This window comes from Nansenia antarctica, assembly GCF_963989245.1.
Source record: "Nansenia antarctica genome assembly, chromosome: 1".
Taxonomy (NCBI): domain Eukaryota; kingdom Metazoa; phylum Chordata; class Actinopteri; order Argentiniformes; family Microstomatidae; genus Nansenia; species Nansenia antarctica.
Window position 1 is genome coordinate 105,354,025 of NC_137674.1, and position 53,004 is coordinate 105,407,028.

A 53,004-nucleotide genomic window follows, 5' to 3' on the forward strand; every position below is an offset into this window, starting at 1 on the left:
GTTCTGTGATGTTATGTTGATGTCATTCTTCTTTGTTGTGTTTTTTCTGATGATTTCTTGCACATGTTCTGTGTGGAGTAATGGGGATCCTAATAAACTCCTGAAAAAAAGTTCGGAAACGTTATACCAACAGAAGAATATAGGGGATTTTGGCAAAAATAATTTTGGGCCGCTACCCACACGTTTAGCTGTGTTACTCATTCCACTAATGCATGATGCTTACAAGTTGTACCTCGTTGTAAAGGTGACTAAATGGAGCAAGTAAGAGGCAGAGGGCAAGGCTAATTTATTTGTGTTTGTGTGTGTGTGTGTGTGTGTGTGTGTCGTGTGCTTAGAGTGGCACCTCATATAAGTCTATAAAAGTTAATAATAAATAATAAATAATAATAAAACTATAATATCTAACCTCATATATAACCCTTCCCTGGCCACCACGCATATCTAGATGAGTATTCTAAACAATCGGCACACTGTATGTCAGGTTGTTATCGAGTTGAAGGTTCATTTAAGTTTGATATGATGTTGATATCGATTACAGCGTTTGATACTCAAAGGAAACATCGTGTTGCATAGTTTCACAGCTATTTACCACAGGTTGATTAATCTTCTTATCAAAGGCCTGGCACAGCACTCTTGTTCGCCCTTTGTTATCTTTGTTATCGTACCTTCAATACTTACTTCACTCCATGAGGAGCATAGGCCATCAACAACACTCCTCCTTCTGACACTCCTCCATCTGACACTCCTCCTCCATCTGACCCTCCTCCTCCATCTGACACTCCTCCTCCATCTGACACTCCTCCATCTGACACTCCTCCAACTGACACTCCTCCTTTTGACACTCCTCCATCTGACACTCCTCCTTTTGACACTCCTCCATCTGACACTCCTCCTTTTGACACTCCTCCATCTGACACTCCTCCATCTGACACTCCTCCTCCATCTGACACTCCTCTATCTGACACTCCTCCATCTGACACTCCTCCATCTGACACTCCTCCATCTGACACTCCTCCTCCATCTGACACTCCTCCATCTGACACTCCTCTATCTGACACTCCTCCATCTGACACTCCTCCATCTGACACTCATCTATCTGACACTCCTCCATCTGACACTCCTCTATCTGACACTCCTCCTTCTGACACTCCTCCTTCTGACACTCCTCCATCTGACACTCCTCCATCTGACACTCCTCCTCCATCTGACACTCCTCCATCTGACATGATTTTGGGCTGTTCGTGTTTCTGCGTCTGTCCAGCTGGTTCCCATCTTCTACAGTTCCGCCTGGCCGGTGATGCTGAAACCTGGGGCCTCATTTATAAAAATGTACTTGAACGTTATCTTTACCTTGCACGTAAGCACACGGGCTGCGCTTGTTTAAAATTGCGTCTATAAATAACAAATGTACTTGAAATTGAACGCAGGTGAATGAGCTTTGTATTTACGCCCTGTGATAGCGGGGTTCGGACACCAGTGACCACTCGGTGAGTTTCCCGTCTTTGAAAACGAGTCTATGGTGTTTTTTGAAGGATTTTCTGTATGCCCATCCAGATCCATTGTGTGTCCATTGTCAAAATGTTGATATGGAACCACATGATCGTGTGTCCATACCAGCCCCACTTTTTTGTGTTGAAGACGCGCAACTTCGTGGCCATTCGGATTTCCCTTGAGGAAATCCTCTCCTATCCTGAGCTTAACGTCTCGGTCAGTACCCCCCCTCTCGGTTAACCACGCTTCCCAACTTCGTTGACAGGCTCTCCGTCTACTGTAACTGGGACCTTAGCCTTGGTGTTGATTTTCATTAGCTCTGCTTTTCTTTCGGTTGATCTCGAGCCCCACACCAGCTGATGTTGTTGCTAGACGAGTTGTTTCGTCCTGCATCTGGCTATGGTTTTGCGAAAGGACGGCGTCCAGCTGCTCTGTTGGCTGGGTTCTCTCAGTCAATATCACTATGGGATATGCACCCTTGGGTACACTATTCACTGAACCCCTAATCAATCATTCAATCAGGAGCATTCTTCCTGGCTGACACAGCCAGCTTCTCCGTTTAACCTCTGAGAAAGTAGAGAGTGAACTTCTGAGTGGGGAGGAGGAAGTTGCTGGGAACTGGGAGTGTGGTTTAAATCACATCTCATGTGAAGAGAGTTACCATTAGAAACCCTAGTATTGCTTTTCTCCTCAAGGAAGGGAATGCATGTTTGCTTTGGATATTTGTTTTACTTAATAATGACTCAACATAAACAGTCTGTCTTTTCTCAAAACTTAAAGTTGAAGCCTCTACCTACAATGTACAATGTAATGTAATAAGGGACGGGAGGTGAGGATAAGGGACAGCGGGAGGGGAGGGGTGGGCAGGACAAGGGACAGGGGAGGCGATGATAAGGGACGGGGGAAGGGAGGGGAGAGAAGAGGATAAGGGATGGGGGAGAGGAGGATAAGGGATGGGGGAGAGGAGGATAAGGGGTGGGAGAGAGGAGGATAAGGGATGGGAGAGAGGAGGATAAGGGACCGGGGAGGGGATGATAAGGGATGGGGGAAGGGAGGGGAGAGAGGAGGATAAGGGATGGGAGAGAGGAGGATAAGGGATGGGAGAGAGGAGGATAAGGGATGGGGGAGAGGAGTATAAGGGGTGGGAGAGAGGAGGATAAGGGATGGGGGAGAGGAGGATAAGGGGTGGGAGAGAGGAGGATAAGGGATGGGGGAGAGGAGGATAAGGGATGGGGGAGAGGAGGATAAGGGACGGGGGAATAAGGGATGGGAGAGGGGAGGATAAGGGATGGGGGGGAGGATAAGGGATGGGAGAGGGGAGGATAAGGGATGGGGGGGAGGATAAGGGATGGGGGGAGGATAAGGGATGGGAGAGGGGAGGATAAGGGATGGGGCGGAGGATAAGGGATGGGGGAAAGGATAAGGGATGGGAGAGGGGAGGGGAGAATAAGGGATGGGGGAGGAGATGGGAAGGGAGGATAAGGGATGGGGGAGGGGAGGATTATGGAGGGGGGAATATGGGATAGGGGAGGGGACGGAAGGGGAGGATAAGGGATGGGGGAGGGGACGGGAGGGGAGGGGAGGTTAAGGGATGGGGGATGGGAGAGTAGGGAGGGTTAGGGTTTCGGGGCTTCAACTTTAATTTTTAAGAAAAGACAGACTGTTTATGTTGAGTCAGTATTAAGTAAGGATAAGGGATGGAGGAGGGGACGGGAGGGGAGGATAAGGGATGGAGGAGGGGAGAGGAGGGAGGGGGGGATAAGGAATGGGGGAGGGGACGGGAGGGAGGGGGATAAGGGATGGTGGAGGGGAGAGGAGGGAGGGGGGGATAAGGGATAGGGGAGGGGATGCGAGGGAGGGGGATAAGGGATGGGGGAGGGGAGAGGAGGGATGGGGGGATAATGGATAGGGGAGGGGACGGGAGGGGAGGATAAGGGATGGGGGAGGGGAAAGGAGGGAGGGGAGGATAAGGGAGGGGGGAGGGGAGGGGGGATAAGGGACAGCTTGTGTTCGGTTGTTTGTTTGGTTTGGTTGGTTCCTGCAGGAAGCCTTGGCCATGGAATATTCCACTGGGTGTGGGGAGATCACCTGTCCAGTCATCAAAGATTCAACCGAAGGCGTGAGTGTGGTCAGAAAGGTCAGTGTATTGGGTTACACTTTTCTAGGATGTGCTGTCCACAGCTTCATTGTGAATTGTGAGAACATGCCAAATCATTTCAGATTGGTTTACACAAGTGCCTAAACATGTTTGGAGAACGCTTTACTTGGGAGGGCGGCTGTGGCTCGACCAGTAGAGCCAGCGTCTAATGATCGCAAATTCGTCAGCTAGCAGCGGTTCGAATCCCCGACGGGCCACGTGTGTTGAAGGGCAACGTGTGTGTGAAGTACAAAGAGCAAGGCACTGAACCCCTAATTGCTCCAGGGTCGCCTTCAATGGTTGTGACCCATTGCCTAGATGCATAAATGTGTTTCCTTGTACTCTGTATGATGTACTCTTTGAATCCCTTTCCCTTTACATCATGTCATGTAAGCACTCGTTTCGTGTCTAACCCAGTGCTGATTTGATGGGTGTCACTAACGTGTGTTTTCACAGTGCAACGGATCCTGTGATGAGTGCACTGGCCTGTGGAACTCAAACAAGCTGTTCTTGATGGTCCCTCGACCCCCCCCCCCCCCCCCCACACCCCCCACCCCATCCCTCCACATATGGTATCAATGAGAGCAGACGCACAGGGAGATGGCTTGTGCGTGCATGACTGATCAGACCGTCCTCTGTGCTTTCAGTCATAGTCAAAACCTGTCTGGTCTGGCCACGATGAATGGCCAGCTGTGTCAGTCACACCTACAGGCAGGGTACCTAAAGTCAGGTTCGGTTGGATGAATGGGTTCGGTTGGATGAGATACAGCCTACATTCCCTACTAAACTTGAGTTTGAAGGAACTCTAGATAGGAGCGAACGTCAATTTGTGATGATGTTCAATTCGGGACGGAACAACAGTAGCACTATAAGCAACCACAAGAGACTCTAGCTCTACACCTCCTTCTCACAGTTCTGAGAGGGCTAGATAACAATAATAATAATAACAATAATAATACATTAGACTTATATAGCGCTTTTCTAGACACTCAAAGACGCTTTACAAACTGAAAAGATCGAGTAGTAATAATAAAAAGAAACAAAACAAAAAAATAACCTAATTAAGGTAGTGCTGGGGACACATGGGAAGGGGAGGGGGAGAGGGTTAACTGGTGAAGGCGAGCTTGAAGAGGTGGGTTTTGAGGGCCTGTTTAAATGTTGGCAGGGTGTTGGCCTGTCTGATGTGGTTGGGGAGGGAGTTCCAGAGGGACGGGGCTGCAGCTGAAAAGGCCCTATCACCCCAGGTCCGGAGCTTGGTCCTGGTGGTTTTGAGGGTGGTCTGGTCGGCAGACCTGAGGCAACGGGAGGGGGTGTGGAGGGGAACGAGCAGAAAGAAACACACATGCAAACTCAGCAGGAGCAGAACAAAAAGACAGGAGGAATGTGGTTTTGTGATCGAATTGATGGCGTTCAGACCGGTGTCACCATCTTGACTGAATCACCAGAACATTGCGTGAGCTTAGAATTATACGGTTCTATCTCCGTTTAGGGTAGTTCAGAGACATTGACTGTCAACGTTTTTACGGCTTTCCATTATGTTTTGTGAGATGGAACCTTTGTATTTTATGAATTACTGTCAACATTTTGTTCAGGTTACACCTTACAGCCTACACCTGTCTTGTAAACTTCATGGTGATGGCCTCGTCTTAACCCTGCGTCTGGGTTAAAGGGAAGCAACACTCAGTATCCAGTCCAGTTTAAATCTGTCAACTCAAAAGGGGGTTAGAGGGGTCCTGGAGTTCTAGGGGACTGAAGTGGAATGGATGGGTTTTAATAAGATTATCGTACGCGCTAATCTCCGTCCTCTTATGTAAGACCACTGTCAGGGAGGCTCACGCTAAATAAAGCAGGTGTCTCTGAGCTGTAATTAGCGATCCCACCCCTTGTCATGTTGTCGTTTTTGGTAGACACATCTTGATTTGTTCAGGCAGCACGGTTCTTACTGCACTTAGTGGGGTTTTTAAAAAAATGACATGGCCTGATGCGATAATATTGGGCCGGAGGCAGGTTCTCTTGGCTTGACTTAGACCAAGGGGATAATTGATACGGACAAATTTGTCTTTAGCCTGTCATAATGGGTATGTGCAACTCTATAGACAGACTAGTACAGCAGCCGGAGAGCAGACAAACAAACAAAAAAAAGAAAGAAAAAAAGCTGACATTCCTGTAATAAATAAATGATAGGCCACAGACTTCAAATAACTGTCTATGTACAAAGCATCTGAAAAATGTATCAGTTCGCTCTCTGACTATTTGATCGTGAGAGATGAAGGGTTGAGTCGCCCCTGTAACCCACGGGCACCCATGACCAGTCAAAACATAAAAACAAAACCTCAACAGGCTAATACATGCTGTGTGTGTGTGTGTGTGTGTGTGTGTGTGTGTGTGTGTGTGTGTGTGTGTGTGTGTGTGTGTGTGTGTGCGTGTGTGTGTGCATGAATGCCTGCCTACCTACTTGCATGGGTGTGTGTGTGTGTGTGTGTGTGTGTGTGTGTGTGTGTGTGTGTGCGTGTGTGTGTGCATGAATGCCTGCCTACCTACTTGCATGGGTGTGTGTGTGTGTGTGTGTGTGTGTGTGTGTGTGTGTGTGTGTGTGTGTGTGCGTGTGTGTGTGTGTGTATTTTGGTGTGAATAACATCCTATGTGGTTGTTGGCTCAGCACTACTGTAACTGAATGTTTCCATAATGTCAAAATGCACTGATAGTATTTATGTCCTTTAGATATTGTACAATTTATGTGGACATAAATAAAGCATTTAAAATGTGTGTGTATGTGTGTGTATATGAATGCCTGCCTACCTTATTGCATGCATGCGTGTGTGTGTGTGTGTGTGTGTGTGTGTGTGTATGTGTGTATGTGTGTGTGTGTGTGTGTGTGTGTGTATGTGCGTGTGCGTGTGCGTGTGTGTGTGTGTGTGTGTGTGTGTGTGTGTGTGTGTGTGTGCGTGTTCACTCTTTATAGCACGTGTTAACCTCAGTGCCCTCTGTAACTGGATAATTACAAATCCATATTAGTCTTCTATCCGTTCGTATTAGAGAGTACTCAAGCCTTCGGAGAGCTCGTAGGGTTGCTTTGCGTCCCTGTGTGGGCAGGGGGATCCATCAGTTACAGTGTATAGTCCACTACCTCTGTGAAAAATAAACTCCAAAGGTCGTCGATCATTGCTCGCAATATCAACATGCTCTGGTAATTAAACCTCTCGGGTTTCAAGAACAAAAGTGTTAAGTGTCTGAACTTCAAAGACAGCTCCCTTCTCCCCTTGTTGTGCAGACATGAATCATGTTTGCTCTTCCCGTTACTTCTTCTCAGACTCTATGTAACATGTCTCTGTTGTCCTTACCCCAAGGGCATTGGTACCTTTGTTCAGTACACCGACTTTCTGTTGTTTATTACTACAGCAAGGGAGTGTGCGCGCGGAGGGGGGGGGGGGGGGGTTGTGGGAGGGGGGCCGGCTAATTACAGTGGGATTTAGGACCTGCCTGAACTCAGACCCTGGCGTCAGTAAAGCACACTGACAGCGAACGGCTTTGCTTCAGTAATATGTTTGGCTTACATTAGTAGTTAACTGCTTCAGATGAGAGGAAACAACTTTAACTAGGTGTGTTAGCTCGTAGCTGTCAATATGTGTAATGTCACTGGCCCTATATCTGTGCTTTAGGGACTCCTAGGATAAGACAAGGTTTTGTTTTTGTTTTAATACGTCTAACTGGGATCCCCGACTGACTTCTCCCCATTGAAGTGGAGATTTTAAATGTTTAGTGGTTATGGCCAGGTTAAGGAGAAGGAGAAGGATTAAGGGTAGGATTAAGGGTTAGGGTTAAAGGTTGGTTAAGGGTTAAGCGTTAGGGTTAAGGGTTATTATAACATAGTTATGTTATGTTATGTTTTGGGGATTCTCGTGGGTTTTCATTTCAAAGGGTTGCCTGAGAGGACATTGGTTCTACAGCACCTACTGTATATTCAGGACAGTTTAACTAGTCATATTCACCAATAAAGACTTGGTTAACCTACTGTATCTTCCAGAGGTATTTACCTGATATGTGCTATGGAGTACTTTGGAACATACTTATGTGGGTACAAGGGGGACTCTCTGGTGTAGTACTTAACTCAAGGAATTCAGCATAGTTGTTGACCTGGAACAAGCGAGTGTAATTCAAATAAAGCTCCTTTAAGTAGTGTAAGAGGCTATAAAACAAAGGCATGCAACCATGTCCACTGTGCTTGTTGGAACTAAACTAAAGCTTTTTATTTACTAACCCTAACCCTAACCCTAACTCGCACCCTAACCCTAACCCTGCCTCTTACAAGGACCATGTGTTCATCTTCTACAGAATAACATCAAACTCATACAGTCCATGTTGTCCCATTGATGTCAACGTCATTATTGAGATTCCTCAATGCGGTTTTCATCCGTGCTGCTCTGTCGCTCCGCCCTTTTCCTCCAGACATTCATTCCCAAATGACAGTCTGAAACACAGTCTCTGATCTGACATTCTGATCAAATGGACCAGGACATCTTCCTAATTGCTTGAAAGAATGGGATCTGTATAATGGACACATTTCATTCAGGAAGAACACATGAATCGTCGTTTGTAAGCAGACCCCCTCCACTCCCCCCGTGCCCCACCACACCCCCACCCCACCCCACACAACGACCACCAACACCTCTCTTCCTCATATACCGTAGACACACACAAACACACTTATCAGCATTTCCACCTCTCTCGTTGTAATATCTACCAAACATCCTGTTTGTTCATACAGTATCTTAAGAGTACACTAGGATATTGTGTCTTCCTTCACCAAACAATAATACACTCTGCACGCACGCACACACAAGCAGACATGCACACACACACACACGCAAACACAAACACACACATGCATACTTCTCATTAATTTTACTAAGAAAATCCATTTTTCAACTATTCTTTCGCCCCTGATCGCCCTGATTCACACACCTGTCTGATTAGCATGTCAAACGTTGAGCAAAAAGCTTTGAGTATCTTTTGATCAGGATCAGTAAAACCCTGGCAGGACTAGTTGTACCAAGTGTCACTGTAATCTCATGTCATGCCTCTCGGAGCAGGATCCTGGAAGGGGCAGGCCGCCCTGATCTCAGTGTGGATAATTGTGTTGACATTTACATCTACTGTTGGATTGCGTCAGGTTTGACGTGGGGATCTCTGGGGCCAGTGGTAGTGCGAAGCACCAGGGGAGGTACGGGAGTGTTTTAAAGACCTGTTTCGCTGAAGGCTCCTTTTGTTGTGTTAGCATCTGAAGGAGTCACTGATACCAGTTGCAGGGTGGATGGGGAGTTTTTTACATGGGGCCCCTGTCCCTGCTGTGTTTTTCCTGCTGTGTGTTTTTCCGGAGGCAGGCAGGCAGGCAGGCAGACACACACACACACACACACACACACACACACACATACCTGAGTGTGACGTCTCTGGTGAGAGTGCTGATAATCTCCTTCCTGTACAGCTGTGCTTCTCCAACAGGACACACTCACTGGTGAATTATTCGCAAAACACACACACACACACACTCACAGACACACACACGCACAGACACACACACACACAAACACACTCACAGACACACACACGCACAGACACACACACACACAAACACACACACACACACACACATATGTAAACATAAACACACTAAATCGTACCGCCTGTCTCCGTCTTCTCTCGATATTCTATTTGTCGTTTGTGTTTTCCAGTAGGAAGGGACCGACTGTGTTCCGCCGCCGAGGGAGAAAAAAACATCCTGAGGGCATCCAAACAAACACGCCCCCCCCCCCCCCTCCCCCCCTTCCCCCCTTCCCCCCCTCTGTTTTCAATCTCAAACAGCGATATGACATCATTATATATTTGTGAATGGAGAGTCTTGGCCATTCCGTCTTATCTGGCATTGCAGATTTCAGCCCCCCCCTCATGAGACTCAGGGGACACAACAGCAGTGAGACAACACATCCTGCCTGGCTCGACACATAATGCTTAATTGTGCGGTACAATATTGTTCTTAAATATACAGTTTAATTGCTTTGGCATCATTGAATGCATTCTCTGATAGCAGCTGGAGATAGTCGTGTGTGACCTCAATGCTGCCTGCTGGCTGGACACTGAGTCACTCTCTGAGAGCCTCAGTCATCGTGTGTGTGTGTGTGTGTGTGTGTGTGTGTGTGTGTGTGTGTGTGTGTGCGCGTGTGTGTGTGTGTGTGTGTGTCCACGCTGTATTGGGTGAATCCTCCAATCTGCTCCTGTTCACTTCTCTTCACAGATCTGATAGGACTGGACTTATGGTGCCACGGCTGCACCGCATTAGCTTACACCTACCCTAGTCCTCTCAGATCTGTGAAGGCCTAATGGACACCTACCCTAGTCCTCTCAGATCTGTGAAGGCCTAATGGACACCTACCCTAGTCCTCTCAGATCTGTGAAGGGCTAGTGGACACCTACCCTAGTCCTCTCAGATCTGTGAAGGGCTAGTGGACACCTACCCTAGTCCTCTCAGATCTGTGAAGGCCTAATGGACACCTACCCTAGTCCTCTCAGATCTGTGAAGGGCTAATGGACACCTACCCTAGTCCTCTCAGATCTGTGAAGGGCTAATGGACAAGGGAACAACATTCTGGAATGAAACACAGCCCATGTCTAAGAGCATGCCGGTGTCACAGATGAACGACCATGGTACCAATCATGTCTCCAGTACGGAAGACCCAAGATTAGATTGGATTAGATTAGATAACTTCAACTTTATTGTCATTGCAGATTACAAGTACCAGACAACGAAATGCAGTTTCGCATCTAACCAGAAATGCAAATAGTGATATAAGAACATGATATAAAAAACATGACGATGATAGTGATAGGTACAGTATGGCATGTATGGTAGTTTAGAGATATGTACAGTTATGGGATATGTACAGTTAAGGTATCTTATGTACAGTATGTAATGTACAGATGTATACAAGAGGCTACATCAAAGAGGTATATGCAATGTGCAATAATACGGTATGTGCAAAGGTAGTATTGTAAACAGCGAAGCAAGCATCTACCATTACACCAGGGGGAAACCGTTAAGGTCCCAGGGACACATTTGAGTGTACATATGTCAGGCAGGCCTACTTCATCATCATGTGCCAATGTGAATTGTTTGGTTAACATAATGAGCTAAGAGTCTCAAGTTGGTTTTAACCCTGAATCACTGCCAGCTCATTATCAGGCTGAACAATAAGACAAACGTTCCTAACATCCATCTTCTGTGATATATTTTTCAAGCTCCTTTCACTGAGGTGAATTGGAGAGACACACATATCAAGTTATGGTTTAATTTTTTCGTAATCACATTTCTTCCATATTATGTGAAATCTATCTCCCTTCCATATTTCCATATATTTCCCTGAAAGGCCCTCTGATGTAATAACGGTCGTGTTTTTCTTGATATCCTTGTCGGTTTTGCTTTTCATTGGATACGATTTATATTGCAGTGGTAATATCTGTGAATGAATGTTCTATCCAACAATGAAATCTAATATCGGTTGGATAAAATGTGTCCTCTTTATCTGATTCCATTTATTAAACCAAACTCCTTTCATTGCAGCTAACATAAATAAATAAATACGATGGCGCCAGCTTCCCTAGTCTCTTTCTAGGGGGGATGTAGTCCATCTTGATAACATCTCCTTGTAGTCCAACTTCCTCTATTGTGTGGTCTCGAATGTTAGGAACCAAATAACATTGTAAATAACATAAATGTACTGGTTTTGTGATTAACGGGTGTTGTAAAATAAGTTGGTCCTGTAGGTCTGTACTCTACAGTCTCACTCAGTTGAACTCTCCATTTGAACGCAGATGGTGGTCCGGTGTTCAATCTCCCCAAGTTCTCTCATGTCACCCCCCTCCTTCGACCCCCCTCCTAAGCCCCATCTCTTCAGGCTACATCTTGATTGTCCCTCCTAAAGACCTCTTCATCCCCACCTCCCCCCAGTACAGTTTCTCTTCTGTAAAAACATTTTTAAAAAGTAATTCTTCCTTATTCTAGCACTGTGACTGCCAATGGCCCCTGGTCCTAGCATAGATGAGTTTTTCTTATGACGACCGATGACCGGATAGATGATTCACTTACATAGACAAATGTATTTGTTGTAAGTCGCTTTGGATAAAGGCGTCTGCTAAAATGTCAAAAAATGTAAAGGTGGGAGACACCGAGGGGTTAAATAGGGAGGTAGTTACTGTAGAACTACTGGAGGTTAGTTATCAGTATCAAGAGACAAACGAAGACATTAACTCTGGAGATCTTTATTGATCGGCTGACATTACGGGAACGGCCCGATCTCTTGGCTGATCATTGGCTGTTTGCTCAACCTGTTTCGACACCTGTCTGATAGTGGATAAGGATCAGTTTAGTTGACAAATGAGATATTTCTGTCTCTGACAGCTGAGCGACGGAGATAGAGAATGATATTCATGTGATTACGTACGTTCCTGATGATAACACCAGTTTCTCTCATCACCTTTGACTGCTAAACACTGTGTTTGTCGTCATGGAGGGATGACATTGGAAAAATGACATGTGAAAGCTTGTCTGTGGGGAGCATGCCGCGTCTAGCCTGCAGAAGGGGGCTGTGGGACTGTTGGTGGAGTGGGGATGGGGGCGTAATTGGGCCCTCCCTAGACAACCCGGTAGTCCCAGGCTCCCCCAGGAGAACCATATCGATACAGAACTTAGTGCAGACACGCGTTCCACATGGGCCGCTTACAACCCAGAGCGCCTCAGCTCACTCGATCCACCAACCTCAGCCTCCCAGTCACTTGGATTACAGGCCAGGTGCGGCGGCGTGGTGGCGTGGTGGCGCGGTATCGATATGGTGCTCCTGGGGAGCCCGGGACTACCAGGTTGTCTGAGGAGGGGCCAATTAGGCCCCCATCCCCACTCCACCAACAGTCCCGCTGCCCCCTCTGCAGGCCAGACGCGACATGCTCCCCACAACGTTGAACCCTCATTTTACAATACAGCCCAAACAAGCTGAGCTGAGCTGTACTGGGCTGGCCCGGTTAGGCGGTTACACATCCACCATAGTTGGTGAACCAGTACTGCCAAAGACAATGTGAAAGGAAAAATGTTCAAGCGAGTATGGTTCAGGCCAGCTCTGTAGTTTGTTAAACCTCTGAGAGTCTTAGGTAGTATTCCTCTACTGCAGTAGAATGTATGACTTTAGAATGGTCTGGAACAGAGCGAACAAGAGAGTTAGAAGCATCTCAGGGGTTTGTAGAGGCAACTGACATGAACAAAGATCTACAACGCCCCCTACGGGTATTCTTCAGAACCTCATGCTTTACCCTCGTACAGCTTTACTGATGTTTTGATTAGAGAGCTGAGTTACTACAGTCATGTTCATCATCAGAGGTTACACCCTTTAGACACACAATTAAAGGGTGTTGACATAGAGAAATCCACACCAAACTAATTTGTAAGTTAATCATAACCTTTGTAGGGTGCAGACACCCTACATTGTCCAAACGATACAGGGTAATTATCTTAATTTGACAAGTAAAGACGTGAGAAAGAGTTTTTTTGTTGCAGACTAGTTCACACAGTGTCAAACCACAACCTAACAAGACATGAGATGAAATATCTTGACAGAGACAAGTCATCTGATTACTGGTTTATGGGTTGGGGTGTTTCTGACAACTCAACAGACTGAAAAACACACACACCCGCACGCACACACACACACACACACACACACACACACACACACACACACACACACACACACACACACACACACAATGATGGCTGATCATTGGCTGTTGGCTCAACCTGTTTCAACATCTGTCTGATAGTGGATAAGGATCAGTTTAGTTGACAAATGAGACATTTCTGTCTCTGACAGCTGACACTGAGCGATGGATGAGTGACACCACCCTCTCAGCGCCCCGGAGATAGAGATTGATTTTGATGTGATTACGTTCCTGATGATAACACTGCAATTTCCCTCTTCACCTTTGACCCTTAAACATTGCATTTGTCATCATAAGATGGATGGCCGTCATTGGCTCATGTGAAAGCACGTTGAACCCTCGTTTTACAATACAGAGCCCAAACAAGCTGAGCTGAGGTGTACTGGGCTGGGCTGGTCACACATCCACAATAGTTGCTGAACCAGTACTGAAAAGGACAATGTGAAAGGAAAATGTTCAAGCCAGCACAGTTTGGTTCCAGTGGCGTTTTCACATTCGGGGGATATGGGGCACCGTCCCACCAGGTGGCACTGTGGTGCAAGATGCATTTACATTTACATTTCTGGCATTTAGCAGACACCTTATTCCAAAGTAACTTACAATTAATAAATTTGACTAAGCAAGTGAATCATTAATCCACCAGTCAAGATGCTTGTTACATCTGAACGTTGTGGAAACATGTATTTTATATTTAGTGAAATTGATGTCTATATAGTTATTGACTCACAATCCTTATAGTGCTGTTTTTGGAGTAATTTCTCTAGTTTGTGTTTGTGCGTGAGCTCACGCTGCGGACTGCCCTCTGAGGAGCACTCGTTGCTAGGGGACCGTGAGCGTGATTGGCATAAGCAGGGAAAACCTCCCACAAATGATATTGGGTGAAGGGGCAGAAACCAGGTGCCAGCGCTGTCGCCATGGTTACCACTTGCCACCCAGTCATGCCACTCAACTCCGCCCACACCTGCACACGTACGAGTGGACAAAAGAAGGGAGGGAGGGAGGGACGACCTGGATATCACCATATTCCATTTGAAGTGTGTGGGATGTTGTATAGATGCTGGTATAGACGTGGAACAGCAGTATGTGATGCAGAATTAGACTGTGCATTTACAGGGTTTGTTATGTATCACATGAAGAAAGAGATTGTAACATCCTCCCCCCACTCCTCTCTGTCTTTCCCAGGTTGCTGGTGTGCCTGGGTTGAGGATTGGGCAGGTGCATACTCGACTGGTCCAGGGCAAGGGGTAGAGACTGAGGGTGCTCTGTGATAGCGGTACCTGTCCTGATCGCAGGACCTTGCGAACTTTGACCTCACCTCTGTGTAGCTCCCCTTGTCATGAGCAGACAAGACGCCTGGCTTTGATCACTGCAGAAGCACACATATGGCACCTAAGGGCTATGACGTGAGGTCAAATATCCTGACAGAGACCAGTCACCTGTGTGCAGACATCATTGGGTTAACCGGTTGGGGTGTTTCTGACAACTCAACAGACAAACAAACACACAAACACACACACACACACACACACACACACATACACACAAAGCGGTTTTGAAGCTTTGTAGCATCCATGCTTTGGCTGCTTTTGCTGTCTTGGCAGGTGAGATTGACTGGCAGATAGGAAGATTGAGGAATGCAGACAGAACAGTGTCTGTTGGTTCCCTGGGGCTCTAGGTGAACTCCCTATTCATTACACTACTGCCAGGCCCTAATACCCTGCTGACACCTACCCCATCTACACACACATGCACACACACACACACACGCACATACACACTGAGGACTGATTTCAACTGCCAATCATCAATCAGGACTCACCCATTTTATCAAGGCAAGTCAAGGCAAGTTTCAGCACATTTCATACAACAGAGGCAATTCAATGTGCTTTACATAGAGCGTTACAAGAAGAGAAGTAAGTGTTGAAGAGCCCACTCTATATAACAAACAACAGTTTTAGGATCACTAAATACATATCATTTGATAATTGGATTCACTGTATCGTCTGCCGTAGGCTACTGGGTAAGTGGTACATTCAGGGACGGCTGGTATCAATGGGCTAGCAGGGCTAAGCCCCCCTATCTTTTACAATAAATATGAGAAAGTTATTAAATTAAAGAAATATTCAAATATAATAATTGTTGAATAATATAATTCATATTTAATAATTGTTAAACATTAGAACTGATTGATTTTGGTGGAACCTAGAGCAGCAACAGCACCGAATAGTCACAAAAAACTCAGGATATCTAAATGGGCAGATTTTTTACAGCCCAAACTCCTAGCATCATCTTCCAATCATTGTTGTCACATTGTGATTGAAAGGTGTGTTGGCGCTGCCTTGATTTCCCGAAAGTTTGGGCTAAATTAATTCAGCTCAGGCTGACTTTTGACCAATGACAGGGCGTGGCAGTACAATAGCAGTACAGTGAGGGCAGGCCGACTGTAGGGGGGAGAAGAGTAGTGAAGTAAAGCGGCAATTGCGGGTATTAGCATGCTAAACAAGGCGGATTATTTACTTTCTCATCCATTTTCGTTAATGTAGGAAAAATTGGAAGTGAAGAGACAGGGGGCACATCGTCCAAACGGTGTTCAAATAACACAAAAGGTCAAACGACAAAACCGTAAATGTTGTGTTTCTTGGTTTCAACGAAAGGACTGGCTAACGGCAAGTGTAGCTAAGTGCAAGTGAACATTTCCCGATGATCTGCAAAGAGAAACTGAAAGGGGAGCTGATGGTGATGTACAGTAGTGTGGAGTTTGTGGGTTTAACATCTGCAATGTCACTTTTGAGGATGATTACTGAGAACACTTTCAGAACACTTTTTCAGAGACATTGAAATTGACGCAAATAGCCATCACAACCCCTATGACATCGGCAGAGTCAGAGAGGTGTTTCAGTACACTTAAGAGGATCAAATCATTTCTCATAAGTACTATGGGACAAGATAGGCTGAACGCCCTGGCTATGCTGTCTATTGAGCGGGACTTCATCCAAAAATCACTGGACTTCAATGACATGGTGATTAACCTGTTTGTGTCCTAGAAAGGCAATGTGAGCTTCTGTTCAAATAAGGTAGGCCCAATTGAGTTGTTGGCAGATGTTACAATTGGACCACGTTTGTTAGTGCATAGCAGACCTTTTCTGATCTTGTAGGCTTAGGCTATGATAGAGCGTCTCTTCTATCATGTATCATTTCATCATTCTCGCATTGTGTTTTTGTTAAAAATGGCATGGGATATTGTGTACTGAGAAAAGTGTGTATGTATATGTGTGTGTGTGTGTGTGTGTGTGTGTGTATGAGAGAGAGAGAGAGAGAGAGAGAGAGAGAGAGAGAGAGAGAGAGAGAGAGAGAGAGAGAGAGAGAGAGAGAGAGAGAGAGAGAGAGAGAGAGAGAGAGAGAGAGAGAGAGAGAGAGAGAGAGAGAGAGAGAGAGAGAGAGAGAGAGAGAGAGAGAGAGAGAGAGAGAGAGAGAGAGAGAGAGAGAGAGAGAGAAAAAAACAAAACAAAGAGAGAGCGCTTTTGGCATCAGAACGTTTTTGTAGGTAGCCTACTTCTCTAGTTTTGTTGTAGAGCATTATTACTGTAACTTAGTTGGCACTGTATCTCGGATGTGATGCTGCTGTTGCTGCAGTGTGAACTATTGATGGGTACAGACCAGACCTGGGCATTGTACGGCCCCCGGGCCCTATGGCTGTCCCTGGCCGGCCCTGTGTGAGGTCAAAAAAATGCAATTGTACGTCCAGTAAAACATTTTCCATATGGTAATGGTGTTTGGTTGATGGGTGGGTGGGTGGATACATAGGGGAAAAAGAAAAAGAAGGACCTTCATTCCTTTTTGTGTACCCATAAATGCTGTACTGTGTACTTCCTTCTAATCAAATATTGTTTAAAAAAAAAAGAATAAAAGTCAGAGGAAACTATGACTATGAGTGCACTTGTCTATAAGTCTATGACTTCAGTGCAGTTATTCAAGCTCAAGGCAGACTGGACTTTTCTCACTGAACACAAAAAAGAACTGAAAAATATCAAAAGCACTTGTTGCTTTTTCTACTTAGATGCTTAGCTCTGTGTGTTGTAACTTTATAGTTAGTTAGACAGTTAAAATAGATTGATTAATATGTTACATGATTGTTTCACAGTTAAAATATATTGATTAATGTGTTACATGATTGATTCACAGTTCAAATAGATTGATTCATATGTTACATGATTGATTGACAGAAGTACATTTAGCAGAAGAAGAAGAACTGCAGGTTCCAGAATGTCTTGTAGAAAGACGTCATATAAGTTGACAGTTTGATGTTTTTGAGAAATGTGAATTGTACATTGAATTGAAAGTGAATATCTAATAGCTTGTTTTATTAAAAAAGAAAGTGATCACAAGTGTCAGCAGATTTGTATATAAAGAACCTTACCCTAAATTTCGTTGGTTGGTACCTGTACTGTAGCAATGACAATAAAGACCATTCATTCATTCATTTCGCTTGATATCACCAGTCCTAGCCATCATTTCAGAAGGTAGAAATACTACACTGTGACTCGTAATGTTCTGTAAATAATAGGCACCAACTGATGTTGCAAAAGGTCAAAACTATAGCTGCATACTTCCCTGTGTTTAAATGAGTCCTCTTGCTCTTCTATATTTCACCTACGCCACATTTTCATAGCCTTATCGTAACATGTATTCTTACCAGTAGCAGCTAGTCAAAACTATATCATTTACTGCTTTTTATAAAGCGATAAAAGTAATATTGAGCAGTTCAGCCTACTGGTCCGGCCCTCCACAATAGTCCCGGTTTCTCATGTGGCCCATTGTGAAAATTAATTGCCCACCCCTGATATAGACCCTAGGCCTAATGGAATTATTAGCCCCCCACTCAGTATCACCACCAGCCGCCACTGGATACATTGCTTGTAAACAAACTTACGTTTTAGCACGTGTTCCAAAGCAAGGACTGTGTGATCATCTAATTATGTGTAGTTATGTGTTTTTAGCATGATGTTCTATCAGCATGTTATGATGTGCTAATCATGCAGTTAGATGTTCATAGCGATGTTCCTTCTTAGCTGCTAGCTACTAGCAGCTGTTTTGCATGTGTTTTGATTCAGAACGCGTTTCTCCGGTATTTCGTTTGAGGTGTACCAACATTCAAATAAGCTTTAAGATTTACTTCAACTATTTTCAGATTTCAATGTATGACACATCATTTGAAAGCTTACAATCTTCACTTTCATAATCTGGATTTCTTTTTTTAAATAACCTGCCTTTGAGGACTCACCAGACCCTGTCACAGTCACCCATGCTGACGCCATACTGAGGTCAGCTCTTAGTGACTGATACCAGACATGGGTTCGCATACCGTAGTATTCTGAAATCATCCCCATACAGCAGTTATCTGTGCTTGATTGAGTTTGCCTGGCAAAATTTAACCAATGAAATAATACCTAAAGCAAACCCGACCCATTTCGCACTCCGGTGCTCAAGCAAGCAAAGTATGTTAAGGAATTTCAAATACTTTTCGACCCAGGTCTGATCTGAACCTACAATGTATGAAGCTTCAGTAATTGCCTTACACAGTTGTCATCCTACTCTAATAAGCCCTTTAGATTGTCCATGACAGCAATATTCCAGGTGAATTACAGTTTTTGCGTGGATGCCCTAACACAACATTTGCCGTGCGCATGATGATGAATCTATTCATGAGTCTATTTGTCATCATCATTCATCGGCCATCTGGAGAAATCTGTCTATTTGTGTGTGCGTTTGTCTTGTGCCCTTTTGGATAATGTTGATGGACATGTTTTTTTACTGTCAGGAGAAAGGTACACACACATGCACACATGCACAAGCACACACACACACACACACACACACACACACACACACACACACACACACACACACACACACACACACATACACACACACAACACACACACATACACACACACACACACACACACATACACACACCTCTCCCCTTCTCTGGAACTCCATACTATGGTTGTTTTGTTCTGAAGCTGATTAGTTTGTAGATTGACGGTGTATCAGGGGAGGGAATCTTCACTAGAGGGAAGTCAGAGACGTCTGTTTACAAGCCATCCTTCAGTGACTTGTGGCGTGTGACAGGAGAATCAGATAGAGGAAGGCCATCAGTTGGAAACCTGTCAGTCACAAAGACAAGCCTATCTCTCTTCCCTGTGTTAGTGTGTGTGTATGTGTGTCTGTGTGTGTGTGTGTGTGTGTATGTGTATGCATGTGTATGTGTGTGTGTGTGTGTGTGTGTGTGTGTGTGTGCGTGTGTGTGTGTGCGTGTGTGCGTGTGCGTGCGTGTTAAACAGTCCATTCTGTTTAAACCATCAGGATTCACAACACCTAGAATCCATTGCACACATAACAAATGGATGTAATGCATACAAACACCTGTACATAGCTCGTCATGACCGTATTGTGGACATTGTGTCTGATACAGTACAAAATATCTTACCATCTAGCGCAGCTATGTACAAGCATGCCAGAGTGTTACCAGAGTGGTTTGGTTTTACCAATGACGTTTTTGCCAACATCCCAAATACACCTGATGTTGTCTTTGTTGACACCAGCCACAAGGAGGTGCTGATTGTAGAAGTAGGCTGCCCCTTTGACCTGTACATGGACCAGACTTTCCAGGACAAGTATATCAAATACCAACCACTACTTAGTACGATAACCAGCTTTGGGTACAAGTGTAAATTCAGCATACTTGTATTTGGAAGTCTGGGCCATGTATATAAATGCACCATGAGGGGTCTGAGAATTGCTGCAATGACTAAAAGAAAGGCCAAACAGGTTGCCAAATGTTGCTCTGTCTCAGCTATTATTGGCAGCTTGGCCGTGTGGAGAAGGAGGTGTTATGTGTACCCTTGAGTGTTCAGTGCTGCTTAGCCCCGAAATATTTGATTTCCTGTTTGTGTAATATGATTTGTGGAACCAAATAAAGTATTCAAATGTGTGTGTGTGTGTGTGTGTGTGTGTGTGTGTGTGTGTGTGTGTGTGTGTGTGTGTGAGTGTGTGTGTGTGTGTGTGTGTGTGTGCACGGTTATCATTCCTGCTGGACTCTGCTGGAAGGGGAGTGAGGTAGTTTGTTATCCTCAGGCTGCACACACTACAGCAGGTCAGTTGAACAACACTAAAGCCACCTCTTCAGATACAAGACCACCATGATCTAAAACATGGCATATATATATATATATCATGTTCAATGATAGGTTTATCATCTGTAGAACCAGTGTTTATTGAGGAGATGATGTTCCACAGCCAAGCTATCCATGTGTGTTCAGCTCAGAGGGTGGAGAGCACTTCATACACACGCTTCATACTCGTAACAGCAGAGGGCGCTAAAGCCTTGTCTCAATCTCATCAGTTGACACAGGGCTGGAAACGGCCCAACCAGAGGGAGCTCAGAACAGGTGAGTTCTCCCTTTCAGCTACTTTGAAAGTAGAGCACAAAAGGAATTTGACCCAAAGCCCCAAACCGCTATCCCTCCAGCGTGCCCGCGTGTGAGTGTGTGTGAGTGTGTGTGTGTGTGTGTGTGTGTGAGTGTGTGTGTGTGTGTGTGTGTGTGTGAGTACGTGTGTGTGTGTGTGTGTGTGTGTGTGTGGGAGTGTGTGTGTGTGTGTGTGTGTGTGTGTGTGTGCCTGTGTGTGTGTGTGTGTTTCTACATGCCAAGATATTTCCTGGCGATGCCGCTCAGCCCAGGGCCCGTTGGTCCATTCCAGAGGAAATGAGTGTGAGTTCCTGCAGCAGTGAGGATGTGCTCTTCCTGTGTTCAGCCGCTCTTTCGTGTCCGCCTCTTTATCTGTTCACATTTTTGTGAACAACAGGCCCATTCCTATAGTTCAGTGGACAGATCTCTACCATATCTCTTTTTTTAAACTCTTGTGGATTTTCTTTACATACCTACACACACACACACACACACACACACACACACATACACACACACTGTATCTACATCACACATTCACACACCCTCACATCACCAGTTTCCTTAAACACTAGTCGTTCACACTCTCTGTTAGACAAGTAGATGCAGCTCACCATCCAACACCAGAGGGCCCCACAGTTCAGCTGAGTCATGACAAGAACCAGAAACATCTATTGTCAAGAAATGTATGAAAGACCCATACAATTTCTATCTTTTCCAAAAACCCTCATAGCCCCAACTACTCACCGCATATTCAAACCATTTGATTAAAGTAGCCTGCCTAGGGCATTTATAACCCTTTAGATGAGATTCGATGAGATGAGATTAGATGAGATTAGATTAGATTAGATTAGATTCAACTTTATTGTCATTACAGAGTACAAGTACCAAACAACGAAATGCAGTTCAGCATCTAACCAGAAGTCCAAATAGTGATATAAGAACATGATATAAGAACATGGCAATGCTAGTGAGGGGTACAGTAAGGCATGTACGGTAGTTTATAGGTATGTACAGTTATGAGCTATGTACAGTTAAGGTAGCTTATGTACGGTATCTAATGTACAGATGTATAAAAGAGCCTATATCACCAGGGGTGTGCAAAGGGTAAAGAGTGATCACATTGACCAGGGGTGTGCAACCAGCAATAGTGCAAAGGCTAAACTGGATTGTTCACAGTTCACAGTTTATAACTCCTCTGTTTGAGGCTAACGTTATGCACATGTCATCACTCCAAACAGAGTGACTAAAGGGACAGACAAGATCAGTTGAACTTGTAAGAAGACAGAGTGAGAGAGCTCTGACTGACTGACAGTAGACAAACAGACATCATCTGGAGGTGTTCTTCCCCTCTGGTGATGAGGAAGGTAGGAGGGCTATCTTTTCTATATTTATCCTTACAGTAGTGTGTGTGGAAGTGTGGAAACAAGCTACTCTGAGGCTGCAAGCCATTTCCTCCGGTATGCTATAATTAAGCAGTGTGTTGTCCTTGATTGTGGACAAATATGTTGAGTATTCTCAAACACACACTTACACATACACACACACACACACACACACACACACACACACACTGTGACCAGACACCTCTAACCACTCTGACCACAGATCCACCGGTCGTCTGAAGCTCTGATCTTGTGTTCTTTGTTCTTTTATCCTATTCTTTACCATACACCATAGACTTGGGGTCAATTTGATTGCAATACAGTCAATTCAACTGCAAACAATGGATTGACCCCAACCCTGTCACAAACCCATGATCTTTGCCACTGGCATTATGTATTTGAATGGTCTATTTCTTATCTCCCATGAGGGGTCAATGTTGTGCTGGTTAGGGGCGGTCTTTTGTCTATCAGGAAGTACGTAACGTCTAACACTATTCTAGCTCTATTCTTTATTTTATTGTTTGAGAAAATGGTTTGTCCATGTGTGATGACGATGTAGTGAGAGATTTGGGTTCACTTGTTTTCTTGTGTTTTGTTTGTTTTTGCTGCGGTGGTACAGTAGTATGTGCGCTGCATAAAGAGCACGGTGAGGGCAATTACATGCTCTGAAATTTCCCCCAGGTTAGTTAGTTAGTCGGGCGCTTGTCTTTGAACTCATCCTTAATTGTGGGTTGTGATGCATAGTCAGATAATGTTCAGCTGTACTTCCTGGCACAGTAGGGGCCAGAGGAAGAAAAACAAACAGAAGCCACTAAGAATCTGTTTCGAAAACCAGGGTTGTGTTCCAATATTCACACTTAGCATTCTAACACTCTAGAGTCTCCAGATTCCCCAGATCCAGGAGCAGATTTGGAGTAGTCAATCAGACACCTTGATCTCATCCTGGATAGCAAAAGCTATCCCAGTTTACTTTTTATCCAGATTAAAAGTTTTGAAATACTGGGCTCAGGAGAAAACCAGTTTTCAGCGAGATGCAGAAGTACTATTACAGCTGCATAGTGCTCTGAACCGTGCCATCAATGTGGTCTGAAGTTCCTGTTGAAGTAGAAAATCCCCAGAAAATGTTCCCATAGTGATTTTTCTTTCAGATAGCCAATATAAAATTGACATCCTAGTCCTATTCTCAGGCAGTCCTTTCAACACACTCCATTCATTCCCCCAGTAGAACACCTCTCATATCACCCAGCCCACACTGGCCTTGTCTGGGCTATTCTGGGATTGTATGTGTGTTGACTATACCTAAGATAATACCCAAGGCTGGAGGTGTATTGTTTCCACAGAGCCAAGCATGCGCGTATGTTCACGCTGACACATACACATGCACGCACACATACACACACACACACACACACACACACACACACACATACACACACACACACACACACACACACACACACACACACACACAGTTGAAGCAAGGCTGAGAAAGTATTGTCTCCTCAGGGTCAAAGAGACACAGGAACAGGAAAAGACAATTGCACAAATATACATGCACATACGCACACACACACACACACACACACACACACACACACACACAAACATTAACACACAGACACACAGAAATATATACAGGCCGACGCATAAAAAACACATCAAGTACATCAATGTTGTCATGTAAATTGCTCATGGACCATGAGACAAAGTAATCAAAAACACTGTTGTTAATCTACCTTCATTGGCAAGTATATTTCTTTTATAAAACTAGTTACATTTATTACACGTTTAGTAGATACATTTCAATAAAATATGGTGAGTTATTATAACAAAGACAAAGTCATTGTAATAGACTGTACAATTGAGTAGCTAGAACAAAAACTTCAAAGGCACTGAATTCAATAAAACCACTTGTGTCAGCAAGACTGACATGCTCCCTCCAATACGACACAATTGACAGAAAAAAAAAGAAATACAAAATAAGAAAACATTTGCTCATTCAATTGTATCAAATTCCAATTGCCATTTCCTGCAATAAAGGAAGTGGGCGGATTGCTTCTCAGGAAGTGGGTGTGTCCACATTGGCTGGGCCACCCTGACCTTCCACTTGCTGTGTAAACATGATAGCAGTCCAAAGGCTCTCTATGTGACAGGCAGGGCTCAAATCTGGGTCTCCCACATGGAAGACTCAAGCCTCTACCATTAGGCCAAGAGGACGTCCTCAACCTCTGAGGGTGACACATGGCACACAAGGCTACCTCATCACGGTAGTGCCATATTCCAAATCACCACGGCTGCATCTACAAACAGTGGTCTTTTTACAAAAACGTTATTGTTCCCATTGAATATATTACATTTATCTCTGAAGAAAAATACCTTAAACAATTCAATGAATATGGCGATTATGGTTATTGCATTCGATGTGACTGGTCCTAGTGGTCACACAAGGGTATTGCTGCCTGAGGGAAGGTAATAACATAGAAAACTGTACAAAAAACAGGTTCAGGGAAGGTATGTTTGAGAGGGGGGGGGGGGTAACAGTTTGGGGCTAGACGGGAGGGGCGCTGTAGCGCACATCAACACAGAACTTATGTGCGGTCTTGGGCGGCAGGGGCTTCTTCAGGACGTTCCTCTTCATGATCATCTCCTCGTTAGCGTAAACGGGGGCGTCTGCGTCATCTGAGTGGTACCCCGACTGGTATCCGCTTGTCTGATTGGACGACTCCGACGCCAGGGACTCCTTACTCTTACATCGCAGAAGTTGACTGAGGTAGGACAAGAAATTAACCCGAATTCAAATGAGAGATCGTAATATCCCAGAGCAAACTCTAGGAGTTATATAACTCACAAGAAAATGAGGCACTAACCTTACAGAGGGAATGGAATCAAATCAAGTCATATAATGAAGGTAGTTATATGGTAATAACACTGCTATTACATGTCATTATGAGTATCCAGACGATGCAATAGATGGAATGTTAGCATTATGTGACTGGGGTTAGGGTTAAAATAATGACAGAATTATTATGATTATGATTATGATTATTATAGTTATAGTTATTATTATTATTATTAACCTGAAGTTGGGTGTGCGTGGAGGTTGATGATCCAGACTCTTCATCTCCTCTGGTGATAGGCCCATGCCGCTGTCAGTCTGACCCTCCTGTAGGAAACACCCACAAGGACTCTGGTCATTGGTTGCTGCTAAGAGAGGCGGAGGGACACTGTGTCTGACCATGGAGACACTCACCATGATGATGCCATGCTGCACCGGGATATCCTCAAAAGTCTTCACACTGAGTGGCCGACTGCACCTGTCACTCTGCTGGGAGATCCTGTCAGGAGCAGTAAGGGGAGGGTCAATTGTGTGTGTCTATGTGTGTGTGTGTGTGTGTGTGTGTGTGTGCGTGTGTGTGTGTGTGTGTGTGTGTGTGTGTGCGCGTGTGTGTAGGTATGTGTGTGTGTGTGTGTGCGTGTGTGTGTGCTGTGCGTGTGCGTGTGTGTGTGTGTGTGTGTGTGTGTGTGTGTGAGTGATGCGTGCTGACCTGAGGGTAGGTGCGTTGTCATAGTGGACCTGGGGCTCCAGGGCGTCCTCTCTAGCGGGCCTGCTGAAGGGGCTCCTGGAGTCGGGGCTGACTGGGCCGTCCTTCACCTCCCCCACTGTCAGAGGGATGTAGTCCTTCCCATCCTAGACATCAATACATTGATTACTGGTTATACTACCTTACACACACACACACACACATACAGACACACACACCCACACACACACACACACAGACACACACACATAGACACAGACACAGACACAGACACAGACACAGACACACACAAACACACAGACACAGACACAGACACACACACATGCAGGCAAGCATGCATACACATCGAAGCACTCTCGTCAGCAGCAGCACATGCACGCACGCACGCACGCACACACACACACACACACACACACACACACACAGACACACACACAGACACACACACAAACACACACACACACACACACATGCATACACATACACACACATACACACACACATACAGACACATACACACACACAGACACACACACACACACACACACACACACACTTGCAGGCAAGCATGCATACACATCGAAGCACTGTCATCAACAGCTGCACACGCACGCATGCAGCACACACACACACACACACACACACACACACACACAATTTTGACATCTGTCAAAACAACTCAGTCACCTGTTGAGCACTAGCCTGAAGCAGGTTTCCCAGATGCTCCACAAGCTCAGTGAACGTGGGCCTGTCTGTGGGTCGGTCCAGCCAGCAGTCCAACATGGTCTGATATCTAAAAGAGCGATCATTAACATATTCATTGCTGATTCATTACTACATTGCACTACATACAATCTACCCTTTCATAATCTGGAAAAAACGACTTGGGGACCTTTTCATCAGACCCTGTCACAATTGTGTCATTTCAAATCCAAACTTTTGGGAGTATAGAGCTAAATGAAGATGTCTAAATTAATGTAAGATATCTAAATGAACTGTCCCACGACTTCATCTCAGACAGGGCTACCGATCCTGACAGGGCTACCGATCATGAGACTGTGATTCTAAACTACCTCCGCTACACACACACACACTCACATCTCGGTGGTGGCGTAGTCTGGCGCTCTCATCCTCGTCCCTTCCTTCAGTCTCCTGCAGAAGGCTTCATCGATGCCCACGCCAGGGTAGGGAGACGCCCCTGCGGTGGAGAGAACAACAGTTAGCATACGGCCTTTGTGTGGTGGTCGCAGTGCGGTCACTCTGTGCTCAAGGTTAGGGTACAGGGTTGTAGATCGATAGTCCGGTGTTTTACCCAGAGAGAAGATCTCCCAGAGAAGGACTCCAAAGGACCACACGTCGCTCTGGGTCGTGTAGACCCGGTCAAAGATAGTCTCAGGAGCCATCCATTTCAGAGGCAGCCGCGCCTATTAAGAAAGATACCGTTTATAACACAGTTATAAACACTTCAGAACCACAGGGGTCTGACTGAATGGATAGTTCTGAGTGACATGTGACAGAAGGGGTTGAAACCTGGGTCTCCCACGTGGAAGACCCAAGCATCTACCATTAGACCAAGAGGACATCCTCGAGGTCCGAGAGCAACACTTGTGTTTACATGTCTCAGGCAGGGCTACCTATCACGAGAGCGCGATCTCAAACCACCTCCGCTACAACGTCTAAAACACGTACGTCTCCCTTGCGGACGTAGTCGGGGTCTTTGTAGACGTCTCTGGCCAGGCCGAAGTCACAGATCTTCACCACGCTGTTCTCTGAGAGGAGGATGTTTCTGGCTGCCAGGTCCCGGTGGATACACTGTCACACACGCACACACACACACACATGCACACACACACACACACACACACACACAACCAAACACACACACACACACACACACACACACACACACAGACACAAACACGCAAACACAAACACACACACAGAGTATGGTGATATTAGTGTTAACAAAAACCAAAAAACACACACACACACATATTCAAGCAAACACCCATCCCCCTTCCCCATAAACCCACCACTAATGAAAGGATAATCCGTTCACAGAGAAGCCATGCGTTTGCAGGCACTCTTGGAATAAACACACACCACAAGAAGAGTATGCCAGCCTATGTGTAAACAGACAGTCAGGCAGATAGACAGATAGACAGTCAGACAGAGAGACAGACAGAGATACAGACAATAAGAAAGACAGACAGTGAGAGACCTATACACACACAGGTGAGGGGTGTGTTGTTGGTGTGTGTGAGTCTGACCTTGCGAGAGGCCAGGAACTCCATGCCCTTGGCCACCTGGAAGCTGTAGCTGATGAGGTCCTCCATGTTCAGGTGGTCACAGTCACAGTCTGGGGACACATGGTGCATTCACATAGCTGCTTAGGAACAGTACATTGGGGGTAGTGGGGGACATTGTTGTTATTTTGTTATCCTATGAGCATCGGTACTATGGTATAACATTGTTCTTTAAACTGTCTTCAGTGAGTACATAAACATTTGGTATATATATATATATATATATATATATATATATATATATATATATATATATATATACTCATTGGCCACTTTATTAGGTACACCTTGCTAGTACCGGGTTGGACCCCCCCCCCCCCTCCCGACACTGCACTTTTTGCACTTTTATTTGTATTGCACCTTGTTTTAATGTATTTAATGTATTTTATCTGTTTTTTATCTGTATTTTATCTTGCTTTTTTCTTTTACCAGTGTTTTATCTTTTTATCTGTTAAGCACTTTGGGCGGCTATTTGTCGTTGTAAAATTGTGCTATATAAATAAACGTTACTAACTTTTGAACTGCCTCAATTCTTCATGCCATAAATTCAACAAGGTGCTGGAAACATTCCTCACAGATTCTGGTCCATATTGGCATTATGACATCGCACAGTTGCTGAAGATTTGTGCCAAGAAAATATCCCCCTCACCTGCCACTCACTGGATATTTTCTCTTGTTTTTACCATTCTCTGTTTCCCCTAGAGACGGTTGTGTGCGAAAAACCCAGTAGATCAGCACTTTCTGAAATACTCAAAACAGCCTGTCTGGCACCAACACCCACGCCACATTCAAAGTAACTTAAATCACCTTTCTTTCCCATTCTGATGCTTGGTTTGAACTTCAGCAGATCGCCTTGACCATGTCTACATACCTAAATGCGTTTGAGTTGCTGCACCATGGTTGGCTGATTAGATATTTACGTCAACGTGCAGTAGAAAAGGTGTACCTAATAAAGTGGCCGGTGAGAGTATATAGGTCCAGTGGGACTTGAACTCATAACCTAAGCACTGCTGGTGGCTGTGCATTAACCAACTGAGCCACACAGGCACACCCATCAGACACACCCATCCAGCCGCAGTACCTTCCTCCTCCTCCAGGATGCTGACGGAGCCCTCCTGCTCTCCCAGCCTGGAGCAGACAGCCGTCCCCGAGCAGATGTCCAGCTGAGCCACGGTCCCCAAACCCAGGTCCCCCTCGGTGACGTCCTCCTCCACCCTGTCCCACTCCTGACCAGACCGCACCCTCTTCCTCTGTGGCCCATGGAGATGGAGAAACAGGACAGTCAGGGGATGATGCCAAAAGGGGTATGGTATTGTAGTGGTTTGTGGGTGTTAGTGGTATGGCTGTGTAATGGTTTTGGGGGGTCAGTGGTATGGCTGTGTAATGGTTTTGGGGGGTCAGTGGTATGGTTGTGTAATGGTTTTGGGGGGTCAGTGGTATGGCTGTGTAATGGTTTTGGGGGGTCAGTGGTATGGCTGTGTAATGGTTTTGGGGGGTCAGTGGTATGGCTGTGTAATGGTTTTGGGGGGTCAGTGGTATGGCTGTGTAATGGTTTTGGGGGGTCAGTGGTATGGCTGTGTAATGGTTTAGAGGGGTCAGTGGTATGACTGTGTAATGGTTTTGGGGGGTCAGTGGTATGACTGTGTAATGGTTTTGGGGGGTCAGTGGTATGGCTGTGTAATGGTTTAGAGGGGTCAGTGGTATGGCTGTGTAATGGTTTTGGGGGGTCAGTGGTATGGTTGTGTAATGGTTTTGGGGGGTCAGTGGTATGGCTGTGTAATGGTTTAGAGGGGTCAGTGGTATGGTTGTGTAATGGTTTTGGGGGGTCAGTGGTATGGTTGTGTAATGGTTTTGGGGGGTCAGTGGTATGGTTGTGTAATGGTTTGTGGGTTTGTGGGGGTTAGAAGTATGGTTGTGGGGAGGTCAGTGTTATGGTTGAGTAATGGTTTGCGGCCAGTGCAACCACACCAGAGAGGTAGGCCGTGGATTTACTGGCTTGCTTGTGGCTTACGGCTCATTTACCTTGTAGGGACTGTACTCTCCACGCTTGCCCTTTAAGTAGCTGGAGAGGTTTCCATTTTTACAGTACTCCACAATCACCATCAACGGGCCTAAGAGAGAAAGAGAGAGAGAGAGAGAGAGAGAGAGAGAGAGAGATAGTCATCATCAATAAAAAAAAATGCATGAGGGAAGTATAGAATGTGTGTGTGTGTGTGTGTGTGTGTGTGTGTGTGTGTGTGAATGTGGGTGGAGGGGGGGGGGCTAAGTGGAAACGAGGGAGTGTAAGGAAGAATAAAAAATCAGAGGCCCTGGAACACGGCTTCCTCTGCGGTCGGAGCAGATATGCAATTAAGGACAGACAGACAGACAGAGCATGCTCATTACACTACAGTACTTCCCTAACTCACACTTCCTCTGCAGGAACACAATGTGCCCAGTTGAATCTAAGGGGGGGGGGGGGTTGGTAAAAAAAGAAGTGGTACAGCGGATAGCAGGAAAGAGGGAAATACAAAGGAAATAACAGAAGCGGAGAAGAGGGGTGAGGGTCTAAATTGGAAGTTGTACAGAAAATTAAAATGGAATGAGCACGCCTGTATGGACAATGGAATGAGAGCAGGCCTGTATGAATGAGAGCAGGCTCACTAGCTCAGTGACTCACTCCCTGGTTTGGTGCAGGCCCCCAGCAGGTTGACGACATTGAGGTGATGGCCGATGTGGATGAGGATCTTCAGCTCTGACATCAGGGCGCGGTACTCACTGGACGTAGCTCCCTCTGCGGTAGGGAGAGACATCAATGAGTGTGTGTGCAGGGCATAACATTTTGCACTACTGCTGTTTACAATATTACCATTGCACATCCCGTCTTATTGCACGTTGCACATACCTCTTTGATATAGCGTCTTTAATATATAGTGCACATAAGCTACCTTAACTGTACATAGCTCATAACTGTTATATACCTCTAAACTACCGTACATGCCATACTGTACCTATCACTATCAATGTCATGTTTTTATGTCATGTTTTGACTATTTTGACTATTGCAATGCCAATAAAGTTTAATCTAATCTAATCTAATCTAATCTAATCTAATCTAATCTAATCTAACATTTACTTTTTGGTCTACCAGCCAAAGTGTCTGAAGGATGACACATCTTTATCTATCCCTGTGTCAAAATACCACTAAATATTTTATCTCACAAAGTCCAGTCATTGCTATCTCGTGCTGTAGTGTGTAGCTGAATCGTACTTTAATACTTTATTTTTGTAGTTTAATGCTGTTGTAACTGATAAATGTGAATTGTGAAATGTATGTATAACACATGCTGCAGCAAATTAGTTTTAAGCGAACATTATGCACAAAATGTCCTTTATGCTTGTGTGACAGTGGAAAGAGAACTCAACCTAACCTTTATGCTTGTGTAACAGTGGAAAGAGAACACAAGCTAACTTTTAGCAGGTACTGTGGTTCAGTACTGGTTTCAGTTACTCAGACATACAGGAAGTCGGGCACGGACGCTGGGCCCAGACAAGAATGTGAGATTCAACCTGCCCAAACTATTCAGGTGTAAACTGTAACAATGTCAAGAGCATGACCATGTTTGAACCGTGCGCTCATCACACACTCCCTAATTGGTTGAACTTACATATGATACGTCTAATTGGTTCATCTACATCGTATTGTACGCCAAGGAAAGGTATTATAGAGCTTAGGGTATTGTCCCTTTGGGGGCTCTTGGCATCTCCATATTATTGTATGGTGCCATTTCTCTGATGAAAGAATATAAACAATAAAGACCAACTTTTATACTTTTTATACTTTTATTCTATACTTTTTAAAACTTTTCTCTTGGCTGTTTCCATTGCATGAGGAAGTTACAGAGTTCAGAAGTTCCAGTCAGCTGGAGGAGGCAGGACCAACATTGAGTGTTGTCACAAATGCTGAATCAACAGTAACCATCATTGTGGCCAGTTTTGCTTTTAAATTGAAGCATAGTATTCGCAAACAATTGTTGACTACCTGCCAAAGTTACTGAGCGGTGGGTGTTAATTTACCCTGTGTGTGTGTGTGTGTGTGTGTGTGTGTGTGTGTGTGTGTGCGTGCGTGCGTGCGTGTGCATGAGCGTGCGTGTGTGTACTCACCCTTCAGCATCTTGACTGCCACCGTGGTGCATGTAGTGGCCTTCTCTATGCCAAAGGCTGCTGCCTCCACCACCTGTCCAAAGGCTCCCCGCCCCAACGGGTCCCCTGCAAGAAACACACCAAACACATATTCAGCCAGAGTGGATATTGAGTATAGAGCTTCAATCTCTCCTACAGTATAACCAGAAAAGTGGACCCCCATCCACTTCCATTATATTGGAAAATGTGAATGTACCAGTTGCTAAATAACCGGTGTAAGGATTTTAAAAAGTATTGGTGTATTCGAGTTAAGATGGTAAACTCACTCTTCAAGTTTAAGTACCCCCACCAGAGCCATCGAATCGCTAGCTTTTCGGTGGCTTAGCTTGTTTCCATCTGGTATTACGGAGTGAGCGTGTCACTGCCGCTGTAGTACGACTACCATCACTTTATCACTTTATTGTACTTTTACATTTTTTTATTAATTACCTTACTTATTTTTATTTTATTCTATTAATGTCGATTTTGTATTCTGCTGCAATGCCGATGTCGAAGAACCTGAGCCTAAGAATTTGACTCTTGTGTACCCGTACATTGGATGTAATAAAAGCAATTCTGATCCTGATTCTCACCTAGCTTCAACCTGTCTCGAGGGAACTCCCACTTGTTGGCGTCGTACGTGAGCCTCTCGCACTGCTCTTCTGTGGGCATGTCCTCTGAGTCCAGGATGATGGACAGGTAGCCTGTCTTCAGATCCCCATTATTGGGCTGGATGGAGAGAGAGAGAGAGAGAGAGAGAGAGAGAGAGAGAGAGAGAGAGAGAGAGAGAGAGAGAGAGAGAGAGAGAGAGAGAGAGAGAGAGAGAGAGGAGAGAGAGACAGAGAGACAGAGACAGAGACAGAGAGAGAGACAGAGAGACAGAGACAGAGACAGAGACAGAGAGAGAGAGAGAGAGAGAGAGAGAGAGATGATGCACTTGAGTATTTGCCACAATGACCTGAGGTGTGTGCGTTCAACAAAGCTTTCTGTTAGCGAACGTTAGCGAACATTAGGACATATTGTGAATGTGAACGTTTGCTAGAGTTAGCTAACAGTTTGAATAAACAGATAGTGCATGGTGAACAGAAGTTCCTGTCCTTCCAGTGCAATATGAGTAAAACCACAATTCTAATTGGTTTGAATATCGTTGCTATGCCATGCTCATTATTAACCAATTATCCACTGGAGCTTGCCTGTAACAAGATGGAACATTCATTCAAAGTGTCCAACAGTAGCTGCCGAGAGAGAGAGAGAGAGAGAGAGAGAGACAGACAGAGAGAGAGAGAGACAGAGAGAGAGAGAGACAGAGAGAGAGAGACAGAGAGACAGAGAGAGAGAGAGAGAGAGAGAGAGAGAGAGAGAGAGAGAGAGAGAGAGAGAGCTAGGCCAGCGCTGGAGGATGGAGGAGGCCTACGAGGGGAAGCAGAATGTTCTCTGTTGTTCCCTCCACACAAAGGAGAAGGGGGCACCGAGGGCCAAGCTAGTCAGTTCTGATCCGTCAGACCCGTCCCACTGTGTGTGTGCATGTCCGTGTGTCTGCGTGTGGAACCAGGGGAAAGGTTTCGCAGAGGAGGAAGAGGAAGATGAGAAAGAGGAGGAGGAGAAGGGCGTTATTACTCTTTTTCTGCTGCGGATGACGAAAACGATGAGCAGCCAGAAGAACATGGCGATGACCACAGACCCGATGGGAACGATCAGCTCCACGTTGGTCTTCTCCTCAGCCCCTAGAGTCAGAACAACAGCCAAGAACAGAACAACAGCGTTAATCCTGTCAGCCTTACTGTACATAATAGTTGCCTGTATATAGATTCTGCCTGTATATAGATTCTGCCTGTATAGATTCTGATCCAGATAAAACGTTTAGAACAACTGGGCCTAGATGATTCACTTACTTTAGACACTTTAATTGTTGTAAGTCGCTTTGGATAAAATGGCGAAAATGTGAAAATGTACCATGTATTTCATATGACAAATAGCTGATCTAGGCAGTCCATTTGGAATTACGAGAATTCTCTATTTTGGCAACTGTGATCACAACACTAGGCGGAGGAAAAGCATGTTTCTGGTATATATGTTAGGGTGTATTTGTGTTGGAGGACGAGCGCTGTGTGCAGACAGACTTTCTATCCAGCCATAACAAACCCTTGGGGTCAGCGACGAACTACAGGGAAAGAACCTGGAACGGTCAGTGGAATCCTGACGCTCCGCCCTCTCGTTAACGCTGACCATCGCCACCATCTCTCTCTCCCCCTCTCACTCTCTCCCCCCACCTTTCGCTCTCCCTGTTTCTCTCCCTTTCTCATTCTCTCTCTCCCCACCTCTCTCTCTCTCTACATCTCTCTCTCTGTCTCTCTCTTCCTCCCACCTCTCTCCCATCCTCTCCCACTCCATTTCTCTCTCTCTACATCTCTCCCTCTCTCGTCCCTCTCCACCCACACGTGAGTTAGAGGACCCAGGCTCTGTCCTCTGACCCCCCTCGTTAGTGTGCTGGCCGGCGCCTGGGAGACCCTGGGAGCAACGCTGGGTGATCAGCCGGGTGACGGGGGGCGGGTCACGTAGGCCCTTCTCTCATTTTGCATGTTTGTTTGTTTGTTTGTTTGTTTACTGTGTTCCCTCAGTGTTCCCTTTCTCTTAGGGCGGGGGGAGTGGGAAAGGGAGGGGGAGGGGGCTGAGGCTGGGGTAGAGGCTAGTGCTGGGGCTGGGGTAGAGGCCGAGGCTGGGGTTGAGGCTGAGGCTGGGGTTGCTGGCCTCCCCCTTTGTCCACTTTGGGCTTCTCATTGTTTTGTTTCCAGAAACTCCCTGGAGGATGTTGCGCTAAGTGGGTTTAGCTTCCTGTCCCGCGGGACTCGAGTTATTCTTACACCTCATCTTTGATATTGGGTGTGATGTGAATCAGGGAAACCTTGAGGTGATCTATAAATACATCTACAAATAGATGGCTTATCGGTGGGGCATTACGGGACTGATTTTAATGTATGGGTACGATGGAGGGGTGATTACGAGGGAAAGCCTATCGATATGCTACCCATGTGCCTTCTTTTGATATGACAGAACAGGAAATACCAGCATTCTCTTCTATGGCATCATTTCTGCTGGGTGATTATGGTAATTTCCTGCACAATGCTGCTGTGATCCAGTTTCCAGTAAGGCAGCAAGGAGGGACTGGAGGGACCTCCCTAGGAGGGTTAGGGTTAGGGAGGGACTGACCTTCTGTGGTTAGGTAGGCCTGGGAGGGTTAGGGTTAGGGTTAGGGAGGGACTGACCTTCCATGATGAGGTAGGCCTAGGAGGGTTAGGGTTAGGGTTAGGGAGGGACTGACCTTCCATGGTGAGGTAGGCCTAGGAGGGTTAGGGAGGGACTAACCTTCCATGGTGAGGTAGGCCTGGGAGGGTTAGGGTTAGGGAGGGACTAACCTTCCATGGTGACGTAGGCCTAGGAGGGTTAGGGTTAGGGAGGGACTAACCTTCTGTGGTTAGGTAGGCCTGGGAGGCGTCGCAGCCTCGGCTGTTACAGGCAGTGCAGGTGTACAGACCGCTGTCCTCCTTCTTCACACGCTGGATGGTCAGGGTCCGGTTCAGAGGGCTCAGAATCACACCTGCAAACCAGCGACCATTAACACTAGTGTCAGATGTCGTGACGTTAGAATTATACGGTTCTATCTAAATTTTTGGTCAAAATTGAGTTTTTTACATAATCTGATCCATTAGGTGTTTATTAATGCCTGTGTGGTGTTATTTTTAAAATGTAGAATTTTTTTAGTTAGTAATTAATAAAATACAAAGGTTCCATCTCACAAAACATAATGGAATGTAAAAACTTTGACACTCAATATCTCTGAAGTACCCTAAACGGAGATAGAACCTTATAATTCTAAGCTCACGCATTAACACTAGTGTCAGATGTGGAGGTGACTACAATAGAACAGGTAAACGTAGTATCAATAGTGGTAGAATTATGAACAGTCATAAGACCTGGGTTGCAAATGGTGTATGAAATCATAATGTGATGGCAGCTGGGGAAAGTGGGAACAAGTTGGCAACCAACCAAAGGAAAGCAAGGTACACTCAAAGTATTTGAACGTATTTCAACCCAGGTCTGGCAGTAGCTGCATTAGTGAGTGTATGGTTGGTGATGTAATGTATGGCTGGATTGATTGGGCCGCCTCACCTGAGCCCTCCACCATGGTTTGGTTGTTCTTGGTCCACAGCAGGGTCGGAGTAGGCGTACCCGTCACCTCACATGTTAGCGTGGTCGTGGCGCTCACGTTCACTCTCTGGTCGGTCAAATTGTTCAGGATCCTCGCGACCTCAAGAGCTTCAAAGATAATATTCAAAGACATTTAGACTTTAAATTCCACATCCAAGCTTTAATACAATACCTAGTTAGAGTTGTTACATAAACAGATATTATTCAGATATGTTTGTGCTGTGAAATGAATAATATGTTCTGTGTAAGAAGTGGTGCCATTTTTGTTCAAATAGATTCAAGGAGGGCCTGCACACTCAAATGCTCCAACACCTTGACTAACAAAAGACAGACAACACTGATCCTAAGTTATGTTAAAACCCCATGCTACTGATCTAGGTAATGGTGCTTCAAGTTTGGTTCAGACCCCAGTAAGTATTGTCAAAGAGGAGATACAGTAACTAAACCCTAATTCACAATAAGGAGCCAAGCTGACCCAAGCTGACCCAAGCTGACCCAAGCTGACCCAAGCTGAACCGTTCTAAGCCAGGCTGAGCTGTATTGAGCTTGAGTGATTAAGCATCCACCATAGTTGGTGAAACAGTGCTGGAAAGGACAATGTGAAAGGGAAATATCTGAGCCAGCCCAGTATGGTTCAGGTCAGCCCTGTCATGTATAAAGCCCCATAGTATCAACTGGGGCTGCTGTGGCTCAGGAGGTAGAGCCGGCGTCCAATGATTGCAAGGTTGCATGGTTGGTGGTCCGATCCTCGTGTCGAGGTGTCCTCGGGGCAAGACACTCAACCCCAAATTGCTCCCAATGAGCGGGCCGGCGCCTTGCATGGTAGCTTGCTGCCATTGGTGTGTGCATGTGTGTGTGAATAAGAGAATGAGAGGCCAGTGTAAAGCGCTTTGGAATAAGGCGCTATGTAAGTACAGTCCTTTTTGCTATCTACTATCAATGGCCCAGGTGCTTTCTAGATAGCTAGGCTACAGTACCTCTGAGGGTGAGGTGGCGGAGGAGGCAGGTCCTCTCCCCAGTCTTGATGTTCTCCACCTGGCAGGCGTACAGCCCCTCGTCCTGGCGGGACACGTTGACCAGGGGCAACTCCAGGGTGATGTTGGTGCCCTGCAGGCCCGAGCGGACAGCCTGGCGGAGGGGTCGGCGGGGCAGGGACAGCCTGGCGCAGGGCTGCATCTCTGGTACGTGTTTCAGGTCTGACTTGTCGCTGACTTTGAACCAGGTCAGGTTGCCGTAGATCAGCCGGTCCGCTTTACACCTGAGAACCACGTGGTCCTGCTCTATGGGCTCGCTGGATGGGAACACACTTAGCTCCAGACCGCCTGCACACACACACACACACACACACACACACACGCACATGCACACACACACACACACACATATTAATATACATTCACTCACACACACGCACACACGCACGCACACACAAACACACACACACACACACACACACACACACACACACTATAAGGTGTTCTGGTTCACTGGATAGAACAGATCAGAGTCCCGTCTCCCAAAGCATGAAAGAAGAGTTTCAAACGTACGTGTCACACGGAAGAGGATGTCACGGACATCACGTCCCAACTTGTTGGATGCCAGACATCTGTACAGGGCATGGACCTCCGCTTTCTGAATCTTCAAAGAACTCACAGTCTGCAGGCAAACATCACCTTTAAAATGCATTCATTCTATTGCAGTATATACTGTATATGATATTGATATTACAGTACATTGTTCAGATTTAATAGACCACATTCAAGGAAAGAAAACAAAACAAAACATTCCATTACATGGGGATGTACGTAGGTGGGATATTACTCTTGGGTGGTTGGGTTGTGGTCAGGGTTCAAGGAAAATATAGGTATTTTGTAGGTGGTTGAGTTGTGGTCAAGAAGAGTGGGGTTTACCTTGTGCAAGTGGTCGGCATTACTGCTAATTCGGTCAATGGGGTTCTGGCCTGTTTTATTGCTGATGTCTCTCCACTTGGTACACTCCCCCATCTTGTCCTCAGAGTTCACCCCTCCTGACCTGCAATATCAATATCACTATCAATGTAATATCTATATAACTCTCAATACAATATCTATATAACTATCAATATAATATCAATATCACTATCAATATAATATAAATATCACTATCAATATAATATCTATATAACTATCAATACAATATCAATATCACTATCAATATACTATCTATATAACTATCAATACAATATCAATATCACTATCAATATATATCTATATAACTATCAATACAATATCAATATCACTATCAATATAATATCAATATCACTATCAATATAATATCAATATAAAATCAATATCAATATAATATCAATATCACTATCAATGTAATATCAGTATCACTATCAATATAATATCAATATCACTATCAATGTATCAATATAAAATCAATATCACTATCAATACAATATCAATATCACTATCAATATAATATCAATTTAACTATCAATATAATATAAATATCACTATCAATATAATATCTATATAACTATCAATACAATATCAATATCACTATCAATATAATATATATATATATAACTATCAATATAATATCAATATAATATCTATATAATATCTATATAACTATCAATACAATATCAATATCACTATCAATATAATATCTATATAACTATCAATACAATCTAAATATCACTATCAATATAATATCTATATAACTATCAATACAATATCAATATCACTATCAATATAATATCAATATTACTATCAATATAATATCAATATCAATATCAATATAATATCTATATAACTATCAATACAATATCAATATCACTATCAATATAATATTTATATAACTATCAATACAATATCAATATAACTATCAATATAATATCTATATAACTATCAATACAATATCGATATCACTATCAATATAATATCAATATCACTATCATTATAATATCAATATAATATCAATATCAATATAATATCAATATCACTATCAATGTAATATCAGTATCACTATCAATATAATATCAATATCACTATCAATGTATCAATATACAATCAATATCACTATCAATACAATATCAATATCACTATCAATATAATATCAATTTAACTATCAATATAATATAAATATCACTATCAATATAATATCAATATCAATATTAATATAATATCAATATCACTGTCAATATAATATCTATATAACTATCAATACAATATCAATATCACTATCAATGTAATATCACTATCAATATCAATATAATATCAATATCACTATCAATATGATAAATCAACATCACTATCAATATGATAAATCAATATCACTATCAATATGATACATCAATATCACTATCAATATAATATATCAATATCACTATCAATATGATACATCAATATAATATATCAATATAATATCAATATCACTATCAATATGATACATCAATATCACTATCAATATAATATATCAATATCACTATCAATATAATATCAACATCACTATCAATTTGATACATCAATATCACTATCAATATAATATATCAATATTACAAAACAATATCAACATCACTATCAATATGATACATCAACATCACTATCAATATGATACATCAACATCACAAAACAATATCAACATCACTATTAATATGATGCATCAATATCACTATCAATATGTTATATCAATATCACCATCGAAATGATGTGTCAACATCACAAAACAATAATACTCCACTGACACACACTGAGAACATCATACACTATTGACACACACACACACACACACACACACACACACACACACAAACAAACAAATATAAATAGAAGACTATGATCTTTATAATTAGAATCTTCTTAGCTTGTTTGTCCCTGTTCTCAGACGAGTTATTTTAGGTTAGGTTACACAATCTATTGACAGACTGGAGTTGGTGGGAATATCAACAAACACACATGCACTGTAGAGCGCTACACAAGAGACCAAGGAGACGCATAAAGAGAACGAGAAAAAGAGAGGCACACTGAAACAGGCTGAGGGGGAAAACATTTTAGAATGTGTGAAAAAGTGTAAAGAAAGATAAAACAGGAGCCTGAGATACATGGATGGATGGTACATGAACGCAGAGAGGCCAAGAAGGAGTTTGCAGGAAGAAGCCCTTTTGAACAGAGTGCACTTCTGGAACAACAGGAAACTGTGAACAGGACTAAGGAAGTGGTCTGATGTGCACGCTGAAGATAAGGCCCTCCTCCCTTCTGATAGTCTGTACTGAGACATGCCACGCACTCCAGCCAACCTCTCTCACCCACCCTCCGATAACTGCAGACCTGAGAGGAACATTCTCCAGCTCTCAATCATTACATCTCTCATCATGACGTCCTCCAGCTACACAGTCGTGTAGGCATCACAACCGATGCTTACACGACTCCAAAGACACAGATTCTTAGAAAGACACAATTCAGCCTCCATCCAGATTGCATGTATGTAGGAAACACATTCCCAGAGTAGACTTAGGCTATATAACATAGAAAGAAAAGTTGGTCTTTTTTTTTCTCCTCACTCAGATTCACAGTGGTGGTTTTTGTGGACACGGGGTATTGTGACCGGCGATGAGTCACATCCTCTGATCTGCATCAGTTCACAGGACTCTCTCATTGTCTCCGTCCGTGTTTTCATCAACATAGAGAACGTCTACTGTTCCTCCGCAGAATCAACAACTTGTTGACAATGAGTGTTTGAGGAAGACAAGCACGACAGATAGGTGGACGTTGAACATACGCACGCAAACACACACACCCAAACGCACACCACACGCAAACGCTACACACGCACACACGCCAGACACACACAGGACAGGACTGGAGAAGAGGCTTACTGGAAGACGCTTGGGCAGTCCTCTCTGGACATCCACTGCCATTGGATGACTGCAGGGGTGGGGATCCCACGGGCGGTACACCTCAGGGTGGGGCTGCTGCCGTACATGTGCACGTCTGTGTCCACTGCCACCTCCTTCTCAATGATATGGGGAGGGACTGTGGGGGAGAGGAAAGCGGAGTGTAGAAGGAAGGAGGTGAGAGGAGTAGAGTGGAGAAGACATTAGAATTTACTCATGACTAAAAACAGGATTCCAAAAGGGTTTTTAGGCTGTCCCTCTATGACACCTACATCTACTTCTAAGGACATGTTAGGGTTCCATGTACAGTAGAACCTTCTGTGGAACGCCTCAGCCAAGGAACCCTTTTAGGCTCTAGGTAGAACCTTTGTTCGATTGAGTTTGAGGGAGACGGAGGTATGTACCATTGACCAGCAGCTGGAAGGAACGTCTCTGCTCTTCTTTTGTTATCTTATTGGTCAGGACCACGGTGTAATCCCCAGCTGCCCCCTCAGTGATGTCGTAGATTGTCAGAGAGTCCCTGGCAGGTTTCATGCTATGCTCATCCTTACGGACCAACTGGCCATTCTTATACCTGCGGAGACCGGGGCAGGTTGCATTACAGTAACACGAGCACACAGCATACATACACACATACTATCATGGCATACACATCATTCACTCATATCACATCACTACAGTTCACACACTGAGAACACCCAGATATTTAGCAACACTGAGAAAACACTGATTTAGCAACTTTAGCATATTTAGCAACTTTAGCATATTTAGCAACCAGATATTTAGCAACTTGCACTTCCATGTTTTTCAGTAAAATGGAAGCAGATGGGGTCTACTTTGTGACCAAATAAAGGTCCACTTTCATAATGTTGAAAGATGTGGAAGTGCTAGACCACTGGGATATTAACTTTAAAACATGTATCGACTGTCGGTACAGTTTGCGGTTAACCATGTAAATTATATTTTAGAGTGAACTATCCACTTAATATCAACATACCATCTGACATTAGGCTCAGGATAAGCAAAGTACTTGACAGGGATCACGGCCGTTTGATCACCCACGTTCACCTCCATAACCTTAATCCACTCGTCCGTCATCTCAATAAAAGGCTTTTCTAATCACAACAAAACAACAAATAGACATTAGCAGCTATCGTTAGCATCAAAACATCACAACAACATAAAACAATGATAATGCAATTGAATAGACACAATTCAATCAGATCAATCGTCATCGTTCCTGAACCGAAAGAAAGTATTTTTCTGATTCAATAATCTGGTTTACCTACCAAAGACCACCAGATATGCACTGCTGCTTTTGTCCATCTGACCACTGGAGGCTGTGCAGGTGTACTCTCCTGTGTCATTGATGGTCACGTTCTCCAGTATGAGTGTGTTGGACAGTTCTAGAGAGTTCCACAGCTTCTTCTTCTGGGAGGTGTTGTAGGACCTCAAAGAACCATTCGCTGGGGCCTGCGAGTGAGGCAGAGGGTAATACAGGGGAAAGGTTATCATTGTTTTCCCCCATATTATACAATTATTTGTTTATTTCCTTACACTGAGAGCTATCTATGGACCAGTAGAAAGTGCAATCCACAGACCTAGACACTTTCAGCATTGAATTAACTTCAGTTCATACTAGTTATAATAGTAATTAATAATCACTAATTAGTTTACTGAATCATCTCAAAGTGTTTTCAGAGAATTTGGGATGATTCTAGCATGAAACCTAAAGCATGCTAATGTAGTGTACAACTTTCATCGGTTTTGGGTTTGAAAATGCTAAAGTTAGCGATTGCAACACTACTTCTCATTATTACATAGGAGAAGTGGAGAAGAGTCAGGACATCCACAATAAGAGTCTCAAAAGAATGACCGGGACATTCACTATTTTAAGGATCAAGCAAGTATTGACATTGTTTATGGCTCCCCATGACCAGATCAAAGTTAGAGTAATGCAGCAAAACATTATTGTGAAAACAACTTTGACCTGTGCAGGGATAAATTGAAATGTTCCTGAAAGCAGGAAGTAAGGATTCATCTTACTGGGTGAAAAGAAGTGAGATATGGCATTCCTGTTGCATGATCTATGTACATGAGGTCAGAGTGTGTGGTTGACTGTTTACAGGTTGTGTGGTGGACTGTTTACAGGTTGAATTGAATTGAATTGAATTGAATTGAATTGAATTGAATTGAATTGAATTGAATTGAATTGAATTGAATTGAATTGAATTGAATTGAATTGAATTGAATTGAATTGAATTGAATTGAATTGAATTGAATTGAAATGAAATGAATTGAATTGAATTGAATTGAATTGCATTGCATTGCATTGCATTGCATTGCATTGAATTGTACTTTATTGTCCACCAAAGTGGAAAATTGTCAAAATTGTTGTGTGGCGGATTGTTTAGAGGTTGTGTGGTCCACTGTTTACAGGTTGTGTGGTTGACTGTTTACAGGTTGTGTGGTTGACTATTTACAGGTTGTGTGGTTGACTGTTTACAGGTTGTGTGGTTGACTGTTTACAGGTTGTGTGGTTGACTATTTACAGGTTGTGTGGTTGACTGTTTACAGGTTGTGCGGTTGACTGTTTACAGGTTTTCTTCTTCCTACCGTGTCTGTCAGTAAAGCCTGGTTGTGAAGAATGTGTTTCTATTGTATGGGTCATAGCAGGTTTGTAAGCATCGTTTGTAAGCTATTCTATAGTGTAGTATTATAAATATAGGCCTAGTGGGCACTGACCAGGCTTGGAGGGTATGTCCAGTTAAACTCGATGGCAACGTTGAGCTCGGTGTGGGCTGTGCAGTTGAGCACCAGCCGCTCCCCCACAGACAGCCTCTCGTGAGTGGGGGTCAGGGTGAGGTCATTGATCTTATATCCTGCGGAAAAGGGCGGGGGAGACTACGCGGTGAGCAGGCTATTGTTCTCCTGAGACCACAGCCTCTCTTTCACTCACCCACTCACACACACACACACACGCACACACGCACACACACGCACACACGCACGCACACACGCACGCACACAAACACACACATGCTGTACATGTGCACATTGTGTCACACAAACAAACACACACATGCACATACACTTAGATACAATTAGACACACATGCATTTATTTACATATGGACATCAATATACTCAAACTCGTATTGACACTTTCATAACCAGCTTCCCTTTCTGAGACAAGTGTAGGATAAGATACATTGGATTCCGATACCCCAACCAATAACATCACTATTATAAATCCCTCAATCCCTTAACTGGTCACTCTTACCGACAACAACAACGATGTAGAAAGGAGACTTGAAGGTCTCGTTGAGTATGTGTGTCTGACAGAACACTACACCGGCGTAGCTGATATGGTGGCTGGGGACAGTGAAACCCTTCTGGCTATCCCAAAAAGCATCCTTCCCATTCGGATAGACTTCTTTCTTGGGATACTTCTGACAAAGAAGTTATTAAAAACGATTATTAAAAAAACAGTTACATTCGATATTAATTCAAATATCATTAACATCTCCAACTCTCCTTCTGAAAAGAAAAGGTTAATTTGTATTTATTATTGAGTCAATTAGGTCACAAATACCTGTGGATCAATCACAGTAAGGTAGGCGTAGGTGTGTATGACTATCACACCTACAGTAGTTGCTGACCCTCTTATGGAAATCATGAATCATCGGTATTCATACCTCTTTGTCTGGGGTAGAGGGCGTTGTGGATTTTCCAACCTTCGCTTTCAATAAAATCAATCATTAAAGCCATAGGTCAGAGGTCTAGTCATGACTCATGTGTCCAACAGAGTAGGTGATGACGGGAGGACATGGTCTTTGTCAACTAACGATGTTGTCAAGTGACAAATGAGTATCACGAGTTTCAACTGTACTGTACTTCACGCCGTTAGGGGGAAATGGTGTATTGGCGCCACTGAAATAACATAAGTGGCAAAACCTTGGACAAAATGGAGGGGGACAGAATGACTCCTAGACTAGAAGTCTCAGTTGCGATTTTGAACAGAATCTAATTAGACTTATATCCTATGAAAGATAAGATATTTCCCCCAAGAGGATAACAAAGTCAGTAAGCTTGATCTTACCGTATGGAGCGAGACGTTGAGATCCTCCACAGAACCCCGACATGGGATGACCACCTGCTCTCTCTCACGGATGAACACAACTTCATAGTCCTTCTCAGAGGGCACAAACGGGACTTTGGAGTCTGAATGCAAACACACAGAAACATATACATACATGACATACATAGCAGTGGAGGCTGGTGGAGGTAGAAATCGCAGGAGAGGCTTGTTGTAATGCATGGAACAGAATTGGGAATTGTATCAAACACGTGTTTTACTAGTTTGATACTGTACCATTCCTCATTCCATTCCATGCATTGCAATGAGCCCGTCCTCTGATTTCGACCTCCCCGAATACGTACAGTAGTGACCCAGAGAGAACCAACAACACGTGTAATCAGATCAGACACTGTAAGTCTACTTGCAGACAACTGTGAGGTCAGATCTAACTTGGGGCAGATCATGAATCAGATCACTACTGAGGTGAATATTCAAGGATACAACAAGCCCTACTTGTCATTCCATGGACGTCCAGATGACGTCTTTAGGACATCTGGATTACAAGACGTCCTAAAGACGTCATCTGGACGTCCTAGAAAGACGTCATCTGGATGTCCTAGAAAGACGTCATCTGAACCCACATTCCGTCTTCCCTGAGGACGTCTTTTGGACTCTTTGTTTACTGGGAAGAAGAGCCTATAAGGATTCCCACCTTGGACATAGACATAAACAGCTGCAGAGGTTTTGCCATCCTCCACAGGCAAGTTCCTATAGGAGCATCGATACTCCCCAGTCTCGTTGACGGTCGCCCCCGAAATTTGCAATGTAGAGCAGAACAGTCCGGAACCACTGCAGTCTGTGGTGGAGAGGCGACTGGTCGCACGGCTCCGATCAAAGGGTGTGGTCCACTCCAAGTACTGGCGACCACTGCAGAACCAAAGAACAAAGTGAGCAGGATGCGGATCTCCCTACAGAGAACTGGTGACAATCATGTGAGAATGGATGGATAGATGCATGTATGGATGGATGAATGACAGATACATGGATGGATGGATGGATGAATAGGTGAATGGATGAATGATAGATACATGGATGGACGGATTGGAAGGTTGATCTACACAGCATGTGTAGACTCTATTATGTCAGGTATCAGACTGTATGAAGACCAGTTCTTTTAGCCAGGCTGGTCTAGGAGAAGAGAGGCCCATGGGGCCATGTCTCACCTGCAGGTGATCTCCATGGTGTCTGAGGTGTTGATTCTGTGGATCTTTTCCTGGATGCTCAGCGTTGGGGGGTCCGACATGAACCTGAGTTCTAATGCTGTAAGAATGATCAAAAGGAAACCAGCAATCACCCTAATGATTCATTCACTTGGAGAGATAAGACAGCATTACCACACAGAGGTGATCAATATGAGGCTTCTATCAAACTACTCATGTGTATCAAGAGACACACACACATACTGTATCATCATAAATGTTAAAACTCTTCAAAAAAATATTTTAAAAAGGGTTCTTGATTTGTCCCTATAGATGAACCCTTTGAAGAATCGTTTTGAGTTCCATTTAGAACCCTTTTCACAGAGGCCCTTCAAAGGGTTCCCCTATAGGGGCAAACCAATAAAACATGTTTATAAGGGGTACCACAATAACAAGTTCACCATAATTGATTCAAAAGAGACGTTTCTCAAATCATCCCGACTGTGGATTTCACAGGCGGAAGGGATGAACGTTTTGCGTCCATGGCCACTGTGGGCACTCTTGGCTATTTTTCCACTGCTGCAGCAAATGGCGGAGCCTGTGTCAAAACAGGAAGCCAGGGCAGATGGGCCGGGACAGGCTCAATAGCCCAGCTCTGTGTCGCCTAAGGTGGGGTTCCTGTTCCAGAGGATACGGCCTGTAAGCCCCACCACCTCCCTGCGAGGGCCAGGACACGTACAGATAGGGAAATGTGGAATATTTCACCCCAAAGGCGCCAACATTTCCATAGAAGATTTCTGATGTCTTCGATTAAGTTACTGAACCCCCAAAAGTGAGTTATATGACACACTATCAAGAAGAACAACATATGTTCATTCAACTCTAAACTGCCTCGAGAAAGGTGATTACATAATATTATCAGTATTGAAAATGTGAAATATTATTATGTTTGAGGGACAAGGGATTCTAGGGCCATAATAAAATATGGGCAAAGAAGGGTTATAGTTCCCCACCAGAGAACCAGACAATGATGTAATGCCTCCCATTTCACACCATGCATAGTGGTATTAGCATTTCATAGCAGAGAGTTGTTACAGTTTATCCCAACTGTGTCTTAAATGTGGATCAATAACTACTGTTATTGCTGGTGTTATTAGTTAGTCAGTAGTAATGATGAACAACATGAATCACCAATATTATATTATCATATAGGTCTAACAGTATAGGCAATATCACGCTAAATGGATGGACAATTATGGAATAGTATTTCTGATTCAGTGTTTCAGATGAATATAGTGTTAGTGTTAATGTCTTAATAAACGAATACACGTAAACGTGACACCAATGTAGTTCATGTCCATAAAGGTGGTTGACAATAGTTTTAACGGTATAGACTTCATAACTACAATACAATTACATATTTCCAGCTTACCAATCACCCTGCTGATTCCAAAAAGAATGCCCACGAGAGGTATGACGGAGACTGCCTTTGCCATCGTCCGACAAAAGTGCTGGACTTTCCCCGCATGAAAACGCGATACAAAAGTTCACCTCACAAAGTAATCCTATCTGCGCATCCCCTCCCGCGCTCTAACACATCATATTGATATTCCACTGGACAATACGGCCGAGCGTGTTAGGCCAAAAACAAGTACATGAAACATAAAAAAGAGTATTCCTGGTTTTACAGAAGTGCGCTACCATCAGATAATGAGTCGTGCGCTCCAGTGTCGCGTCTCAATCCCAGTGGAGTTGATGGTACTGAGGAAGGATGGAGCGAGCGGTGGAAACATGCCCCCAAGCAGCGGCGGAGAGACAGGCGAGGGAGGAGCGTCCCTTCTCTTCTCTTATCGCTCAGCTCAGCTGACCTGTTTCAAACAATCAAGATAAGAGTCTACTGAATTAGCCAGGTCAAATGCCTATTCTATATGGCGTAGCTGCTGCATATGGATTGCTAGTAGTGTGTTATACTGCCTGACATCTGTGTCACCTGAGGCACATGATTAAATAAATACACTGATTGGAGACTAGAAGGCACCAAGGAAACTACAACTTAAAAAAATAATAATAATGAGATGAGAAGTTTTCATAGAATGGGCCCAGACTACTTGGTCAAGCACCCTGCACCATACTATCTAGCTCTTAGCACTAGTCTTCTAACTACAAGTTGATTTTGGTTTCAAGAGGTTGGATGCTCTGCCAGGGGCTTGCAAACTAATGAGATGCTCCTGTCGCCTCCAAACCAGCCACCATGGATCGGCGCCAAATGGGCTAGGAGGAAGGACATGACTAATCAAAGAAGTATTAGCAGTGTCCTATAGTTCACATAGGGTGTAGGACACATGTATGTTCCACTTCAAGCTCATCTCATAAATTGTGTATTTGTTCATTTATTTATTTCGAGGCTGGGTCGGGGAGGGAGGGAGGGGGTGCATTGGCCGTTGGTGTGGGTGGTATGGGTTTCTGTTGGCAGTGGATGTGGGGGGGAGGGAGTGGGTGGGTGGGGGTTGTGGATGTCAGAATATAGGTCTTGTATCTCCACATGTTTCCTGTCCTGGCCACTTCTGCTGGGACACTCTGCCACCTGAACCCCCTGCCCTCTTCAGCACCACTTCCTGTGGAGGGCACCCCAGTCCCGACTGTGTGCTCGGGAAAAGCTGTAGGCAGGAACATTTTCCACTTTCCCCCCCCCCCCCCCTTCTCTTGTTGTTGGGTTCACACCACAATGTGCTGACTGTTCTGATAGCGAGAGAGAGACAGAGGTATTTGGGTGGTGCTGGGTGAGGAGGAGCAGAGGATATCTCACAGTGGGTGAAAAACTGGGTTGTGATTCCTACTAGAGACATCAATGCTTGAACTGCACTTTATACATGAAGCATACTCTTCAGGTTAAAGTTTGTTTGGAAATGTATTGTGCCTGGCAGCGGCTGTCTCTGCCTCAACTATGAGATGTATGGAGATCGAAAGCCTGCTGAATGACATCTATCATATGCAGGCAAACTGTATAATACATGAACATACACACACACACACACACACACACACACACTCATTACACACTCACACACAGAGACAGACAGATCAACCATTATACACAGTTCCGCCAACAAGCTGGGCACAGACTCACTCTCACATTGTGTATACAATGTATTGTGTCATATATTTACATACTGTACACTGCAAAAACATGATCACATGTTTTATTGTTGAAAACATATATATATATTATGGGTTTAATTTGTTTACTTTGGAAAAACTCTCCATGAAAAAAGATTTTGGGGTAAATTCAGCTCGCTGTTGAGCAACCGGTCCCTCAAGTTTGAGGTCACCATCTTTGTACCCGGATCAGATTCTTTGTTTTTTAAAAGAAACTCATGATAATCAAATAAAACAGAACATAACAGAAAAGCAGGAATTGATATTCAATAGGTTTGTCTTCAAGCATCAAGTACATTACCTATCCCAGAGAAAATCTAAATGTAACATTTTACTACAATAACCTGTCCTGTTAAACTAGCATGGAAAGTTGATAGCTCTTTCCACCATAACAATCTTTTGTTTCGAGTCCAATTTCATCATCCCCAGTGTCATGTGTAATTAAGGAGGCCTCTCTCAAAGCTAATGGTGAACTATGAGGAGAGAGGGTTCAGCAGTGGGCATTGGGCCTAATGAGGATCCAGCTCTTGACACGGTGAGTGTCCATGTGTGTGTGTGTGTGTGTGTGTGTGTGTGTGTGTGTGTGTGTGTGTGTGTGTGAACTACAACACACTTCCTCAGACAGGATATGGCGCTCCTCTAAGAGGCATCCTGGAATCGTCAACTCCAAAACACTGTCTCTGACACACATACACACACACACACACACACACACACACATATATACAGTATATACATACATAGACACACACACACACACACACACACACACACACACACACATTTGCCCTAAACACAGTATTATGCAACACCAGAGAGACTTGTAGACACAAACACACAAGCAAGCTACTCTTATATACCTTTAAACCCAGTGACAGAGAAACCCTGGAGAGAGCTGACCACTCGTGATCTGCAGACTCTAACAGAGCTGTTGCCAAGATAATTGTAGAAGATCTTTCAAACCAGTGTAATATCCATATGTAAAGCACACACCTGAATAGATGCAATGCATACAGTCAAGCACAGACATATAAACACGTAATATATTTGTTATTTATTCTTTATTGTTGCACACGTTTTATCTCTACGGTAGAGCAGTCTCCTGGTTTCCTGCAGTAAATCTCATCCTAATTAGGGCTCAGTTGCACTGCCCAGAAAGTATAGGTAGAGGAAGAGGAGGGCTGAATTTATAGTCTAGTAATGAGCTTTACTCACCATATGTCTTATGACCAGGAAATGACTATCTTTGAGGGAGATAAGAGAAAAGACCAAAGCATGTGTTGCGTTGGCTTAAGAACAACTGCTAATGTTATTGCTCACTGCTAACTGTCAATGAACACACCACAGTCTACAATAAGTATGTGTTAATACAATGCTGTATATTTATTGATGTTATGAAGTTTTATTCTCCATGGAATCAAACTGACCAATCCATTTGCTATGCACATCATTGAACAGTGGCAAGCTTATTGTGGGAGTATTTCCACCTATGGTGTGGTATGTCTAATTTAGGATTGAACAGATCCAGAGTTGCATCCAATTCCAATCCATTTTCAACACTTGTGTTGCCTTTGCCTTGTTGTTTGTACAGAATAGTTTATTCCTCATCACTAGTATAGTATAGGGTTTATTCCTGATGAAACTAGGGTTTCAGAACCCTCTGAAAAAGGTTCCATTCCCTTGTGGTCAGACTTTGGCAATTTTTTCAGGCCATTTATGGTTCTGCTACAGTGACAAAATGGTTCTATGTAAAATAGTGCAGCATAGAAAACAGGCCAATGGGGCATTTATAACAGCAAATCTAACAGGTGATATTCAGCACAATGCTCTGTGAACAATGTGATCTTCTGTTTTTCTAGTCGGGGAGCAGACGTCTGCATACAAAGCTAACCACAATTTCAGCCATCCCTCTCCTTGTTCTCACTTTGAGTTGACAGAAGCCGAGCCCAAATAAACATATCCTCACTCACTTTAATGTCTGGAGTCCTGGCTGTGTCTGGACTAGGACCTACTCTACCTCATGTCTCTAAACACACAGACATTTCCTGACAAAATCTATAATAATTTACAAATCTGAAACCAAAGTTCCCACAACAGCCACAAGATGACACTATAATGTTGTGTCAATGGCTTTCAATGGCTTTGTGCAGCCAGCATCCACATGTCTCTCTCTCTCTCTCTCTCTCTCTCTCTCTCTCTCTCTCTCTCTCTCTCTCTCTCTCTCTCTCTCTCTCTCTCTCTCTCTCTCTCTCTCTCTCTCTCTCTCTCTCTCTCTCTCTCTGTGTGTGTGTGTGTGTGTGTGTGTGTGTGTGTGTGTGTGTGTGTGTGTGTGTGTGTGTGTGTGTGTGTGTGTGTGTGTGTGTGTGTGTGTGTGTGTGTGTGTGTGTGTGTGTGTGTGTGTGTGTGTGGGGGGGAGTGAGAGATAGAGAGTTTCTGGACAAACTCTTGCTGCCATCTGCTGTTTACTTCTGGAACGTCAATGGACGCCAAACGAAAGAGGCATTCTGGACAAACATGAATATACAACTTCTCTAAAAGGCCTATCCCTATTTTGATTTGATTGATTGAGAATGTTTATTTTGGTCCCCTATACAATTCGCAATACAGATTAAAAAAAAATGTACACAGTCACAATTTATAACACCAGGACCAAAAAGGTGTAGGCTGAAGCCGTGGCTCATTGCGCCTACCCTTGTTACATGTATGCATGTCCCCCCATGAATGCATAATCAAAACATTGAAACTTTTATAAACAACATTTCACTTACGCATGTCAACAAAAAGTTCAAAAAATACCAAACAAAAACTATATTTAAACCTCTGTTTTATACTTGTTAATCATCTTATTTTTAAGTAATTTTTTAAAATCCTTTTAGTGTACTACACATTTTCATTTCCTTTTCAAAAGTATTCCATACATTAACTCCTTTAACTGTTATACATCTTTGTTTTGCATTTCTTCTAATCTTTGTTTTCATAAACATACATATTCCTCTGAGTTCATAATTACTCTGTCTAACTTGAAATAGTCTCTGGATACAGTCTGGAAGCATCTTATTTTTTACTTTATACATTACTTGTGCCATTTTGAAGTCCACCAATTCTTTAAATTTGAGATCATAGTTTATGAATAATTTGTTAGTTGGTTCTTGATAGGCAGCTCTGTTTATAATTCGTATAGTTCTTTTCTGTAGTAAATAAATTGGATTTGTGATTGTTTTGTATGTGTTTCCC

General features: G+C 44.0%; 1 protein-coding gene across 1 annotated transcript; it reads right to left on the bottom strand.

Annotated features, from left to right (window-relative positions):
* Positions 1-24,092: 24,092 nt before the first annotated feature.
* On the bottom strand, positions 24,093-48,171 carry kdr (kinase insert domain receptor (a type III receptor tyrosine kinase)). The gene is made up of 30 exons (XM_080541472.1): positions 48,047-48,171; positions 46,639-46,735; positions 46,128-46,342; positions 45,437-45,558; positions 44,618-44,786; positions 44,081-44,217; positions 42,625-42,808; positions 42,333-42,450; positions 41,740-41,909; positions 41,318-41,474; positions 38,367-38,487; positions 38,004-38,112; positions 37,434-37,778; positions 36,418-36,564; positions 35,714-35,845; positions 33,868-33,974; positions 32,844-32,979; positions 32,233-32,337; positions 30,749-30,862; positions 30,112-30,200; positions 29,171-29,339; positions 28,054-28,142; positions 27,473-27,595; positions 27,096-27,207; positions 26,882-26,981; positions 26,471-26,576; positions 25,787-25,929; positions 25,492-25,576; positions 25,319-25,404; positions 24,093-25,006 (listed from the first exon to the last, which is right to left on the bottom strand). The coding sequence occupies exons 1-30, from the start codon at positions 48,108-48,110 to the stop codon at positions 24,790-24,792; spliced, it is 4,068 nt and encodes a 1,355-aa protein (XP_080397598.1). The 5' UTR covers positions 48,111-48,171; the 3' UTR covers positions 24,093-24,789.
* Positions 48,172-53,004: the final 4,833 nt, after the last annotated feature.

Bases quoted from the DNA above. Each gene is read 5' to 3' on its own strand.
- kdr (XM_080541472.1), bottom strand. From the start codon at position 48,110: ATGGCAAAGGCAGTCTCCGTCATACCTCTCGTGGGCATTCTTTTTGGA. The intron at 44,787-45,436 runs GTAAGATCAAGC...CTTCTTTGTCAG, and splicing joins TCAACGTCTCGCTCCATACG to AAGTATCCCAAGAAAGAAGT. The intron at 27,596-28,053 runs GTCAGACTCACA...CGTGTGTGACAG, and splicing joins AGTTCCTGGCCTCTCGCAAG to TGTATCCACCGGGACCTGGC.